We start from the raw sequence: 71710 nt of genomic DNA, 5'->3' as shown, positions 1-71710 counted from the left end.
TTTGAATTCCTCCAGGCGCAGGTCAGGCAACCTCTTTGTTCAGCATACCTTAAAAGATCACCTGTATCTTCCGACGCGCTGCCTTAAACTACTTAGAGCGGAACCACAAGTGACAAAAGGCACAGGTTGGACACTTGCCAGCTTCCCTCAAGTTTTGATGGGAAATGTAGGCACATCCTGGTCTTGCAGCTTGGCTCCCCAACTGCTGTCCAATGGACTTTTCAACTGTCACTTGTCCAACATTCCGCCCAAGCTGCCTACATTTCCCATCAAAACTTGAGGGAAGCTGACAAGTGTCCAACCTGTGCCTTTTGTCACTTGTGGTTCCGCTCTTACTTGCTCCTTCCATTGTACACATTCTATTAAATTATTTAAACTTCCAGTTGCCTATAACATAATGGTTTATCCAAAAACTCTCTTCCAGTGCTTTTCATCTACTCACTGGTATGACTAAAATGCATTTATGTTTGCCGCTTGGGAGTGCTGCTCGACACAACAGTTGCATGAGAAAACCAGACGGAGTGCTTTTGCCCAGCTTTGGCTAGTGTGTTAGTTGTGCCCGTTCCTGGTTCAATCAGATCTAGTTACAGTGATCCATGCCTTAATGACCTCTCGGCTGGACTACTGCAATGCACTCTACTTGGGACTACCCTTGAAGGGTGTTCAGAAACTGCATCTAGTGAAAGATGCTGCAGCTAGAGCGTTGGTCAGGGCTGATATTAGAGTAATTACATGGGCTCCACTCCTGAGCTCAATTCAAGGTGATGGCTTTGGCTTTTATAGCCCTGTGTCGCTTGGGACTGGAGTACCTGAAGGACTGTTTTCTCCCATCTGTTCCTGCTTAGAAGTTAAGATCACAGGGAGAGACCCTCCTAACTGTCTCATCAACCAAAGAAATTGAGTTGGTGGGTGCACAAAAGAGGGCCTTTTTAGTGGCAGCCCCACGATTACAGAACAAACATCCCAAGGAGGTGTGCCTGGCCCCCTCTCTCTGAATCCTTAGGAGGCAACTGAAGACGGTTTTATTCAGAAAAGCATTTGATTAATAGTTTTATACTGTGATTTTAAATTGAGTGTTTTTAAAAATGTATTTTAAGTTTGTTGTGAGCTGCTTTGAGTGCTGTAAGATAGAAAAATGGAGAATGAATGTTTTAATAAATAAAATCTATATTTTCACCATTTCTGTGTGCAGGGCTCATTTGAGGGGGAACGTGCAGGAACGCAGTTCAGGTAGTTCCCCAAAGAGGTCACATGTCAGGCAGCCCCACCCACCTGACTCTCGGCCATTTTGGGCTCGTTTTGGTCTAGATTGGGGCTGAAATGGCCTGGATCAGGCCTCTGATGGGTGGTGGATGGCGGCCCAATCCTGACCATTTGGGGCCCCTTTTTGGCCATTTTGGGCCCAATTTCGGCTCTAAATGGCCAGGATTGGGTCCAAAACAGCCAGGATAGGTGATGTCAAGGGGTGTGGTATATGCAAATCAGTTATGCTAATGACACATTTCCGGTAATGGTAAGAGGCGTGGCATATGCTAATGAGCTATGCTAATGAGTTCCTACAGCTCTTTTCCCAGGAAATGACCCCTGTCTGTGTGCCTCATTCTGTATGGATGGGCCCAGCTGCCAGTACAAAAGAATTAGAGGGAATAAAATGTTTTCTCAAAAAGCAATAGGAGCAGAGACTCGGTATTATAATAAGGGCATAGCCCAGGCAAACCATTTTGGCTGCAGTTCACAAAAACTGCCATGTCTCCAAAAAACAAACCGAACGGACTATGGACTTTGGAATTCTTAGGCATTTGTTAACTCTGTTGATCAAACCTGGGGAACTGATCTCTTTTTCCTGGAGATCACTAGTGATTCCTGGAGATCTCCAGTCACCACCTGGAGGCTGGCAACCATTGGCTGGCAGGCTCTTTGGAAAGCCCAGAAGGGCAGATTGGTGGGATTAAGAATATAGATGCAATTTCACCAATTCTGTGTCTCTGATTGGGGGAACTGTTCGTGTGAAAAGGCCCCGGGGTCATTCTAGAGGAGCGTCGCTGGGGCACGATCCGGGACATAATCCCCCGAAATATCAAAGCCCCCCAGGCTGAGGGGGGCGGGGGGGGGTGTTAGGGAGATCCCCCTCAAAGGGATGGGGGAGGCAGGCTCGGAGACAGGAGACTCCCTTCTCCTCCCGTTAGATCTCCGGAGCTCGCAGGCACGGAGTTCTCGGAAGGATGCCAGGGAGAACGCGCGAAGGGACCCAGGCGTCCTGCCGACCCGCCTGGTCGGTTGAGCAGATCCGCAGGATGGGGGGGAAGGTGGCCCGGCTTTGTTGGGGGTGGCAGGAGGCGCTGGTCGGAGGTGAGAGGGATCGGGACCCCGCAAGGAGCGGTGAGACCCAAGGGGGCGGCCGAAGGCAACCCGGGGAACGCCAGGGTCGCCCGTTGCCAACGGCCGGGAGGAGAACCTCAAGCGGGCAACAGGGATCTCCTGCCCGGCTCCTCGGGAGTTCATCCTCCATATCGGATCCTCCTCAGTCTACATCTCAGCTACACCGTCGAGGGGGGCTTTATAAGGCAGGAAGGGGCTTGGCTCCCAGCAGAGACCCCGTTCTCTCCTGCCCCTTTTACAAATACCCAGCTTTCCTTTTACAGACCAAATCCTCCGGGCTGCTGGGGAGGGGGCTGCTGGGAGAGGGTCGAATCCAAACCCCCTGCCGGTCCGAAGCCCTCCTTGGCCGGCCGGCCCCACGCAACAGCCGCCCGTCGAGGGGCCGGGAGACAGTTGGCCTCCTCGAAGGAAGGCGCCGGGCTCGCTCGCCCTCGCGGCCAGAATCCGCCCCTCCTCGGCTCTGTCGGTCTCTCTTTAACCCACCATCGCACCCCGGGAAGCCGCACCAATTACTCCGCATTAATTACTCCGAAGTAATTACCACCATCCCCCAGCTGTGACGGGGGGGCATAAAGAATCCCCCTGAAACGATTTTAGGCATGCTTCGGACCGGGTTTCTTTCTTCAAATGCCGGGCAGTTTTTCCTTAAAGAAGCCCCTTCCTGAATGTTCTGATTGATTCATCAATCAATGGATTGATCGATTGATCGGCTTCTGAAATCTGTAGTGTTGAATTCTTGTTTGAGGGGGGAAAGACATTTTACGCAGACGCTCAAATGTAGAGACAATTTTAGCCGGGAAGGGGAGTTTTAAAAGCCAGAGGGGTGGAGATCGCTCCTCAGAGGGTTTGCTAATTTCATCTTGGCCTGGAGGTGAAACTGACAGAGCCTTCAGGAGGCAAAGAGGAAATTAATAAACCTTCTGATCATCACATGTTCTGTCTTTTAAAACTATGCTTCCCAGCTTGTGTCTTCCTACACTTGAGCGCCCAGTGTAAGATGTCTTGTGTAGAGAGAGATATCCAGGTACCCACATTTGGGCGTCACGACAAATCAGTTATAAAGACTTTCCCAGCCAGGAAATTTTGATTTGGAGGGGGGTTGTTCTGGACAGGTGACATACCAATTCTCTAAATCTAGGGCTGGCATCCTCCAGGCAAGGCCTGGAGATCTCCTGGAATTCCACCTGATCTCCGGACTAAAGAAATCAGTTCCCCTGGAGGAAATGGCAGCTTTGGAGGGAGGACTGTATCACAATATACCTTACTGAGGTCCCTCCCCTCCTCAAACCCTGCCCTCCCTATGGTCCAACCCCAAATCTCCAGGAATTTCCCAACCCGGAGCTGGCAACCCTATGATGGTTATTCAGTAAATGCAAGCACCCCAAGATGCTGGTCATGAATGGACGTTTGCAATGTCTGTTGTAAGTATAGCTTACACTTTCTTAGGACTGGAAGAAAAGATGAATGGATGATATATTGACCTGATTCCACTGATCTTCTTAAGACCTTCCAAAAAGCATTATCCCAAGCTGTTGCTATTACACAGTGAAGGTCTCTTTCCCCCTCTCTCTGTCTTCTCCCCACCCCATACAGCCTCCATTGTGACTTCTTGCTTCTCGCTGACTCTCCCCAATGACGCTGACCCTGAAATTGCCATCACGTGTGAACCCTTGCAGCCCTTGGAAGGAGGGAATATTACCATGACTCCGGGAGGAAAACCCAACTTTGGATTCTGCCTCTGGAACCGAGGGCAGCTTGTTTCAACAAACTGGATCCTCATGTATTTCCCACCTCCGTACCCTTCTCAGGAAGAAGGCCCAGGCTTTTCCAGACGGGAGACGGGAGGCCCCAACTGCTCCTTGCACATCAAAAACCTGTTGCTGAGTGACTCAGGACTGTATATGGTCCGAAAGTTCGGGACTCACTTTGCTGCTGAACTCGGACAAATACGTATAAAAGTCTTAGGTAAGTTTAGTTTACTGTCTCTTACCTTTGTGGTATTTGGATCCCTTTGACTCGTCCAGAGACTGCCGCCACTCGTCTGCTTCAGGAGCGGGCATTGCTCCAAAGGGTCGTATGAATCCAGCCTTCAGTGCAACCCTTTTGAAAAATGGGGGGGGAACCCCTCTCCTAACTATTTTAATGTCAGTGTTTTAAATATTAGAATTCCTGCAGTTCCCAGAGAACTATATACATTTTAAGATAAGATTTTAAATGCTAAATGTATTTTTTTAATATCCTTTACATTTTTACGCTGGATTTAATTATTTTATTGACTGATAAGGATGTATTGACATTGTTATGGTCTCTGACCGCAAATACATTCATTCATTCATTCATTCATCATCAACCCTCTCCAAGTCTCCGTATCCTTATCTACTGAGAGCTGGGAGGTGTAAAATGTTCCAATGTACTCACAACCCACATTAAGGATGAGTTTCCCCTTCAGCAGGGTTTTTTTTCAGCTGGAACGCAGTGGAAGGGAGTTCCGGAACCTCTTGAAAATGGTCACATGGCCAGTGGCCCCGCCCCCTGATCTCCAGATAGAGGGGAGTTTAGATTGCCCTCTGCGCTGCTGATCTAAACTCCCCTCTGTCTGGAGATCAGGGGGGCGGGGCCACCAGCCATGTGACCATTTTCTCCGAGGGCAACCCACTGAGTTCCACCGCCTGCCCTTCAGACATGTTTCTGCATCATTAGTGGCAGGAAAGGGTGGCAGTGGGACCAGTGTTTCCACCAAAGTGGAGCAGGGAGAAGGGGAGAATTTTGATCCTTATGCCTGTGCAACTAGGTATCCTTCTGTGCCCAGGGGCTCCACCTGAGATGCTGTTGACTAGGGATGCTTGGCAGGGAAGAATTGTGCTCCGCACAGCTTGTCTCTGGGCTCAGTGAACAGGGTTGGGCTTGGGATCATGAAGGCACATGGAGGATGGCGCATGACGGGATAAACACAAGTGGAGTGTATCCTACCAGAAGACCCTGCTAGGTGTATTCACACAACCAGGTTGGTGCCACAAAGATGGTGCATGGTGTGAGCCCATGTGAAAATAGTGGCATGCACTGATGCCCATTGTGCTATTGCCACACGGTGGGCACAGCTTGCTAGCCACTTTGGTGCTAGCCACTTTGGCGAGCCTGTCAAAAGTCAGTCATAGCAGAAGCAGAGCAGCACATGTGGGCTGGTTTGCAGGCTTTGAGTACAATGGAGAACTCACAAAGGTGCTTCCTTGCAATAGGTACTATGCATGGATCCTTTAAAGACACATTTAAACACATTGATAGGGTTATTTGAGTATCTCTGGAATGAGGCATCAGTAATATTCGCCAGCAACTGGACTTCAGCACCCACAGTGAGCAAACAAACAGGTTGGAATGAGGCCCCGTCCCTAGAAATAATAATAATAACAACAACAGCAACAACAATAATTGTGCTTATATACCACTTTTCTAGACAGATTAGTGCCCCACTCAGAGCAATGAACAAAGTGGTATTATTATCCCCACAATGCAGCTGGGGAGCTGGGGCTGAGAGGACTGGCTTACACAAGGCCACCTGCAGAACTCATGGCAGGAGTGGGATTCGAACCTGTTGATATCTAAGCGTCAAAAGCCAGTGTGCAGAGGCTTTAGATCAGAACGATCAGTATGACAGGCAGACCCATCAGGTGACATAGAGTCAGATGGTTAACTTAAGAGTCAGGAGACCATGAAGTGAATGACTCAGCTAAACTCATGCATGTATCTGATTGGGTGTCTACATGTATATATAGCTACCATGTACAGTATGGTTGGGGCTTCTTGCAAGTCCAGGTGTAGGCGAAGCACTTTGTCTCTCTGGACTGTAAACTTGTATATATTGCTCTAAATCCACCTATAAATAAATTGTATTATACACCTTTACTAAACAAACAAGGTGTGGACTCTTTGTGGATCCTCCTTAAGCTGGTGCAGTCACGCTCAATACACACTATTCAACAGAACCAGCAGAGTGCGGATTCACAGCCCAGGCACTTAACCACTATGCTACAGCAGCTGTCATAATCACTGCTTTTATATATCATGCTTCCAAGTGGATTAGTGCCCTACTCAGACTGGTGAATATCGTCAGTGTTTATTATTATCCCCCCAATACAGCTGGGGAGCTGGGGCTGAGAGGACTGTCTTGCCTAAGACCACCTGCAGAGTAGTTTATGGCAGTTGTGGAATTCAAACCAACAGAGTGCTGTTTCACAGCCCAACCACTTAACCATTACACTACACATCTATTTGAGAAGGCCTCGCTGCTCTGCCAGAGAAGCGATGGCAAGGTAGAGGAATTCTATTCCAGCATCCCTGAGTCCTGAAAAGATATTTCCCGTTTCAGATCATCGCGGTTTCGACAACAACACCCTTGCTGAAATCACAGTTGGGTCATTGGCTGGGGCAGTTCTGATCGGATTCCTGCTTTATTATTGTTTCCGTGAGTAAGATGTCAGCACCACGTAGCCTGGCAGGTCTAATCCCACCTACAGGGCAGGAATGACAACTGAGGCAGGAAGGGGACAAGAGGGTGTGGAACTTGCATGAATGGAAGCCATATGGGGTAGGGAGGAGTACAGGTAAAGAGCCAGCTGGGTGACCTTGCCTCAGTCACTTAAGAGCGGCAGGACTCTAATCTGGAGAGCCGGGTTTGATTCCCCACTCCTACACTTGAAGCCAGCTGGGTGACCTTGGGTGAGTCACAGCTCTCTCAGAGCTCTCTCAGCCCCACCCACCTCACAGGATGTTTTGTTGTGGGGATAATAGTAACATACTTTGTAAACTGCTCTGAGTGGGCATTAAGTTGTCCTGAAGGGTGGTATATAAATCAAATGTTATTATTAAAGGTAAAGGTGCAAGCACTAAGTCTTTACTGACCCGTGGGGGGACATTGCATCACAATGTTTTCTTGGCAGACTTTTGTTACGGGGTGGTTTGCCATTGCCTTCCCCAGTCATCTACACTTTACCCCCAGGAAACTGGGTACTCATTTTACCAACCTCGGAAGGCTGAGTCAACCTTGAGCTGGCTACCTGAACCTGGCTTCCGCCAGGATTGAACTCAGGTCGTGAGCAGAGCTTGGGCTGCAGTACTGCCGCTTACCACTCTGCACCACGGGACTCTTACTGTACAGAATGAAGTACAGACAGGAGGGGAATTTGAAGAGGCTGAGTGGAAAAGCTGGTCAGCTCCAACCCTGATTGAGGCAGGGGGTGGCTGTAAGCTGTCCATTAGTGACCTGAGTTTTTTTTCCACGCACTCAATTTTCCCTGATTTTCTTAGCAGTCAATCCTCAAGCACTGGGGTCAGTTTGGGTATGGTTCTTGCACACATCTGCCCCATCTTTGCATTTTTACAGTTGTGGAGTCGGTTTATTTTGTTCTGCACGTGCCTTAAATAATTAGGATTTTCCTGCGAGGGGGCTGCTGTCATTGGTGGCATCATCGGTGACATCAGAGCTCCTCCTCTTTTTATTTTTGGTGCGTGCTTTTATTGATAAATTGATAAGTAGCTATAAAGACTGAAAATGTACATGGGAAAGTCTTTCCTTTTTTGACACTTTTTTGACACTCAAAACCATTAAGGGGCTATAGCTACAGTTGTAGACACATTCACTACCATTTGTGAGTCGGATTGATCCATACAAATCAGAAGCCAAGCCCACAACATCCACTATGAAACTAACTGCAGAGTTATACAGACTATTTAAAGCCCCTCATTGGGATTCATTTAATTCTAAAGACATAGGCATATCTTTAGAATTAAATGGCCCGTGCCATGTATGAAACAGGAGACCTGTGTTTCTTTATGCCATGATAGCCGCAAATTCCTTTTTGTTGTTGTAACCCCAATCCTATGGGGTTTGTCCCCCACTGTGGAAACATTTCATCATCTCCTTACTGGCATGATCACCTCATGCAGCGAAGTAATATTTCTGGAGGCTTAAGTACTAGAGGCTCTGCTGTTGTACAGGACTCTGAATAATCTTACTAGGAAAGGGGAGCAACTCCACCACCCATACCTAAGTTTCCCCTGTTCAAACTGAAGAGCCCTGCCCTGGCTGACCCAGAACAAAGAGGCACCAGAAGGCCATGCTGATCTCTGTTGAGATGGTGCCCAGAGCAGCAGTGGCTATATGTATTGTCGAAGGCTTTCACGGCCAGAGACCGATGGTTGTTGTGGGTTTTCCGGGCTGTATTGCCGTGGTCTTGGCATTGTAGTTCCTGACGTTTCGCCAGCAGCTGTGGCTGGCATCTTCAGAGGTGTAGCACCAAAAGACAGAGATCTCTCAGTGTCACCAAAAGACAGTGATCTCTCGGTGACACTGAGAGATCTCTGTCTTTTGGTGCTACACCTCTGAAGATGCCAGCCACAGCTGCTGGCGAAACGTCAGGAACTACAATGCCAAGACCACGGCAATACAGCCCGGAAAACCCACAACAACCAGTGGCTATATGCTTTTCAAACCACACTGCTTTTTCTGGTGCCAGAAGTAGCCACCACCACCACCCCATTCCTGGGCCAGCAGGGCTTTTGTAATTTTTAAAAAGTCAATTTTATATTGATAAACTGACCTAATGTTATGCTAATAGATGGAGCAGGTTCTCTGAATTCCCAGCTTTCATTTTTTTAAAAGTAAGTCTCTATCCCCTTCCTTTGCCGAGATATAAGGGGAAAGGCATATCTCCACAATGAAGAGGCTAGAAACTAGAGGCTAAAAAATGAAAGCTAGAGAAAGCTAGAGAACCCAGGGCATTTATTGTTACAATGGTAGGTCAATCTATCGATATGAAATTGATGATTTTAAAAGATCAAAACAAAACCGGGGGGGAGGGGGGGAGCGTTTCCATGATAATGAACGTCCAGTTGTCAAAAAGTGGGTTGGAAGTGGGTGGGAATGGATGGGACAAATCGACTCAAAATCGGCTTCCAGGAAAACATTAGGGTAAACGTCTCAAAATAATAGGAGGAAAAAACAGGGGTATGTGTGCAAAAAAACTCAAAAACAAAAACTAAAGGTAAAGAAATGCATGCAGAACTCAGGAGATAAATCAAAGTTGCAGGAGCCGGAAACAATGGGGGGGAACCATGTAGAAAAACCCTTTAAACTGGAGCAGGTAACTAAAACAGCAATGCCTCACCCCCCAGACTGGTTCCCTAGTCTTTGCTTGCTGTGTTTTTCTCTCTCCTTTAGATCGCTATGGTCAGAGAGTGTCCCAGAGGGTTTCTTCCTTGTTCCCATCTGTTTGTGCGAAGAACCGGCCTACAGTGAGCTAGTCCCTTATGCCACAGGTAACGAGCATGGCTTTTGAAGTATCGATGCACAGCTAGCAGCTGCTAGGGAGAGAAAAGGGCCCAGCCCCAAAGAATTTGCACCTTAGATAAGAGAGGAGGAGGGTGCAAGGAAAAATTGAGGCCTCAGAACTAGATAACGGCAAGGGGATTTGGGAGACATCCATCAGTGCCAAAGTTTCTTCTCCTTTGGACTCGGCTTAGGAGACCTGCATGTCTTATTTTCAAAGGCGAACCGCACTTTGTTATTGAAGATAGCAGATTCATATTTGTGGGGCCTGAACTTCTTTTTCTTTTCTGTCAGGTCTAAAATTGTTGAGAAATGCTGGTATGGAATTTATGTATTGGCCATTGTCAGCAACGGAAAAGAAGTTGTTGAGAAAGCAACTGAAAAAAAAGAAGAATGAGAAGAATATTTTTCAAGTCACGGGAGATTGTCCACACTAAAATAGATCTTGGTTGATTTGTTTAAAAAGATCTTTCTACCCTGCCTTTCCTCTCAGCTCAGAAGGATTCCAGATTGTTTGGAAACACGTATTCTGTGCTTTTAGTAACCAGTAATGTATTGGAATAAGGTTACACGTTTTGAAGACTATAAAACTGAAATCAGTGGCTTCATACAAGCTTTTGAAGATTTGTCTCTGAGCTTTCCCTCCCACTTTTGCAACTTTAGTTTTACGAAAGCAATGCATTCCACTGTAAATTACCTTCCTATTGTTTGGAAGTAAATATCATAGGTAAGTTCAAAGTAGTTATTTAAATTTCTAGTTGATATAATTAAACACAAATGTCATTCCTTCATTTCCGTGTCTCCCATTTCATAGGGCAGAACTTTGCTACAAAAACAGTCAAGGGAGGCATTCCGTTTTCTCACTAACACAAAGGGATGGAGGCTTGGAGGGGAGAATGGTTGGCACATTATTTTGGATGAAATCCAGAAGAACTATAAATAGGGCGCTAAGACTGTTGCTACCTATGGTTCCTCTTGTTCTTGAGCACCTGCAAAAATTCGCAAAAAGAATTTGTCAGTTTCCTGAACCATCACATGATATATCTTTAAGTGTATCTCCTGAAGATAACAACAGTCTGGTTTAATTTTGGTTATGTGTACCAAGTTCACAGCTGAATCCACAGAAAAGGGTGAGCTCTATATTTAAACAAGAACTAATACTGGTCAAGTATTCTTAATTACTTAAATGTCATCTGAATTTAGATAATAATGTACAAATTTAGAAGAGCCAGCCAGACCCTGGCGACAAGCTTCCAAAGACTCTCTTTCCATCTTCAGTTATCTGATACATCTATATACAAGAGGATAGTTAGGAGGGGTACCCTGACCTGGGCTGTTTTCACATGTCTTCTGCCGGAACATCGTGGAAGACAGCATCTTCGCCTGCGAAATCACGCCAGGAAGACGCGATTTCATGCAAAAATCCCGGACGACAGTGTCTTCCTGGCGTGATTTCGCGTGAGAAGACACTGTCTTCCACGATGTTCTGGCAGAAGGTAAGACGTGTGGAAACGGTCCTGGATAGCCCAGGTGAGCCTGATCTCATCTCAGACACTAAGCAGGGTTGGTCTTGGTTAGTAATTGGGTGGGAGACCTCCAACGAAGACCAGAGTTGCAGAGGCAGGTAACGGCAAACCCCCTTTGTTAATCTCTTGCCATGAAAACCCCACCAGGGGTCACCATAAGTCAATTTTGACTTGAGGGTGCTTTCCACCACCACCCCCTGGTGGTGTTGGTCTGCCGAAAAATTGAAGAAGGGAACTCTGACTCTCAAAATTTTATAGTCTGGAAATCTTGTTGATCTCTAAGGCGCTACTGGATGAAAATCCTGGTCATCTATACCCAAGGCTCCATTTGTGCCAATGCTCTGCATTAGAACAGGAAAACATGATCTCTGCAGGGTCTACATGATCTCTACCGTGTCCATGGAAAAGCGTGTGCCCAGACCAGAGTCTTAGCACAAAGTCAACTCCGAGGTGCTGTGCAAACGTCTTCTCTGATACAACTGGCAAAAACTCTTCAGAACAGGTACTTGAGAAAGGAAGGCCGCCTGATGGAGTTGCATTTTTCAGAATATACACTAGAGGGAGACATAGTCCCACATACCGACAGGTTAAAATCTTAATATAATAATACTTTTAAAAATCCAAACTAGGTTTAGGGGTTGACTGGGTGATCTAAAAGTGCGTGCAGCAATAAAATGCTGCAGAATAAAGTAGGGGATGAGAAGGCTTCGGACAGGCCCCTCACTCACATTTTGTGGCCCATATAACTCTCACAGAACGGGAACTCAGTAAGGCACAAGATAGCTGTCCATCATGTGCACTTCGGCCCTAGTCAGTGGATACACTTGGGCAACTCCATCTCTTAGCCTGGCCTGCCCCACAGGGTTGTTGAGAGAAGAAAATTAGATTATTTGAAATGCTTTGAGTCCCTTCCAGGAAGAGTGGGACATCGACTGGATTTATCAAACCGCCCCTGTGTTTTGGGGCCACAACTATAGCATAAGGCCCAGCTTGGCTGCTACTCTTTTGCAGGACTTCCTATCTTTGCCCAGACTGTCCCTCTATTGGTTCACAATCACGTGTCAAGTTTTCAGAAAACTATCAGGTGTGCTTTCAGTCAAGTTTACATAACTAGCAAACTGCGTTCAGCAATGAGTGGCATAAAAAACATACTAACTGGGTAGACAGCAGGAGTTTAGGGCAGAAGATGCAATTTCGGACAACGTTTCAATCCCAGTCTATTTTTCTTTAGAAAGAAAGCTCTGCGTCCACCCATAAGCCCCTGGACTTTCCCTTATGGAGACGTCCACCCTCCACCCTGCCCCTTCTCTACTGCCCACCCTAATCCCAAAATACTTAACCTTGGGTAAGCCACTCCTTTCATCCCAGCTCCCTAACATTCACCACTCTGGGTTGGGCACTAATCTGTCTAGAAGAGTGGTATGTAAGCACAATTGTTGTTATTGTTATTATCCTTTGACACATCCTAGGAAACCCTCCGAGGGCAGGCAATGTGAGAAGCTGCTTCAAGCCGCGGGAGAGGGTAGGATGTGATTCATGGCAAAGGGGGTACTATCCATTAGAGAGTTCTGTGCAAGCCCCTCTGCCAAAAAACTAGAGCAGAGCTGGGCAAGTGGCTTGTACAAGAGACCTTCTGCCCCAGTCCACAAGAGGGCACTGTCTCGGTCACCGAAAGATGTGGGACTGCCACTGTGGTCGCCACCCAGTCGTCCACAAGGAGCTCATAGGAAGCTAGGGGACTCCAAGCGCCGTCCAGGGACTCAGGCAGGGAACAGCAGGAACTCCCAGTGGGGTGCGCTCTTAGGTCCCCAAAACGACGGGTTGTTTTTTCTTTCCCTTTTTCCTTCCCCCTCTTTGCCCTTTCCCACCCAGCCGTCCACGAAGGGAATATTGGAAGCGGCGGGAACCCAAGCGCTGCGCTGTCTAGGGGGAGCCGCTGTCCAGGGACTCAGGCAGGGAACTGCGAGGACTCCTACTGGAGCGCGCTCTTAGGACTCCAAAACGACGGGTTGTTTTTTCTTTCCCTTTTCCCTTCCCCGCTGTCGGGCACTCTGGGCTCGAACGCCTGGGTCCTTTCCCACTTTCTGCCCGCCCTCCCCTCCCGGGCCGCCTCCCGCCGTGAAGCGCCTCCTCCTCCTCCCTCTCCAGCCCCAGCAAGGCGTGGCCCGGCGCTCGTCCTCTCGGAGTCCCCGCTGCCCCCTCCGCCTTCACTCCCAGCTCTTGGCGAGGCTAGCCCGGCCCCCGAGGGAGGGGCGGGGAGGGCAGGGCCGGGGCTCGGAGGCAAAGTCCCCACCCCGTCGGAGCGCAGGCTCTCGCAGGCACAGGCGGCCGCCGGAGCGCTGAAGGCTGCCAGGCAGAGCCCAGGGACCCAGGCGTCCGGCTGAGCGGAGCCCCGCTATGGGGAGGTGGGCGGAGGGGCCGTGCCCCGCTTGGGGGTCGCCCGGAAAGAAGAGCTCCTGGCAGGCGGCGCTCCTCGCAGGTAAGGCGGATCGGGACCCGGCGAGGGAGGGGGAAGAGGGGGAAGCCCCCCCGCACAAATTGAGGAGGCACCGGATCTCCCAGCTTCTCCCTGCCCCACCCGCCTGGTTGGGAGTTCGAGTCCCCCTAAGGGCAAGCGTGATCCGCTCTATCTAGCTCATTATAAGGGACTTTCATCCCACGAGTCCCTTGGCTGTTCTCCCTGTATGCTTTTAGCTCCGAGAACCAAGATCAGAGTTTCAGAATCTGTAGATCCAGAGGATCTGACGAAGAGAACTTGATTCTCGAAAGCTTATGCTACAATAAAATTGGTTAGTCTTAAAGGTGCTACTGGACTCTTTTTGATTTTTCAGAATCTGTAGTGACAGATGTCACTACTAAGGTAGGGCAAATCCCTCCTCTACTAGGAATCTCGAACGGTTGGGCTTCCGAGAACACTGTTGCCTAATGGTTACAGAGGGGTGACTGCTTCTAGGAATTTGGGTGTGCCCTAGGGAGTGACTTGTCTCTGGCTGCTACCTTTCATGAGGCTGAAAATATCCTACTACCCCAAAGCCACGCTTTTCTCTGGGAGTTGTTTTGGGCTTCTGATCTTAAAATTTTGATTTTGGGAAAAAAATCTTTGGACCAAACTAGTTGGAAGATCTGTGATTTATGTATTTAATTACTTAGAGCATTTCTAGGTCACCTCTTTACCTGTTTTGGGCAACTCACCCAGTAAGAACAATAACAATATTTTCAGGTGGATAACCTTGTTGGTCTGCAATCAAGATTTGGGTGCAGTAGCCCCTTAAAGACCAACTAGATTTCTAGGGTATGAGCTTTGGAGAGTCAGAGTTCCCTAGCTTTGACTGTCAAGAGCTCATATCCCCTGCAAATCTAGTTGGTCTTTAAGGGGCTACTGGACCCGGATCTTAGTCAACAATAACAATAAAATCATTTTTTAAAAGGCGGTGTACCGATAGTAAAACAAGCCAGGGGCATAAAACGATATCTAGCAGCCTAAAATGACACCTGCAAGCTAGAAGCAGACCATAAAAGCAGCTTTAAAATATGAAAGCACCCCCCCCCCACACACACACACACACCGCTGCGCTTAAAAGCCTGGCTGGAAAAAATGTTTTGGCCTGACAGCTAAAAGAAGAGTCAAGGGGGAGGCCACTGGTAGAAAAGACCAAAGAATAGATCCAGAGGAGTTAGCCGTGTTAGTCTGTAGTAGCAAAATCAAAAAGAGTCCAGTAGCACCTTTGAGACTAACCAATTTTATTGTAGCATAAGCTTTCGAGAATCAAGTTCTCTTCGTCAGATGCATGATCCGAACTGGTCAAATACAGAAGAGGAGGGGAGAGAGGGGAGAAAGAAGGGGACATATATCACAAGGGGACAGAATGCAATTAGCGTGGAGGCAATCAAAACATTCCTTTGCTTGGAAATGTAAACATCTCCTTTTGGTGTGCAGTCAGTTTGCCCTATTAGTTTGTAGCAGTGAAGGTATCCAATTCCTATGTAGTATAAGCCTTCGATGACCACAGCTCTCCCTGCCAGCTGCATCTGACAAAGAGAACTGTGGTCCCCGAAAGCCCACACCAGGCGTCACTGGGCTCCCCCAGACCACGCCTCTGTAAAGGGAATCTGTTACCTGTGATAATGTGATAACCATTCATAGTCTCTATTCAGACCAAAGAATGAATCTCCTGTGTATGTCTTACAACTTCTATCAAAGGTGTGTGTGTGTGTGTTGGAGGGGAGGTTAATCCCATCCCAGGGCCATTTTCCTAACCCCCAATCCTCTCTCCCCCCCCCTGCCCAATCTGGTTGGAAGGCAGAGAACAGACTAATATCCACATGGTTTCCTCCCTGAGGCAAACAGCAGGAAGAAGTATTTGCATGAGGCGAATGTCTGTGGCAGAAACTTTAACCTCTCCCTCCACTCGAGTATCATGGCTCCAGTTCAAATGAGGATCCCCGAAACTGCTTTTAAAACCAACAAAAAGAGCAAGGGAGAGAGAAATCTGTTCTCACAACTCCCATGATCATGTCCCGGTGGGTCCTTCCTTAGCTGATGGAATATAACCAGCTTGCAAGCTTCAGTGTTTTCAATTCCTTCCTTCCATCCATGAACTTAAGCCACCTTCTATCTGTAGATCCCAGACAAGTATACCCCTAGATACTTATCCTCAACAACATTCTTACGCTCCTCCAAATCCCATTGGGCTCTCAGGCCATGTCTTGATTCAGACGGGCATGTGTCGGCCGGTCAGGGGCCACCAGTTGTTACATATAAACAATAGTCTGAAGTTGGTGATAACCATAGTTATGGCATAGTTATGGCAAAACTATGGCAAAACCATAGTTTTGGTGCCATGGCTGAAAAGGCCCTGTCTCGGATTGTTTCCCATTTATCCTCTGTTGGCAGGGGTACCCAAAGCAGGGCCTCAGACAATGAGCCAAGTGATCACAGAGGTTCATAGAGGAGTAGGTAGGAAATGTCACGTTAGTTTAATAAATTGCATTAATTGAGATATGACTAATAAGGCTATTTGTAAACTGGGCTTTAGTTGTTTTGCATTATGTTTCCATTCCTTTTGAGTATGCAATCTCAGGTGCCCCCACCATCATGACATAGATTCATTCCAATGAAAATTACGGAACATACACCTGACATCCTCTCTTCAAAATATGACCTTCTATTCTGCTATTCCTGCTTCATACATGTCCAAGCCACTGTTTGGCCCAGCTGTGGAGGACCCTACTGTAAAGTCCAGACACAGCTATAAATTTGGTCCTGTTTTGAAAGGGAAATCTTTCTTGCCTCTGCTTCTTCCACTTGAGATGCACTTTATCATAGCTACTTACCCAGAGGCACAAACTATGTCAGTCATTTTAAAATCTCTTGGAGTATTCCAGCCATCTGGATTTTGACCTATGAATTCCTTCTTGGAGCAAGACTCTTGCTAAGGTCTGAGTTTGATGTTTGTCAGGACTTCTCTTCATTGCTACTATTGTCATGTCTTCATGATAACCAACACTGGTGTTTAAACTGTTAGTTTGCTCATGAGGAGCACAAAACTGAGTGTTCTATTCATTCATTCATTCATTCATTCATTCATTCATTCATTTATGTAAAACATTTTTATCCCATCTTATCTTCTTGGGACCAAGGTGGCAAACAATGTAGCAACCCAGAAACGTAAATAATAATCCAATGGAAAAAATAAAACAGATTACAACATACAAACCACCCGTTTAAAAGCATTTGGGCTTAACTGAGATTGCAATTGAATACTTTTAAAGGAGAGGGATGTAGCATGAAACTCCCAGGACAAGCCAGGTTCATGGACAACAAGCCCCGGGTTTTTTTCAATGTTTGTCCATGACTCTGTTGCTTACATTTTCTTAGGAGAGGAAGAGGAATGGCTCTTCTTAAGGTCTTCCTGAGAGCATAATCCCAAACTGGGTGACTTTGTTGTTATTGCCAAGTGAAGGAGTCTTTCTTTCTCTTTTTTCTCGCCCTCTCACTCTGCAGCCTTTATCCTGAGTTCCTGTTTCCTGCTAACCCAAGCCAAGACCATTTCTGTTACGTTGAACCCATTGCACCCATTAGAAGGACAGGATGTCACTCTGACTCCAGGAGGAACATCCAACTTTCTTTTATGCAGGTGGTTTCGAGAAGGAGATGCTGAAAAAAACCGGATCTTTACATATTACCCAGTTCCAAATCCTGTGCAGCAGGATGGTCCATCCTCTACTGGGCGGGAGACAGCAGGTTCAAACTGTTCCCTGAGCATCAGGAGTCTGGCATTGAAGGACACTGGAAACTATACAGTGCTAAAGGATTCACCTGATGGTCCTGAAAGTGGGAGTGTGCGTATAGAAGTCTTAGGTATGGTTTGTTCACTTTTTCTTAGCTCTTGAGTATTTAACCAATTAACTTATTTGGAGCAATCTCCTCTACTGAGGAAGGAAGGAAGTCTCAGATGAACATGATAACTAGTGCAACTATTTCTAAGAATAATCCCCAAAGGCCCAATTTCCTTGTCTACTGAGATATGGGAGGTTCCCCATGAATTAATATGTTCCAACATCTTTACAGCCTATAACAGGTGTATTAATGGCAAATGACTCCCTAAACCTCTCTTCCATAACTGATACACAGAATCAATGGCAGAAAGGGTGGGCTGTTTTGTGGCTGAAATGGGAATTCTAATCCACACATAAGACTGCAAGTGGGAAACCAGAAAGCTTTTCCAGATGAATGCTGGAAAAGCGTTCTGAACCCATGATGATGTAGGAAGACTGTGTGATAGGGAAGCCAACATGGGCGCTGCTGTTTTTAAACCAGATTACTACATCAAATGGATAGTTATAGCTATTTGGGCTTATTCTCACAAAGGTAAATTGATGTCCTGACATGTGAAAGAATGTTGATGCAGGATATGTGTATGAGGTGCCAGAAGAATGTGGATCGTTTAGATTTATGCAAAATTTGGCATGTGCAAAACATCCCTATTGCTGTCCAATGGTGCACCCTGGTTTGATCACGGTAAAGCTAGTGGGATGGATCCTACCCCTATCCTACCTCTTCACTGAGCAAAGTTGAAAGCCGTCCTCCCATTTAAGTGGCTCTTTCAGTGCAAGAAGAGTCACAGATTTCTATACCACATGGATAGTTATAGCTAAGGGGCTTATTCTCACAAAGGTAACTTGATATCCTGATGTGTGAAGGAACACTGAAGTAGGGTATGTGTATGAGGTGCCAGATGTGGATAGTTTAGATCAATGTGGAATTTGGCATGTGCAGAAACAACCCTGTTGATGTCAAATGGTGCACCCTGGTTTTATCATGGTAAAGTTAGTGCAGTGGGATGGCTCCTACCTCTCCACTGAGCAGCTGAAAGCCTTCCTCCAACTTAAGTGGCTCTTCTTGTACAGGAAAACCCTGACCTGGATAGCCCAGGTGAGCCTGATTTCACCAGATCTGAGAGCTAAACTACAAGAGACAAATTACACAATGTGCACATGAAGGGAGTCACAAAGTTAGCCAGGAAACTGAGTTTTAAAAGAGATTAGAAAGTGTTGTCAATTTCCCCTCTCTACAGAGCCAGCAGATTGTTAATTTCCTCTTCACTTCCAAAGGCTCTGTCAGTTTCACCTCCCCTTCTAGGAGGCAAAGAGGAAATAAAGAAACCCTCTGAGGAACAATCTTTGCTGGCTCTGTAGAGAGGGGGAAATGACAAAGCCTTCCCCTGGAAATCTATTGCCAATCAGAATACACAATGCTGACCTTGATAGACCAAGGTCAGCCTCAGTATTAAGGCAGCTTAATTCTCAAACTTTGGATCTGGACCCACCTGTATGTTCCAGCTCCCTCACAGGGGAAATTGTGAGGCCAGGTTGGAGGAGGATAAGAAGGGTGGGATGAGAGGGAAGGCCATGGAAGGCTGGATGGCAAATTTGGGTTTGCCTCTGTGTAAGGTGTAAATGAAATATAACCTGTTGCTCAGTAATACTATATATTTATCAAAACTGAAAATGAAAAATAAGTCTCTCTTCATTGCAAAGTGGGATAGTAGTGCACAGTTACTTTGCAAGCATGGCATGAATCTATACAAGTATGTCCCAAAAAGTACAGTAAGTTTTAGAAAAGGATTTGACTTCAAAACATTCAAGAACCCCTGACTTATGGGTAAATCCAGAAACTGGACAATGGTGAAAGGAATCACAGAAATGTTTTATTGAAGGAAAAACTACATATTTGCAACACAAAAATTTGACCATGTAGCTGCTCTCTTTTTGCCTCTGAAGGACACCAGTACATATGCAATTGAATTCCCGTTAAGTCCTCTTCATTGGTAACCACTTCTTTAACTGCTACTTTCCCCCCTCTGAAATGAGGTTCTATCTGGTTGAAAAAACATTCCTGGAACTAGAGAAGGCCAATTCAGACATCCTTTTGATGTTGTGTGGTATGGATTTCTGGGCCCACAGTGAGAGTTGAATCTACAGTAAAATGATTGGGAAGTTAGCTGCATGACCAAATAGCCCAATATCCTGGAAGAAACAGAAAGCCAGTGATTTGGATATGTGGCAATGCATTGTATGGATGTTGGCATCACAACAGATCCCACAAGCTAATCAAACAGTTGGTTAGCATCACTTGGAAAAAAGGTCATGTGAAGACCAGTTCACACAACCAAAGTGATCAAGGTAGTGAGTGTGTATTGTTGTTGTTGTTGTCCCCAATGCTGTTGAGCCAGTGGGCTCTTTGGAATGATGAGGAAAGATTGTGGATGCCCCCACAAAATGGGTGTTATGGCATACATCAGGGCTAATCACAAAATGGCTGCTGTGGATTGGTTCTTTGCTTTGAAGAAGAGATGCTGTTCAATTTCCAGAGAATGGGGAGAATTTGCTCCCTGCATGGCACACCAGGAGATTGTCAAGCACAGCGAATAAGAAAGTCCATGTCCAGAGCCAAGCCATGGGTATGCAGCTGTGATGTGGTAGCCTGAGACAGTAGTTCGCTAGTCGGTCAGATGGCAGACGACAATCCAAAACACCCTGTTTTTTCTGTGCAATTCAAGATCCTTCAGATTTTAGACACAAGTGCAGGAAACACAATGATGGCTGCATGGTATCCATGAGTACCATTTTGAGGATTGCTGTGCCACACTCTTGAAGTGGTTATGCGATTACTCTTTTGTGCACTATAAAGCTCCCTTAAAAGTAGTGTGAAAATGTATGCTAAACCGTGCATTATGGTTATGATATAGCGAAGTTCCTAACTTTGGTGGAGACAGAGGCAACTCTATGGAGACAGAGGCAATTCTGTGGAGACAGAGGCAGCCACTTCAGACAGTAATTCTGGGCACTATTAAGTGTGAATATTGGGAGATAGGTTTGATCTCTGGGGTACAATCCACCAGACAGTATACCCACACTGGACACAATGAAATGAATGGGAGCAGTTTGAGAAAATTATCCCTGTGAAACTCTTGCTCGTTTTAATATTTGCATAAGAGAACTTCCTCATCAGTCACACTTGATGTCAATTGTTTGAAGAATGTGCCAGTTGGATTTTCTCCCTGACTTCTTGAGCTGACCTTGGGGAAACAGAAGTTGTGTGTTTATATCTTAAGGAGATCAAAGTACAGTTCGGTGGCTTGGAGCTGAAGAGGGCAGCGGCTGGATGTGTGCAGAGATTTAGATTGCAAGCCCCAGGGGCCAATATCCTTGCATGTTCCAGCTACTGCAGTCTACCATTTTGCTATCATGTTTTCATTCTTGGTGTTGCAGTTTGTATTGGCGTGAACTGGATCGAGATATGAGATATCTTAATAGGGCAAAATGGGTTTTCAGATGATGTAGGAAAATATACATGCGTGAACTGGCTCTTTGGAATGTTACCATTGGATGCACATCACTTGATTTCTCATTGCTGAACGCTTGGTGATGTGTAGCTAGATGTGTGAACTGACTTGGTCAAGATTTGAGATATATCTGAAGGAATACAAAAGGTCTTTCTGTGGTATCTGTTGGCTCACTCACATATGCAAGTCAACAAGTGAGAAGCACGCATGTCTGAAACAGCCCAAAGCATTCCTGGGATGAGATGTGTTTGTGAATATAGCTTGGTTGCATTGTTTGTTGGCTGCTACACCTGAGAATTGCCTATTTGTTCCAGTTGAAATGGGTGTTTCCGTAATCAATGAACGTTTTCTTAATTTTCCTGGCAACACATGCCCACTGATTCTGGCAGGAGACAGCAGGTGATATTTCTTCCTTTCCATTGTTGCTCGTCTAAAGTCATATCTTTTAGTCAGGATGAGATCCTTCAAAGATCAATTGTTTCTCTATGTCTTGGATTGAATCCTGCCTTCCATGCACAATTGTTGCCAGACAACCCTATGTTGTACATCTCATTTTTGTTCCCATAAGAACACTGTTTTGCCAATGATAACGTGCTTTTTCTTCCACCTGCAGAGCTTCTGTCCAAGCCCAGTGTATCTGCCTTCCCATCTCGTTATCTCACAGAGTTCATTGATTCTGTTAATCTAACCTGTGAGATCACCTCTAAAACTGCCTCTGTCAGCTGGCTTTACAATGGAGAGCCCCTTGAAATTAACCCTCGGATCAATGTATCCATGGATAACCGGACTCTTGCCATCAACGGCGCAGTCCGCAGTGATGCTGGAGGATATCAGTGTAATGTGTCTAACCCAGCCTCCACTAACCAAAGTGACCCCATGTACATTTCTGTGATCTGTGAGTATCTGACTCTCACCATCCTCAGCCTGTCCTGTCACAGTGACTTCCTTCTAGCCTGTCCTGTTGTTATATCCTGTCCCATCTGCACCTCTCGCTAGATGTGTTCATTTCTTTTTTTAAAAAAAAATCATGTTTTCTTTTTGATCTTTCTGATCAAACAACCCTCTCTTTTATGGTGTTTGGTGCGATTGTGAAAATTCATGCTGACGGAGCTGGTGATATCTTAAGTATTCTTTCCATATCTTTGAGAACTTGATCCTCATTATTGAAGCCCTGGATCTGCAGTTGTCTTTGGACCTTGGTGAAATCCCTCGCTCCTTCTCAGGTGCCATTTCCCTGGGCTTAGTTTGAGAAGAAGGATCCTTGTCTAGGGGTGAAGACTTTGTTGAGGAAGTTTTGCCCGGGTCTCCATTCTCTGCGCAGTTCCTGGTGTGGTTCGATATACTACTGCATAAACCTCAGTGTCTTACTCATATAATACCACTGTCTCCTGGTGTATTTGTGCAGTCCTCTGGTGAGGTCTTAAATAGGGTTGCCAACTCTGAGTTGAGGAATTCCTTGAGATTTGAGGGTAGAGCCTGGGGTGGAGTTTAAGGCAGGAAGGGAGCTCAGCCAGGATATGACGCCATCGTTTACACCCTTTGAAGGTGTCATTTTCCCCAGGGGAACTGATTTCTGTAGTCTGGAGAAGTTATAATTCTAGGAGAACGCCAGCCCCCACTTGCAGGTTGAAAACCTTAATTCTAAATCTTGTTTGAGCAGCTGCAGTGCAAATGAGTTGTCAAATAAAAACAAAATGGACTTTCCTAAAGGTTAGTAGAATACAGTCTCAAGAGGAAGACTCCAGGATGCACAGACTAACAAGGCTTGGATGATGGGTGACATTGGCTGATATTAATTTAGAAGCTCCAGATCCTAAACCACTATTTTTCTATATTGCCCACTAGATAATAATAACTATAATAATAATAACTGCACTTATATAACGCTTTTCTAGACAGATTAGTGCCCCACTTAGAGCAGGGAACAAAGTCAGTATTGTTATTATCCTCAAAATACAGTTGGGGACCTGGGGCTGAGAGGAGTGGCTTGCCCAAGATCACCTGCTGAGCTCTTGGCAGGAGTAGGACTCGAACTAGCAGATTTCTGATTAACATCCCAGCCCCTATGCTACAGCAGCTCTATGCTACAATCCTGAGTAAGCTTTCTTGTAAGTCCTACTGAATTTATTACGGTTTTACCTCTGAGTTAGCATGCACTAGTTTTTAAAGAGTTGAGCTCAGGTTTCCCGCAGCCACACAGCAGCTGCAGGGAATAGCTGTTAAAAAATAAAGGAGAGCACAACCAGAGGAGGAAGGGCTTCTTTCTACTTTCTCTTCCAACCCTGAGCCATTTCCCTGGTCCTAACTCTCTAAAAACAAGGATGTTTAGTTTGGCCCTTGGTCGGCACCGTCAAGGGTCATTAGAAGTTAATAATTGTGTGTTTCCAGCTCCTGACTTGAAGATCTCCCTCCCCCAAAAGAAAGTTTAGTGGTGATCTATTGGATGGGAAGGAACTTGGTCAGTTCCCCAGCCAAAACAGTTGATCTTTTGTTTTGAAGGTGTTTTCTGAGAGCAGGAAGTTTTATATCCTGCCCTTCTATTTAAAGAGCACCCAAAGTGATTTATGAAGAACATAAAATTCTAACAATAAATAAATAAAATTGCAATTAATTCACTAAAAGCACAGGGTGTAGCACAATGAATAGGGCAGAGAACCCTAAAACAGCAGCCCTTAAAAAACATGTCACAGGAGGACTTTGTGGCCCAGGGATCTTCCAGGCAAATCATGTTTTTGTTCCGGCTTGGCTGAAATCCGTACTGTGAGAGGGTTTGAAACAGGTTATAATTATCTGACCTCGGCCTGTCCACTGCAAAAAATAACAAGGAAGCTGGCAAAAGAGTTAAATTAAACTGACTCGTTGGGTGGGGGGAAGGTAGACAAAGCAAATTTTTGAAGCCTATTTAGAAAGTCCTCCCCAATTCTGGGCTAACACACAGTTGGGAAACATTGCAGCTTGAGCCGCCTCGGGCTGGCAGAAGCAGGAGTGCCCCAAAGGTGCCCTGACAGAGCATGCCAAGAGAAAGGAAACTTCGGCCTGGTCTCAGGGTGGCACAGAGAGGCCTGAGCTGGATTTCCCCTCATGCAGTTTTGTTTTTCTTTCCTCCTCCGTTTGTCATTAACTTGACAGCCGCTTCTATTTGGGTGACGTCAGGCACAGATTGCTGGCACCAGGGACTGTTGCTCTCTTGGATAAAAGGGCACCTCGCAAGCCAGTGGGATGGCACAGGCGGGAGGGGGGGGGAGTTGCTAACAGCTGGCAAAAGCTGCTCTGGCAGAAGCTGGCTGGGAAGAGGGCCTTTAAGAAGGCAGAGCTGAAAATGGAGCCGAGAGACAGTACAGAAAAAGCTATGGCTTTAGAAAAAGCAGTCACCCTGTATAATGCATGGTTGCCAGTTAGGGTGGCCAGCCTCCAGGTGGTGGCTGGAGATCTCTCAGGATTACAAGTGCTCTCCAGGCCGTAGAGGTTAGTTCCTCGGGAGATGACGGTTGCTTTGGAGGACAAACTCTATGGTATTATAGCCTGATGAGGTCCCTCCCCTCCCCAAACCCCACCCTCTCCAGGTTCCATCTCCCAAATCTCCAGGAATTTCCCAACCTGGAGCTGGCAAGCCTATTGCCAGTCTCCAGATGGAGCTTGGAGATCTCCCAAAACTACAGCTGATCTCCAGAGTACAGAGATCAGTTCCCTGAGAGAAAACTATCATCATCATCATCATCTACTTTGGAGGGTGGACTGTATGGCATTATGAGTTGACCCACTGAGATCCCTCCCCTCCCCAAACCTTGCCTCCACCCACATCTCCAGGAATTTCCCAGCCCAGAGTTGGCAACCCGTTCAGTCTCCCCATTTAACCACAATAATAACCTGTATTCTCCAGTAGCTTAAAACGAAGCTGGCATCAAAGGGGCCCATTGTGGCCAACATATAGTCACGGTTACCTGGCCGTTTAATTATTTTAAACATTAATCATGCAGCTGGAAAAACTGGTCAGATTTGTTTAATGGTCATTATAGTTCCTTATCCAGACAGTGACTTCGATTTTACTGGTTCTGACTACGAAATTAAGGCGGTTGGGCATTTCTTTTTGTAACTTCCCTTTTTTAAAAAAAGAGAAAAAAACCTGCAATGTCTTACCATTATCCGAAACTCTCTTTCTAGGATTGCCAACCTCCAGGTGTGGCCTGGAAATCTCACAGCATTACAGTTGATCTCCAGGCCAAAGAGATCAGTTCCCCTGGAGAAAATGGCTGCTTTGGAAGGCGGACTCTATGGCATTCTACCCTGCTGAGGTCCCACCCCAGGCTCCACCCTCCCTAAATCTCAAGCAATTTCCCAGCCTGGAGTTGGCAACCCTACCTTGTTCCCAAACACACATTTTTGAAATTGTGGCCAGGAGTGATTTATTTGCGGTTTTTCAGTTTCAAAAATATGGGAAAGTTATTTTCACAATAAATATGAACATTCCACTGGAAACAAAATGGGTATCCAGACAGGTCTAACCTTGTAGGCAGTATAGGAAAATCTTGTTGGGAGAAAGCATGCCTGCCCCAAAAGACGAAATGATGTGGGGATCACAAGTCACCCAGCACTTCACTCACTTGTCCATCTTTCATTACCTATGAGTAGAATGAAAGTTGTTCTTTTCCTGACATTCATGCTACTGTACTGGAACAGAAAAAAGAGTCTGTGATTTGGACAGAAGTAAAATCCCCTTCCCCCAAACCTAGCTGGGTAAAACAAGATAAACAGAGACAAAAATAATTGCAAGTAACTAAAGCTGACGCTGATGGTTGGCAGTTCTGTGCCCCTCCCTACTATAGCTCTTGCAACAGATGCAGGCTTATATGTACACACCTGCTTTGCAGAATCTGTTCCATATGCATGTATATTCCTGCCAAATTTGAATATCAGCATCTGGCGTTTAGGAGGAGCTAAGAAATTAAAACATACCCATATCCCAGTTTTTGCTTTCTGGGGCTGAGCCCAAGTGTGGCATAGAAAATCTGAACTGATCCAAGCTGTAGCTTTAATGAAATCTGGTGCCACTTGTCTAGAGATGGCCTCTCTGCTTGATGTCATGATCTCCTGATCCGTCTCTTAGTGGAAGAACAGCCATTTTTCATGTAGAAGATCCTGTATTCAATCTCCGATATCTTCAGTCACAAAGGATCAAGTAGTATGTGATGTGAAAGGCTTAAAACCCTGGAGATCTGCCACCAGTTAGAGTAGACATGACTGACCCTGCTAGACAGCGGGATAAGGCAGATTCATGTGTTCAGACAGGACTGAGGAGGTTGTATAGAGGAAAAGATTATTCAGAAAGGAGGCAAAACAGATGCAGCAACCTGCTGCTATAGTCAGTCCCTGTTCATTTCTGAAAGAAAACAAAGAACGTTATCTTAACGGCTTCCAAGTATGAGACCACGATGCAGAAGTCCCTAGAATGTCTTGTTTAGGAAAGAACAGAAATCATTGCGGATAGGGAAATGTTCTTCTCTCAGGTTTCTGTCTACCTACCTGCTCTGGAATTCGGGGCTGTTAAGCCTTCTGTCTTTCTGACTCCATCTCAGTCTGGTGAAGGGATCTTTTATGGTGGGACGGGGAAGGGGGGGGCGTCCGGATGGTTTCCAGCTCAAATCTCAACATGCTAGCCTTGTGTGTTTGCCCCAGACGGACCCGATACGCCTGAGATCCGCCCGAATGAAACTTTTTACAATGAGCATTCTGAAGTCAGTCTCTCCTGCTATGCTGATGCGTTCCCCGATGCTCATTATATTTGGTCCATCAATGAGAAGGAACGTAGCACAGAATCCAAATTGCATATCCCAGATGTTCTCTCAGAGGATTCTGGGAAATACGTCTGCCAAGCTTGGAATGTTCTCTCTCGCCAGAAGAACAGCACCTCCTTGAATATTGAGGTGGCGGGTGAGTAGCCAGGGAGTGGCCCAGAATCGCTGCCTCTTGCCAGCACGCCAGCCACATGATCTTCCCATGATGCTTCTTCCGCTGGCAACCTGTTTGCTGGTTTGGCTGCACTGTCACTTTGGACTGCCTTTCTTGATGAAGACTTCCATTCCCACGTCAATCTGGATCTTCAAATGTTAGCTTCTCTGTTGTGCTGGGATCACGCCGTGCCTTTCATTTAGTGGCTGATTCAGTTCCCTTGCGATTGGGTTATATTTTCTTGCGCTTTCTCCATCAAGGGTGCGTTCAGGCAAGCATTAATACCATTTGTTTTGCCCTTCCCCAGGGCTTTTTTTCAGGGGGAACACGAAGGAATGGAGTTCCGGAACCTCTTGAAAATGGTCACATGGCTGGTGGCCCCGCCCCCTGATCACCAGACAGAGGGGAGTTTAGATTGCGCTCCGCACTGCTGAGCAGCACGGAGGGCAATCTAAACTCCCCTCTGTCTGGAGATCAGGGGGCAGGGCCACCAGCCATGTGACCATTTTCTCTGAGGACAACCCACTGAGTTCTACCACCTCTTTTCCCAGAAAAAAAGCCTATCCTTTCCCTAATATTCACATATTTTCCATAATCAACCACCTCCCTCACTCAGATCTACAGGTTTGTTGCTTAGTTTTTTCTCTCCCTAGAATAACACTGAATGTAGACAATTGCACCCAAGCCTACCCTAAGAGATATGATGCAAGAGGTCTAAAAAAGTAGGAGAGATGAAGTTTTTTGAGACAGGATAATGAAGTATGAAATTAGCAGAAGAAACGTGTAAAATACGTTTGGTGAACTGAGATTACAAATTCAGCCTAATTTTTTAATTTGATTTAATTTGATCATGTTGGTTTCCATAAAGTTTCAGTGGAATCCTAGAGCATCACCCTGATGTGATGACATCACTTCCAGGTTCACAATGGAAGTGGCAGCATGCCAGAGGAGCGATGGTGATTTCCCCTGCATTTTTCTCCCACTGCTGCTTGGGATCAGCCATAAGAGCATAAGATTTCTGTCCATATTACTCATAGAAAGGTTTTGCTGTTTTAATGAGTGAAAGGGTGCAATATAGTTTGTTCTTCCTCTTTTCGTGAAAATGCTTCGGATAGCTCAAAAAACTTCTCATTTCAGGGCCAGTTTGAGACATGCTGAGGCCTTAAACTATGTCTCGTTTATGAGCCCCCATAGGATTACCTCCAAATGGGAAATTTAATAATTTAATAATTTTATTTAGATACCATTCATAATCTAAGTCCCTAAACTATATCTCACTTAGCATATGTTTAAGTGTAGCTCTGGCTTGTTTGGATGCACCATTGCAGAATGTTTCTGTATTTCCTACTCTCGATCAATAGAGATACTGTAACCGACTCATCACTGATGTATTTTTTTGAGGTGTGGGGAGCACTTCCTCTGCCTGTCTCTGTTCTTTCCTTTGGGGTGTCACGGATCCCAAGTCACAAACTGTCAACCATCCATCAACCTCTGGACCAGCGCTGTGCTTCAGTGTCTTCCTGGGACGTGGCTTGCTTGTTTTTGTGATCCCGATTTTCTCTGGGAGTTCTTTCCTCCTCTCTGATGACCAGGAGAGGATCACACGGGTCACTTCATTATTTCTGTTGTGAGTACTATGCTAGTTTACTGTCTGTACCACTTGCCCCCATCCCCTTTTTGGGGGACTGATGGCTGGAACAGCCGGCCAACAAGTCCCGTTTCTGATCTTTCTGCCGATATTTTGCATCTGTCTGTCTATACCAGTTGCCCAAATCTCTTCATATGGGTTCTGTTGTCCTTGGCGTGGTGTTGTGTTGTCAATAAACAAACAAACATGGAACTCTTTTGCAACTTTTCTGTCCCAACAGGTAGTGTATATAATGTCACCATCAACGGTCCCTCCACAGCTATAGAGTACCACCCAGTCCACTTGAAATGCTCTTCTTTCGGCAGTGACGTTTCTTACCACTGGCTTAAGGGAAACCAGCTGGTGGAAGCAGGGGGTCGTATCATTCTGACGGACAATAACAGGAGCCTCACGTTCACCTCTAGCAACAGGGACGACACAGCCAACTATACCTGCCAAGGGGTCAACAGCTTCTCTTCCAATTCCAGTCAGCCCCACTGGCTAAACATTTTCTGTAAGTCTAGTCTGGCTATCTGGTGATACCCTTAGGACAGACACGTTGCCTCAGCCACATATTTGTTGTCTTACCTGTCTGTTTTGTACATTTTTATCCCACCCTTCATCCCAAAAGATCAGGGGAGCCTACATGGTTCTTCTTTCCCTGTTATATCCTCACAAAAATCTTGTGAGGATTATTAGTCTGTGATCGGGAGTGACTGGCTTTAGGCCACCCACCATTTTCATTCCGGCGGTGGGCTAGCCTCCCGGACAGGACAGGCAGTCTTTAGGCTATTGCTTGGATACATTGAAAGTACCAAATAGGTAAGAAGGAAGGGATTTGACCTCTCCCCTTGTGCTCTAACCCTGGAGTGGCCCACAGTTCGAGGGGAAACCTTCCGTGCAGGAAATTCCTGTACACCACAGGGGCTGCACTGAATATATGGAAGTCCAGTGGCTGACCGGTAATCATATAGAATCATGCCGTTTGTCTTTACGACCAAGCCATTTGGTTCATATCCACAGTGGCCAATCCCAGCGTAAACTGTAGATACCTGAAGATACCTGGGATGAATTTGTTAAAAATACAGTCAATTAATCTTCACTGCATTGTACCCCTACAATGAAAAGTTGACCATAACCACCTTTGTCCCTAGCTAGTTTGCTCTTCTTCAGAGGATGGATACTAATAGACAGGCTAGAGAATGTGGATCAGCTCAGCTCTGTCTAGTCTTGACACCCTCCCGTTTTAAAAGGTAACCAGAGACCTAGCTGTAGGACCGAGCTGTAGGACAGTAGCTGATTTCAACAACATCCCAGAGCGAAAATGTTCCTTGAGCATTTAATTCCTGAGATTTATCTTCATGAGGTTGTATGGCTGCACCTGCCCAGAACTTAGAAAACAGTTGTGATGAAAGGGCAAGGAGGTGCAAACTTTGACAATGACAGTAGTTGATATAGCTCCAGCTACTGCTAACACAGTCTAGCCCGTTTCAACATGTAGCTTTCCTTTGTTTACTCCAGACGGGCCTGATACCCCCATAATTGACCCCCAAGAGTCAGTTTATAATGAGGGCTCCACCCTCAATCTCTCCTGCTTTGCCATCTCCAACCCACCTGCAAACTATTCTTGGTGGTATAACGATCAACTACTGGAAGACCAGCATGAATCTCAGCTCCTGATTCCGGATCTCTCGGGAAGTAATGCCGGGATTTATACTTGTAATGCCACCAATGATAACACTGGCTACTTCAATGCCAGCAGCCTGGAGATCAGTATCCTGAGTGAGTAGTTCAGAGGTTCGGCTCGAGAGCATGGAATGACTTTGCCTTCCTCTGTCTTCAAGGAGAGCATGCTTCATCTCTAAAAATCAACATTCAGTCAGTCTGACTCTGTCGTGTTGCCATTTTGGTTTCCTGTCTCCTTGGGGCCTTCTTTTCCAACCCACACGCGGGTGATTGCGATCTGTACCACCTGAATTTCAGTTCGAGAATTCTTACCAGATGGACTTCTTACCAGATGGACTCTTTTCCCAGAAAAAAAGCCTTTCCCTTCCCTAATATTCACATATTTTCCATAATCAAAAGCTCCCTCTCTCAGATTTACGGGTTTGTTGCTTAGTTTTTTTTCTCCCTAGAATAACACTGAATGTGGACAATTGCACCCAAGCCTACCCTAAGAGATTTGATGCAAGAGGTCTAAAAAAGTAGGAGAGAGGAAGTTTTTTGAGACAGGATAATGAAGTATGAAATTAGCAGAAGAAATGTGTAAAATACGTTTGGTGAACTGAGATTACAAATTCAGCCTAATTTTTTAATTTGATTTAATTTGATCATGTTGGTTTCCATAAAGTTTCAGTGGAATCCTAGAGCATCACCCTGATGTGATGACATCACTTCCAGGTTCACAATGGAAGTGGCAGCATGCCAGAGGAGCGATGGTGATTTCCCCTGCATTTTTCTCCCACTGCTGCTTGGGATCAGCCATAAGAGCATAAGATTTCTGTCCATATTACTCATAGAAAGGTTTTGCTGTTTTAATGAGTGAAAGGGTGCAATATAGTTTGTTCTTCCTCTTTTCGTGAAAATGCTTCGGATAGCTCAAAAAACTTCTCATTTCAGGGCCAGTTTGAGACATGCTGAGGCCTTAAACTATGTCTCGTTTATGAGCCCCCGTAGGATTACCTCCAAATGGGAAATTTAATAATTTAATAATTTTATTTAGATACCATTCATAATCTAAGTCCCTAAACTATATCTCACTTAGCATATGTTTAAGTGTAGCTCTGGCTTGCTGGATGCACCATTGCAGAATATTTCTGTATTTCCTACTCTCGATCAATAGAGATACTGTAACCGACTCATCACTGATGTATTTTTTTGAGGTGTGGGGAGCACTTCCTCTGCCTGTCTTTTTTCTTTCCTTTGGGGTGTCACGGATCCCAAGTCACAAACTGTCAACCATCCATCAACCTCTGGACCAGCGCTGTGTTTCAGTGTCTTCCTGGGATGTGGCTTGCTTGTTTTTGTGATCCCGATTTTCTCTGGGAGTTCTTTCCTCCTCTCTGATGACCAGGAGAGGATCACACGGGTCACTTCATTATTTCTGTTGTGAGTACTATGCTAGTTTACTGTCAGTACCACTTGCCCCCATCCCCTTTTTGGGGAACTGATGGCTGGAATAGCCGGCCAACAAGTCCCGTTTCTGATCTTTCTGCCAATATTTTGCATCTGTCTGTCTATGCCAATTGCCCAAATCTCTTTATATTGGTTCTGTTGTCCTTGGCGTGGTGTTGTGTTGTCAGTAAACAAACAAACATGGAACTCTTTTGCAACTTTTCTGTCCCAACAGGTAGTGTATATAATGTCACCATCAACGGTCCCTCCACAGCTATAGAGTACCACCCAGTCCACTTGAAATGCTCTTCTTTCGGCAGTGACGTTTCTTACCACTGGCTTAAGGGAAACCAGCTGGTGGAAGCAGGGGGTCGTATCATTCTGACGGACAATAACCGGAGCCTCACGTTCACCTCTAGCAACAGGGACGACACTGCCAACTATACCTGCCAAGGGGTCAACAGCTTCTCTTCCAATTCCAGTCAGCCCCACTGGCTAAACATTTTCTGTAAGTCTAGTCTGGCTATCTGGTGATACCCTTAGGACAGACACGTTGCCTCAGCCACATATTTGTTGTCTTACCTGTCTGTTTTGTACATTTTTATCCCAGCCTTCATCCCAAAAGATCAGGGGAGCCTACATGGTTCTTCTTTCCCTGTTATATCCTCACAAAAATCTTGTGAGGATTATTAGTCTGTGATCGGGAGTGACTGGCTTTAGGCCACCCACCATTTTCATTCCGGCGGTGGGCTAGCCTCCCGGACAGGACAGGCAGTCTTTGGGCTATTGCTTGGATACATTGAAAGTACCAAATAGGTAAGAAGGAAGGGATTTGACCTCTCCCCTTGTGCTCTAACCCTGGAGTGGCCCACAGTTCGAGGGGAAACCTTCCGTGCAGGAAATTCCTGTACACCACAGGGGCTGCACTGAATATATGGAAGTCCAGTGGCTGACAGGTAATCATATAGAATCATGCCGTTTGTCTTTACGACCAAGCCATTTGGTTCATATCCACAGTGGCCAATCCCAGCGTAAACTGTAGATACCTGAAGATACCTGGGATGAATTTGTTAAAAATACAGTCAATTAATCTTCACTGCATTGTACCCCTACAATGAAAAGTTGACCATAACCACCTTTGTCCCTAGCTAGTTTGCTCTTCTTCAGAGGATGGATACTAATGGACAGGCTAGAGAATGTGGATCAGCTCAGATCTGTCTGGTCTTGACACCCTCCCATTTTAAAAGATAACCGGAGACCTAGCTGTAGGACCGAGCTGTAGGACAGTAGCTGATTTCAACAACATCCCAGAGCGAAAATGTTCCTTGAGCATTTAATTCCTGAGATTTATCTTCATGAGGTTGTATGGCTGCACCTGCCCAGAACTTAGAAAACAGTTGTAATGAAAGGGCAAGGAGGTGCAAACTTTGACAATGACAGTAGTTGATATAGCTCCAGCTACTGCTAACACAGTCTAGCCCGTTTCAACATGTAGCTTTCCTTTGTTTACTCCAGACGGGCCTGATACCCCCATAATTGACCCCCAAGAGTCAGTTTATAACGAGGGCTCCACCCTCAATCTCTCCTGCTTTGCCATCTCCAACCCACCTGCAAACTATTCTTGGTGGTATAACGATCAACTACTGGAAGACCAGCATGAATCTCAGCTCCTGATTCCGGATCTCTCGGGAAGTAATGCCGGGATTTATACTTGTAATGCCACCAATGATAACACTGGTTACTTCAATGCCAGCAGCCTGGAGATCAGTATCCTGAGTGAGTAGTTCAAAGGTTCGGCTCGAGAGCATGGAATGACTTTGCCTTCCTCTGTCTTCAAGGAGAGCATGCTTCATCTCTAAAAATCAAAATTCAGTCAGTCTGACTCTGTCGTGTTGCCATTTTGGTTTCCTGTCTCCTTGGGGCCTTCTTTTCCAACCCACACGTGGGTGATTGCGATCTGTACCACCTGAATTTCAGTTCGAGAATTCTTACCAGATGGACTTCATGGTTGGACTTTCCTACTCTCGTACCTGACCATCTCTGCACCCAGTGGACTGTCCCTCTTTTTATCTGTTTTGATTATTGTTCCGAATCCATGGTTTTGACTAGGCTGTTGCATTGGTCAGATGCTGAACTGTTACCTTTCCACTCCTTCCACCAACTCACTTCAGTTGGACATTCCTTTTGCCTGTTTGCCCGACTGTCTCTCTCTATTCAACTTTGAATGATAATCACCAGTTCCTGGTGTACTATAAAACTTCTGTTCTTCAGGTCAAATCTAGTTGTTCTGTTGTGCCTCGATCAACCATTGTTATGACATTCAGTTTCTTTTGGACCTGAAGGTACACTATTGTTTCCTGCCAATCAGGAATAATCAGTACACATTGTGTGCAAGTTCTTGGCATCGCTTCTCCTTTGTGTGTCCTCCTTCATCAGACCCTTTCTTTCTACAGCTGTAATGGTCATCGTGTGCTTCAACTTGGATGGCCTCTGCTCTGGGTGAGAAGCTAGGCCCAACCAGCTGATATTCACCTGAGTGAAGCAGCTCCTGTATTCTCTTTCCTTCTGAGTGCTTGTCTGCCTTACCCTGGCTCCATTCTGGTTTTCACCCCGAATTTCTCCAACCTTCATGGATGAACTACTCTGTCCCGAAACTTCTCCACGGCTTTGCACTGAGTCTTCTGATAAAATCTGTTCCGTGAGGAGCAAACTCTGTTATCTCTTTCCCTGTTATCAAGTCTTCAGACGTTATCACAATGGTGACACTACTAGCATGGCTCTGTCTTCCATGGTGCATGAACTACTAGTGGGATCACTATAACCAGCAACTGTATTCCTTGGTTTTTTTCATTATCAACTTACGTGTCCTTTCTTCTTATCCAGTGCCGCTTTAATTTTCATCCTCCACTGATCATGTCTTGCATCAACAAATTTGTGTATCTCAAAGGTGATGATCCATTAAGATGAAGATTTTCTCTCCAGCTCTTCCTGTCCATCAGCTTTCTCCGAATTGCTGAAAGATTTAATGTTAGGAAGGTCCCATAAATGAATGAACGCCATTTCACCTCTCCTCGACAAATGGATCACTCCATTGCTTCTTAAATGGCAGCAGGAGATTGGAACATGGAAGTCAAGAACAAGTTAACTACCCTGCGAAGACCCAATTTATCCTTTTTTTTACTTCCAATAATTCCCATCCTTCCCCACTGCCTTCCCCTCTTTTCTCTCTCTGCAGAACGTGTGTCTAATGTCACCATCGTCAGTCACCCCGAAAAGGCCATTGAAAATCAGCCCACAGTTCTGAACTGCTCTTCTGCAGGCTCCAATGTTTCCTACATCTGGTTAAAAGGGAACCAGAAACTGACATCGGGAGATCGCATCTCTCTGAATAACAGCAGCCTCATATTCAACCCAACCAGCCGGAATGACTCGGGCAACTATAGCTGCTATGGATATAACAGCTTCTCCAACTCCAGAGCCACCTACTGGCTGGATGTCTTCTGTAAGTTTTGCTTTATCATTGAGGGAGGGTTTAGACCATCCTAAAATCACAGCATGTGTGGAATTGGCTCAAGCCCTGAAGAGTGCAGGTTTATAACTTATGTATATCGTTAGCTTTTAAAAGACCAATAATATAGATATACTCAGAGAAGTGGGAGAATAGAAGACGCTCTCCTTTGAGTTCATTCCCAGTTGGGAATCACATATCCTAAATAATCACCAATTCATTTCTTGTTTTTAAACCCCCCAAAATCTATTTTATAATGAAGGATAATGATTCTTATATAAGTTAAAGTGATTGCATATAATATTAACGAACACTAAACTTTTATCTTATCAATGCATTAATTCTTTCAAATATAAATGTTTTAAAACACTCTGATTAGGATATCTGTTCTAACTCCATAAAACCTGATTCCAGTTTTAATACCCAAATCTTACCAATATTTTCCCTGCCCTCTCTAAGTTTAGCTCAGTGTAGAAACAAAACCATGCCTCCGATTCTTTTTAGCCTGTCCTTTAAACAAAGGTCCTCAGAGCCAATTCCATTCTAACGATTGCAATAAAAGATGTTGATAATTTCTTGCTGGTTAAAGGGGCCTACATCATCTGTGTATCCCCCCAATACAAATCTTGGTGGGAATCGGGGCTTTTTTTCAGCGGGAACGCGGGGGAACCGAATTCCGGAACCTCTTGAAAATGGTCACATGGCTGGTGGCCGCGCCCCCTGATCTCCAGAGGGGAGTTTAGATTGCCCTACACGCCGCCAAGCGGCGCGTAGGGCAATCTAAATTCCCCTCTGTCTGGAGATCAGGGGGCGGGGCCACCAGCCATGTGACCATTTTCTCCGCGGGCTACCCACTGAGTTCCACCACCCCTTTTCCCAGAAAAAAAGCCCTGGTGGGAATACTTGTATTATATGTGAAATCACAGTTGTAACAGGCTCTGCCACCTTCCTCCAAAGAGATTGGATTTTTACATGTCTTTGCTGCATATTTCTATTCTTGGCAATACAGATTGAACATCACCAACACATGTCTGATTTCTCTGCATTAAATTTACTGATTTGGACAGGTGTGAGACTGAAAAATTTGCAGGTCTCTAATTGCCTTAACAAAAATTGAAGATATCTAATTACCTTAACGAAGAACATGTTCCAAATTTCTTCTCGTACCTCCCTCTTACAATATCCACTCCATCCAACCCACTGGGATACTGCTTTACCATCTAACTCTTATAACAGGAGTGCAGTGCATACTCTGTGGCTGTTTTTATGAGCTCTCTGAGGATTTAACCCCATATTATCAGAATATTTAAAATTACAAATGTCCTGCCTGAAATTATTGAAATAGGGGTGTCATTTATTATGGCATCGTGTGTATTCTGACCTTGCAGTCTCTCTCCTCATTTCCCCCCCAAACCTAGAACCTTAGAAATAGCTAGCACTTTCCCGAAATTGTGAATTAACCAAGATCTTATCCTAGATTCATTTTAGGAGCCAGTAGGGTATAGTAATTAGAGTGTTGGATTATGACCTGGGAGACCCAGGTTCGAATTGCGGTTCCGCCATGGAAGCTTGCTGGGTGACCTTGGGTCAGTCACTCAGCCTAACCTACCTCAGCTGTCTATAGTGAAGATAAAATTGAGAAGAGGAGAATTGTTGTAAGGTACTTTGCATCCCCATTGTGGAGAAGGGTGGAGTATAAATGAATTAAAATAAAATCATTATGAAGGGTCAGTATAATTGGAGATAACATCAGCTTTGCTTCCCCCCACCCCCCGCAATCTGTAACAGAATACAGATACCATATATCTTTGTTTTCGTTTGGGCCTGTTGTAGGATTTTTCAGTGGCCCCTCTAATCCATATTCTTCTGGCTGGCTCAAAAGAGAGTCACCTTGTTCAAAAATAAAAGTTATCAGCGTCATTATGTATGTTACTAAAAATATTTCGGAGGCCTTCATTCATTCCTTGCTCCCGTTTTTGATGTATTATACATCATCTTTGATACTACCATATATAATTTTCTAATTAAACTTCTCCATTTCACCAGGATAACAGCAATAAAGAGTATTGATACCATTAAAAATATAACAGTTCTGGGAGATCAGTTTTTTACCAAACCAACTTTTGTAGTCCATGATAAGTTTAGTTTGTTGCTCTGTTTCTAATCAAAGGAATATACAGTAATTGAGTTTAAATAACTTTTTTATCATCTAATGATAATCTCAACACTTAAGGGTTGTAGAGGCAGGCAATGGCAAACCTCCTCTGTTAGTCTTTTGCCATGTAAACCCCACCAGGGTTGCCATAAGTCAACTCTGACTTGAGGGCACTCTCCACCACCAAGAATTTTATATCCTTTCTCCATGGACATTAGAAACTGGCTATTATATTGCACATTTGATTTAATGCTATACATTCTGGATGTGTTTTGTTCCATTTATACTCCAGACATTTGACCATAACTTTTAATCATTTTTAAGGCTCCTTTAAGAGAAATAACGGAATCTATTAACGTGGGAGCTATATCATCCATTTCAGGACCTTGACAATATTATATGGTCATAAGAATACTTCAGTGATCAATACAAACAAAACTGGCAAGAGGGCATCCTGGCCTTGTCCGTCATCTCCCACAACGTACTCCAGATCTGGATTTGCAAAAATCTTTCCTTTTAAGAGAGGGTTGTTGTGACCACCTTCTGCTCCTTATATAAAATTCCTGAAAGCTACAATCCCATCCAAGTTTTTAGAACGGACAGAAGATCATTGTAGGTGCAATTATAAGTGATCTTCAGATAACAGAGATCAGTTCCCCCGGAGAAAATGGCTGCTTTGTAGGCTGTACTCCATGACATTATACCCTGCTGAGGTCCCGCCCCACCTTAAACCACACAGTCCATGGGTTTCCAAATCCCCAGAAATTTCCCAAGTCGGAGTTATTTTATTTTTATTTGTTGGATTTATATCCCACTCTCCCCATAAGCAGGCTCAGGGCAGGTCACAACATCATAAAACCACAGTTTAAAATACAATAAATAACAGTTAAAATCATAAAACAATAAAATCAATAGATCTCATTGGATTAGGGTTGCCAGCCTCCAGGTAGTGTCTGGAGATCTCCCGGAATTGCAACTGGTCTCCAGGTCACAGAGGTCAGTTCACCTGGAGAAAATGGCAACTTCTGGGGTGGACTCTATGGAATTATGCCATGCCAACCCATACCCCACTTTCTCCAGGTTTCACCCCCCCCCCTTAATCTCCAGGAATTTCCCAACTTGGAGCTGGCAACCCTACATTGGACAGTGGAGCGGAACAAAACAAAACAGGCAAGGAACCTTATTCTGATCTTGCAATCCTTCACTGGATCCCAAATAACAGTCAGTTCTGAAGTTACTCCTGCTCCGAGGACTGAATTTGAGAGATCTGCATTGCATGGAATCAGACCAGTGACTGGTTGTTTCCTTTTAGCTGTGGCCTAAATTTCTCCCATCTAATTCTATTTAGCTCATATCCTGCCCAATCCCCAATGTGAGTAGCAGACAAAACAGGTTTTCCAAAAAATGTAAATTAAAATGCTAACCCCCCCCCTGCCCAAATCTCCTTAGTTTGCATAACTTCCTTTGAAAATCTCCTCTGCTTCCTGTTTTGCTCTCTGTAACGATAATAAACTTAAACAAGAAGCTTGTAATCATTGTAGCTACGAAGGACTTCCAGCTGGTTTGGAACTAGTCATGGCTTCCTGCACTGAACCTGACTGATGGTAGTTTGATTGCTGGTCCACTTTGTTTACCAAAGCAATGGGTTTCCTAAAATAAAAGAGATTTCGTATTTGGCGTGTAGACACGCCCTAAGTAAACACCACATAGATGTGGAGGGAGTGGCTTAAAATCTCTCCGGGCAGCAGTTCCGGGATGTCTGAACAAGAGACGTCCATCTGCAATCCAGCTTCTTGTCAGAGAAGACCAATCCGGTGCCAAAAACACAGACATGTGCCGGACCAACCTACAATGCAATTGGTGGAAGATGGCTAGAAGTCTCAATTCCCTCTGATGTTTTTTTGCCTTCCCCCAACATATGACTCTCCTGTATTTGCTCTAGATGGGCCTGATGACCCCGTAATCAGCCCCCAGGGGCACGATTATGCGGAGGGCTCCCCCCTCACTCTCCACTGCTATGCCGACTCCAACCCAGCTTCCCAATACACTTGGTACTTTAATGAGAATGAACTGAGGAACGCTGAGTTTCCAATATCTAGTCTGGCTTTCAACCACTCTGGGAATTACACCTGCAATGCTTCCAATACGGAAACCAACCTTTCCAGCTCTGCAAGTTGGGAGATCAAGGTGTTTGGTGAGTATCCGCAGGACGGGTCCCACAAAATCTCTGCCACGGGCCCGCTGAGTGCCAAAGTGTTAAGGGATTTCAGGCCTAATGGCCGTAATAGTCGTATTTAGATGCATGTAGTTGTAGAGGGACGAAATGTTCTTTGAGGCAGTTCCCTGATCAGGACAGGAACGTAGTTATGTTGCATCCCGTGCTGAAAGCGTGGTTTAGGAGAGGTTGGCCCTTTAAACAGGATGACGGAGGTTTTTGAGCCCTTCAACAATAAAGGGAATGGCACCAGTTTGACTTGAAAGCAGAGCCATATGATCCCAGAGTCCTCACTGGGAATGCTGGTGGTTCTATCTGGAGCCCAATGGAAAGGAGACACGAGGCTGCCCAGGAGAATTGTAGTTTGTGGCTTTGGTTTGATTTGACCTGCAGCTTAAATGGCGTGACGATCACATGCAATGTCGTACACGTACATTTTTCTTACCTGCTTGCCATGATATTTAAATTGGTTGCACTCTGTCCTGCAGCTGTGGTGACTATGAGAAGCAAAACATCAGGGCTGGATTCTCTGTTAGCGGAGTATTCCTTAGCAGGGCTTTTTTTCAGCTGGAACGCGGGGGAACGGAGTTCTGGAACCTCTTGAAAATGGTCACATGGCTGGTGGCCCCGCCCCCTGATCTCCAGACAGAGGGGAGTTTAGATTGCCCTACGCGCCGCTTGCAGAATGGCATGAATTTATCATCTCTTATCACCATGATCCAGTATCCATAAGTCAACTATGACTTGAGGGCAAGTTTTCATTTTCATTCCTCTAGGCATTTAAGCCACTCTAGCCAGTAGCCCTGCTGTCTCCATTCTCCTAAAACCTTTTCAAAGTTTTCTAAGCTAGGCCGTTTCCACACTACTCACCTTCATCCGGAACGGGGCGCAACGTCACGAAGAAACCGTGGAAGATTGCGTCTTCTCGTGCGAGTTTTGCACGACGTCGCACAAAACTCGTGCGAGAAGACGCAATCTTCTGCAGTTTTTTCGCAATGTTGTGCCCCATTGCGGATGAAGGTGAGTAGTGTAAAAACGGCCCTTGTTACCATTGGATGAATATCACCTTATATCTGCACTGACTCATTCATTAATGCTTCTCTTCCTTATTCCATGTGCTTGTCTCTGGTTTTAGTGTTTGAATGTATCATTTAGAGACATTTCGTTATATTTAGCAGAAAACTGGGTAGTTTGATGACTTGCCCTAAGGTCACATAACCTAGTTCTAGAACAAGGTTTAGACACTTGTTCTGGTAGTTGTTTGTATTCATTGAGTGGTATAGGCCCAGATTATCCTGTCCTTTGCTGCTATTTTAGCCGTGTTCATCTCTAGAGCTTAAACATGCGTTCATAGGCATGATTTCTGGTGTGTCAAAGCCACAAAAAATATATATAGTCGATGCATACCATTAAGGTGCTAGCACGGTCAGCCAATCGGGGACAAGTGTTTGAGATAAAAATGCCTTGGACTGTACAGTTTTTTCCACAGGAATCCAAGGAAGCAAAGAAAGGGAAGAAATACCGCAAACCAGATTACATAAAAGGTTTTCCTCGGTTTTTCACATCAACTCATTTCTTATTCTTGCTGTCTCCCTATCCAGAATAGATGGCATTCACTTTTGCCTTCTGAGTGGTTTTTCACTCTCCATAAACCAAACCTAGCAATGTACACATTCTGACAGCAAATCAGTGCGCGTGAATATCTTTTTACCTGTCCTGTTTACTGTCTTCCACGGGACCCTTCCGTATATCCTAAGCTTTGATCTGATACCGGCAACCACCATTCAGTTTTCCAGCCCTTGGGTGTTACATCATTTTCTGTCCACCCACCCACCTGTATTCCTTCTTGCACTTCTCTTCCAACATTAATTACTGGATTCCCCACCACCCATCAGACTCTGCATGGCTTGTAAAATGAAGACTCCAAGTCAGAATTGTCAGTGGGATGTATCTTCTTTTGTAGTGCATTGCGTTAGAAAATTCTCTGCATGTCTTCTGTTCATTTTCTTCCCTGGGGCATGTTCTTATACCTTACACTGGACTGGAATCTTGATTGAAATTGTTCAGGCCACCCTTTCCACGGTCTGGTGCTCACAGCCTCTTATCCCACTGTCTTTTTTCAGGATCCTTTATTGCAGGGTTCCCCCCAACATGCTGCCTGTAGGCACTCTGTTACCTGCCAGAACTTCCCTTGATGCCTTCTGAGGGAGGTATTCTCTTTGGCTCCGCCTCCTGGGGACACCATTGTGGGTGTGGATCTACCTCCTGTGGCAGCCATTTTGGGGTGGCGTTTACTACCCCTCTCAAAATTCCAAAGGTGCCTGCAGGCTCTAAAAGGTTGGGGACCTCTACTTTACTCAGATCCTTACAATTTCTTTCCAGGATTCACCCATAATGAAAAATCTGTCTTCTCCATGAAACGTATCCACCTCTCCCCCCACCAGAAACTCCTACACTTGTCACTCCACGCTTCTTCTGTAGTTTTAAGTTCCTTCCTTCTTTTCTTTCGAGGAGAACGAATTATATGTATCATGATCTTTCGGCTTCTGGAAGATTTCTGGGGAACTTGAGTCCCTGAGAGCAGAACCACAAGTGACAAAAGGCACAGATTGGACACTTGTCTGCTTCCCTCAAGTTTTGATGGGAAATGTAGGCATCCTGGTCTCGCAGCTTCGCTCTCTGACTGCTGTCCAATGGACTTTTCAACTGTCACTTGTCCAACATTCCGCCAAGTTGCCTACATTTCCCATCAAAACTTGAGGGAAGCAGACAAGTGTCCAATCTGTGCCTTTTGTCACTTGTGGTTCTGCTCTGAGGCAAGGTGTGTGAAGCCTTCCCACACAGAAAGCCACACACACAAAAAATCCACCATAATTTCTCCCTCCTCCCCAACTCTTCTTTCCCTACAGCAATCGTTTCTAACGTAAGCATTGAAGGTCCTTCTGAAACCATTGAATATGATTCAGTGACCTTGAGTTGCATCTCTAATGGCAGCGAGGTCTCATACACTTGGTTTAAAGAGAACCAACGTTTAGAGGATGGAGACCACATCTCTCTCCTGGGCTCCAATCATGAAAGCCTCGTATTGAGCCCAGTCAATCGGTCCGATGCAGGTTCCTACACCTGCCATGGGATCAACAGTGTCAGCGAAGACACCAGCGATGCCTTTCCACTGGACGTGTTGTGTAAGTGTGGCACCGGTCTTTGTGCCTTACTCTTCTTGGGTGTTTCTTTGGCTCGTCTTTTAGTCTGCCGACATCCCCAGTACTCAGTATCTGTCCTCAAATTACTGTTTCGACAGCAAGTTTTGATGGTTGAACATATCTTTCACCTGCAGCCACTTCTTTGGCTGTGGAGAGATACTGAATGTTGGAGTAAGCGGACACCATCTTTGATATTCCTGGTCTCTCCCAACTTATGACTCTCCTGTATTTGCTCTAGATGGGCCTGATGACCCCATAATCAGCCCCCAGGAGCACTCTTACGTAGAGGGCTCCACCATCAGTCTCGTCTGCGATGCTCCCTCCAACCCAGTTGCTCAGTACACTTGGTTCTTTAATGAAACTGAGGAAATGGAGAACAGTTCCCAGCTCGTGATCTCTGATGCGTCTTTTGACAATTCTGGCAATTATACCTGCAATGCTACTAATGTTAAGACTGACAACAGCAGCGCTGTGACATGGGAGATCCAAGTGCTAGGTGAGTGTTTGTGGGGTTGATGCTGCAATCGAGCATGGAATTATTGCTGAGTATCAAACGCACATCTGCTTTAGTAGAAGTAAAGCAGTGATGAGACTAGATTGTCCAATGCGGGGAGACAAACCAGAGGAGAAGCTAAAACTACGATGTTCCCTTTTGCTTGCCCGTTGTTCACACAGGTTCCAGCTCTTAGGCGAGTTGCCTGTGTGCAAAATAGGGTTGCCAGGTCCCCTTATCCTCTGGTAGGAGGGAGCGACCGGGCACTCACTGTTTAGGATGTCTTTGTGCGTGCGCTAAGTGCATGAGTGCTCCCAGGGCGGGATGATGACATCACTTCCAGGAAGTGAAGAAATGGAGAACATCCAGGAAGTGATGTCATCACAGAGGGGCAGGGAGTGGATCCCAGCCCTACATAAGCAGTTCCTCTTCCTCCCATATCAACCTTTCTGTCACAATAGTTATCTTTCTGCCTTTGCTGGATCCTTCCACGTTTCCCAAATCTAGAACCGATGCCAACTGTGTCACTTTCCACTCAGTTGTGTATGTGCTGTTAGTGATACCACAGTATTCAGGCTAGATAAATCACATCTACCTCAGTGGTGCCTCCCTCTCTGTCCCCACAGCTTTCCTCACAGCGGTCTTCTGTATATCTGTCCCGTTTTCTATGTCTGTTGCACTCCCCTATAACTGTCCTAAATCTCAACTTCATCATCTGCCGTGAAATTTGGCATTAGATCATCTTCTGTTGAACCAGCAAACTTTATTCCGTTGTCTATATGTCTTCCAGGAGTCGTTTTTCAGGCTCCCTGCCATGGGACATGGCACGTCTCAGAGGGACATCCCATATAAAGCAATTGCTTGCCTCTGAAACTTCTGAACTGGGACCCCTCATGAGATATAGCTTCTTTGACTTTTGCAGGCCTTGACCATCTCCTTGTGACGGCTTTTGTTTATGTTCTTCCTGACTTTCTGTCCCTGCTGAGTGCACATGCCCTCAGACTGGATTTCAATCTTGATTTCAGCCACTTAGTGGATCTTCCTCACAAACTCCCAGCTTCTTCCCTCCGGGTTCATATTTCGGATGCTCTGTCAGTAATAAGTAGAAAAATGGATTATGGAAGGAAATGGTCTGTGTTTTTTTCCAAGGGCCAAACTGTGTGTCTGGTCACGCTTCATATCTGCCTTCGGTTTCAAAAATATGTATTTCGGGAAACAGTGACGGGATTTAATGAGGGCGAGTCGTTCTTCAGAGAGACAATGTTGCGGAGATGTTATTTTGTTTATCCCACTCACTCTGTAATTACTCTCTTGGATAATAGGAAGCTATTAATGGCCGTTGGGCATTAGTGCCCTTTTCAACTCTCTCTTTTTAATAACCAAAACCATTAAAATGAATGCAATTGCTGTGATTATACTTGCTTTACTATTAGTTCCTTGATGCCCTAGTCATTTTGTCCTGCTGACGCAGGGAAGGGACAAACTACAAGTTAAAAAGGGGGAATCCTTGTAGTAGTTCCATAACTAAATTGCCGATGTGAACATGCCATTTCCTTCATGGCTTAGTAGCTCAGAGAATTTCTTTCAGTATGCCGTTGTTGTTTAGAATAGATCTCTAGTACAGAAACCTCCTACACAGATTGGACTGGAAAGAGGCCAAGACCAGTTCAGTCATGGAGCTCTTACTTTGCCTGTATATGAATTCAATCTCTGGATACTTTGTCAGGTCCAAAATTCAGTCCCAGATAGGGTACATCTAGACCACAGGTCTAATCTGATTTAGTCGCTATTGCCTGCCCCCCAGATCACCTAGGGACTGTGGTTAGAGCTATAACTCTTTAACAGAATTCTCACCACAATTGGCATATAGTTTTCAGGATTTTCCTTTTGAGACATGGGTGGGAGGGTAGAACCCCTGTCAGTTAAAGTGGTATTAATTAGCATACAGGAAGTTTTTAAATATCCCGGACAGCACAACTGAGAAAGGCCCCCGCTTGAGGGCCTGGAGAACGGCCATATGCAATAGTGAGAGCCAGTGTAATGTAACAGTTGAATGTTGCAATAAGATCTGGAAGGACCCGAGTTTAAATCCACACAACCTCGCTGGTCATCCAGTATGCCCAGTCACTATCTTAGCCTAATCCACTTTACAGAGTTGCTGTGTAGATCACATGGGGAAGGGAGAATGATGCACACCATCCCGAGATCCTTAGAGGAAGAGTAAGGTAAAGGTAAAGGTATTCCCCTGTGCAAGCACCGAGTCATTACTGACCCATGGGGAGACATTGCATCATGACGTTTCTTGGCAGACTTTTTATGGGGTGGTTTGCCACTGCCTTCCCCAGTCATCTACACTTTACCCCCAGGAAACTGGGTACTCATTTTACCGATCTCGGAAGGATGGAAGGCTGAGTCAACCTTGAGCCAGCTACCTAAACCTGGCGTCTGCCAGGATTGAACTCAAGTCGTGAGCAGAGCTTGGGCTGCACTACTGCAGTTTACCACTCTGCGCCACAGGGTGCAGGGTTTTAAAAAATTAATAGATTTTTAGGGTTTTAAAAAGTAAGAGATTAGGTTAGTAACAGGTCTTAGCAAAGCAGGCAGCTCTTTATTATCCAGAATTGAGACCCTGTCCTTCAGGAACGCCAAGTGTAAAAGATGGAACAACCCCTGTAACTACTCCATGCCAAAGAAGCCTCCCTGAGGGCCAAACTACAAGTGACGAATGACACAGGTTGGACACTTGTCAGCTTCCCTCAAGTTTTGATGGGAAATGTAGGCAACTTGGCGGAATGTTGGACAAGTGACAGTTGAAAAGTCCATTGGACAGCAGTCAGAGAGCCAAGCTGCAAGACCAGGATGCCTACATTTCCCATCAAAACTTGAGGGAAGCTGGCAAGTGTCCAACCTGTGTCATTCATCACTTGTAGCTTGGCCCTGAACCTGCTCACAGGAAGGGCAGGGTATAAATCAAATAAATAAACAAATAAATAAAAATACAAGTCCCATCTGAGAGGTGACCAAACCAAGAATTCCTGCAGTTCACTGGCAACAGGTCCTGCCCATAACTCCATCCAGGATGACTTGAATAACCAGTCCCTTAGGGCTCCGCGGTGCAGATTCCAGGTCCCATGGCTCACAAAAGCTCATAGCCTACCACAAATTTTGTTAGTCTTATAGGACATAAATGACATAAATAAAATGTTCATGGGGATGGGCAGGACTCAAACGCTCTGTTCCTGTCATGGCGACACTCAGGGCTTTTTTTCAGCAGGAACATGGTGGAACGGAGTTCCGGCACCTCTTGAAAATGGTCACATGGCTGGTGGCCCCGCCCCCTGATCTCCAGACAGAGGGGAGTTTAGATTGCCCTCCGCACCACTGGAGCAGCATGGAGGGCAATCTAAACTCCCCTCTGTCTGGAGAACAGGGGGCGGGGCCACCAGCCATGTGACCATTTTCGCCAAGGGCGATTTAAACTTTTAAAAACTTTCCCCTTGTTCCAGCTGACCCAAAGTGTCATCATTGTGCAGTCCTAGGAGCATGCATGCACTTTGTGCACATACATGTGGCACCAGGGGCACCACCTGCCGCCAAGATTTGCCCCATGTGCTGGCAACCCACTGAGTTCCACCACCTCTTTCCCCAGGAAAAAAACCCACTTGTTTTTGTAAGGGGTGGAGCTGCCACCAGCTTCATTCCTGCCACTGCAGCTTTAGGAGGCTAATAAATCCTTCTATGGAAGGAGTTGGGGGAAACAGTTTAAGGCATAGTCAAGTGTTAATATGCGAAAGGTTGAATTTTCGGGTGTGTCATAACAGGAAATGTAGAGATCTGAAAAAGAGTCCTGGATGAAAGACTGGCTGAGTAACTTTCCCTTTGGAGAAGGGCTTTGGCTCAATGGTTGTGCATCTGCTTGGCATGCAAAAGGTCCCAGGTTCAATCTCCAGCATCTCCTGCTGAAAGGGCCATGAGAAAGCCTCTACCGGAGACCCTAGAGAGCCACTGATAGTCTTAGACTATACTGATCTTGATGGCCCAATGGTTTGATTTGGTATGAGGCAGCTTCATGTGTTCATAGGTTCCCGTGTGCCCCTTGGTTGATCCCAGGGATTTGCCCCCTTGTCCACCGATTGCCCAGTGATTGGCGGGAAGTGGCCAACTCCAGGAGGTTGTCTACCACCAGCAGACAGCTCAGGAATGCAAAGCATGTGTGGTCCCAGCACGCATGGTGTCATGCCTCAGGTGGGGTGAGGCACCTTACACTGCCACCACTCTGGGATTTAGGGTCCCTTGGGAAGGCCCAGAGTACCCTCCCAACCCTTCTGACCTCCGTAACTTGGCCAATAAACAGCCGTGAAGACTCAGCCGAGTAACAACAAACAAAAGGATTTATTTACAAGGAGGTCAGTTAATCAATCAAACAAGCAAGGTGCATTAGCAACAATAGATGGGTAAAAGCAAAATAAACAAAAGGCCCTAGTGCAAACTGAACTCACTGTCCATCTGTCTGCCAGGCCTGTCTTCTCACCCTACCTGGATGAGGGCCTCTCCCCCTAGCAGAAATCTCCTCCGGCCTGCTCCCTGGGAGAAAGAAGAACACAGGCTTTTTCCCTCCCAGACTTATATAGCACCAGCCCCCTGTGTTCTGATTGGCCAAAAAGGGCGCCAAAATGGCCCAGGGACTCCTGGGAATTGTAGGCAGGCCTACTCCCACTGCTAACAGGTGTCTGAGGCCTTGCTAGGCCTTCCTGGCACAGCCAGATCATGACACATGGCTACATCACTTCTAGATGTGATGTCGTCGTGCCAGCCGTGGGAGCATTCCTGTGCTTCATTTGGGGCCGACTTGGGTCCCAAATGGGCCGAATTGGCCCCATGCAGAGTGCGGGAGTGCTCCCTCGTGGCAAAGGTGATAACATCACTTCCGGAAGTGACATCATAATGTCAGCCTGAGGGCTGAAGAGGATCCTCGTGGACAGCACGAGGTAAGGGCCAGCTGTCCCTACCCTCCCGGCAGGAGTTGAGAGGGTACTTGCAAGTCTATGTGTTCAGCCTGAGATTCTGAGCAGAGTTCAGTCATTGCCAACAGAACCCCCATGCAACTGATGCATTTGCCGTTGGGCCTGAGCCACCCCAGTGGCGCCATGTGGGTGGTTTTAAACTCTTAGGCATCCTTTTCCCAACTGTGCCTTCACGGCTCAGGAAAGATGGGTTTGTATGCATTTGAATGAATTGTCATATGCAAACGAGCACTCACTGTGGCTGGTTTTCAGCTGTGTGTGTGGTGGCAGCTACAGTCATCCATCCTCACCCTGTGCAGGGAGGTATTAGTCAGAAGAGCTTCCAAGAAGGGCCTGAAGCATTTTCCCAGGGCAGGGCATGCTTGTCTCCTTTGGGCATGCATTTTTATTTTATACCCATACTCACTGCCACCAGGGCATGTGTAGGATCGCCAGCTCTGGGTTGGGAAATCCCTGGAGATTAAGGATGGAACCTAGGGAGGGGGGTTAGGGAAGGGAGGGACCTAGCTGGGGTCTACTGGCATAGAGTGCACTCACCAAAGCAGCCATTTTCTCCAGGGGAAATGATCTCTGTCATCTGAAGTTCAGCTGTGACACCAGGAGATCTCCAGAGCATACCTGGAGGTTGGCAGCCTTGCACATGGCACTTCACTGCATGAGCAAGAAGAGAGTTCCCCACCTGCAAGGAATTCACAATCCATAATCCTGGTCAGCAACTAGTTGCCCTGTTACCAAAGACCCTGTGATTAAGTGGTTGGGTTGCAAGTCAGCACTCTGCTGGTTCGACTCCCACTCCTGCTGTGAGCTCAGCAGGTGGACTTGGGTGAGCCTCTCCTCTCAGCTCACCTCTTTAACTGGAGTGTGAGGATAATAATAACACTGACTTTGTTCACCACTTTGAGTGGGGCACTGATCTGTCTAGAATAGTGGTATATAAGTGCTAATGTTGTAGTTGGAGAGCCAGTTTATAGCTGGAGAGCCAGTTTGGTGTAGTGGTTAAGAGCATGGGACTCTAATCTGGAGAGCTGGGTTTGATTCCCCACTCCTCCGCTTGAAGCCAGCTGGGTGACGTTGGGTCAATCTCAGCTCTTTCAGAGCTCTCTCAGCCCCACCCACCTCACAGGGGGATTATTGTTGTGGGGATAATAATGACATACTTTGTAAACCATTCTGAGTGGGCATTAAATTGTCCTGAAGGGCAGTATATACATCGAATGTTATTATTATTGTTGTTGTTGTTTCCATTTTGGTTGTGTGAGTGGGAACTCTAGGGGTGCTCCTAGTGATTCAGGGGTCCTGAGGTCTAGGATGGGGCCCCAGATCCAGGGGCGGCGCAAGGGTCTGCCATGCTCGCGGCCGGCCGGGTGCCCCCGCGCACACATGAGCGTGCGCGCACCGGCCTGCGTGATGACGTCATGTGTGACGTCATCACGGGAGCGCGCGCACCGCCGCCCGCCCAATTGCTGCAGCGGGCGGCCTCCGAGCTCTCCCGCTTGGTTGCCTGCGCCGCCGCAGATGCCTGCCTGCGGTGGCTGCGCCTGGCCGGGGGCTTGTGCTGGTGGCGGCAGCGGCGTGGGGTGGGAAAGATAGGAGGCTGGTCCTTTGTGGTGCGCGCTCCCGCCTGCCGCACCTCCTCCGGCGCTCCCTCCGGCACCCCGCGCCTGCGGCCACCGCCTACCTGGCCTTAATAGGCGCGCCGGCCCTGCCCAGATCACTGCCACACACACCCCACACCAGCCCTCACTACCAGGGCCAAGCAAGGTCAGCCCTCACCCCATGTGAGGGCGGGTGTGGTGTGCTGTCGGAGCCTCTGACAGAGTGGGCATGAGTGGCAGCAATGAGAAGCTGCTGTTTTTCTTCTCCCCACCCCAATCAGGCAGATGGGGCTGGGGGCAGTCAGGGTCCCCCACCGCATGGGGCTCAGGGGAGCTGCCCCTGTTGTCCATTGGCTAAGACTGCCCCTGAGGATGTGCAAGCTGCCGTTTGCAAGCTTGTAATCGAAAGCATGTCAACAACGACAGAGCAGAGCGTACCCTTGGTGTAGTGGTTAAAGTTTTAGATTAAGATCTGGGAGACCCAGGTTTGAATCCTTCCCCTCTCTGCCATGGAAGCTCAATAGGTGACCTTGACCCAATCTCACACTCTCACCTAACCGACCACCCAGGCTTGCTGAGCATAACACGGAGAGAAGAGAAACCAGTGTCCACCACCCATGGAGGGAGGGCGGGATGAAAATGTACCAGATAAATAAACAAAGGAGGCAAGAATGAGGAGGGAAGGTTGTGGGCAACTACAGAACACCATGGGGCCACCATGAGTTGGTTATGACTTGACAGCACCCTTTGCCTTGTCTGTATAGCCACGTGCTCTGTGTGGACTAGAAATGGCTGGGTCAGTCAATTGCTTTTGATGCAGGTACATTACGGAATTTCTTATTCCCACAACAGGCTGCCTGTTGGCTCTCTGCATGAGTCCCTGATCTGGGCATGCCTCCTTCCAATCAATATTTCATGCAGAAATATGGATGGGGGGGGCTTGTCTTGAGGGTGCATAATTCTTGCTCTTACATACTGTAAAAGTAAACCTTTTCTGGTGTTCGAATAAAGCAAGCCCCGCCTCTTAGCAGTTTAGAAACAGGGTTTGAAGAGTGCTTATGCTCTTTAGATACCTCTGTGTCCATCTGGCAAAATTTGTAAAAGTTAACTGGTCTATGAGGTATGGGATGGATGTCGCAGAAGGGCACGGGAGGAAACAAGCACTTCTGCATACGAGGGCTGAAAGTTCCCCTTTCAATAAAATGCAGCAGAAGGCTATGCAGAGAAGTTAGAAGAGGAAACAGGTGTGAATAATGATCCAGGCGCTGTCACCAGGCTGTCAGCTTGTTGTGACTCAACTCAAATCATCTCATCGTGCAAGCAAATCAGATTGGACTGTATGGGTGCATCTTGTACATCAATGAGAACTGGATTGAAACATGGCTGCCGAAAATCCAGAAGCCAGAGAAATGGTTGAATAAGATTTCCAGGGAGCAGGGCTTGCTTTTCTCCCCGGCTGGCCAAATACCTCGTGCAAAGCAACAAAACCTGCAGAATAAATCCAGCCAATATGATCATCTGGAACGGATAATTCGCACACAGAACCCAGATTTTTCTTGATGCAAAACTGGAATTGCCTGACTTAGAGAATTTTAATTTAATTTAGTGTGGGTTCATCGTTGCTGAAAGTCAGATAGTTTTCCGCTAAGCAATCATTTGCGGTCTTTTAAGGGGCTGGGCTGTGGGGTGTTGGACAATAGCAGTTCTGGGAAACCCTGGGCCCAGGGGTGTCCACCTGAATTGTAGAGGGCCACTTCAGTTGGCAGCGGTATCATGTGCAGTTCTAGGACTTTGTGGCATCATGTGGCTTGCTGACAGGATGAACTAAATGGCTGGCTAGACTGAGAGATTGTGGGGTTTATTGCCCAAAGCTGCTTACTCCGGCCTGCTGTTTGTTCTGTCGTTTCTCTCCTGGGATTTACAGATCCTTTCGGTTTGCCTTTGTCTGCCACTCCACTTCTTTACCTATTTATTATTCACTGAGCCATCTGTGAACTTAAAGCTGGCTGATGGGATGGATCTGTCCACAAGCTCCTTTACTTGGAATATATCCCCCAGTGCTATAATATTTTGAATTGGAAAAGTCACAATTGTGTTTGCACGGTGCCAGCAGAAGAAATCTTGGACTCTTCCAGCCAAATATGCAGAACTGGATGACTTGCTCCGTTAGGAACTAATTTAATATGTAACAGAACAACCAGCCCTAGCGTTCAGCAGAGAGAAGCGCCGGTTTCATGCAGGAGAGTTTGGTTGCCATGAAAGGGCAGCTAGTCAGCAATTAACTGTTAGCGTGAGAATTTGCAGCGCACACACCGTTTGGGTTTCCCACATCAGGCATAGGGTTACAAACCGTAAGGTGGGACTTGGCGTTCACTCAACAACTGTTCTTCAGATTTCAGAGGTCAGTTCTCCTGGAGAATGTGCTGACTTCGAAGGGCAGGCTGTATGGTATACCAGACTCTATACCATAGAGTCTAGGAGAAACAGAAGTCCTAGAGTGATATCACAACTCCATAGAGTGAAGGAGTCTATGGTATACCATAGAATCTAGGAGAAACGGAAGCCCTAGAGTGATATCACAACTCCACTGAGGCCTGTCCCAGATTCACCCTAGGCACTGTCTCCAAATCTCCAGGAATTTCCCAAGCTGGAGTTGGTAATCCTATTCAGGAACCAGAATGTTGTCCCAGGGTAGGCTTGGGAGGTAATCTTGCTGAAACTGAGTAGAGCTGCATTCAGTCAATGCCTGGATGGGAGAGCTTTCCTCCCTGAGTTCTGAGTGGGATGTAAATGTAATAAGTCTGTTGTGCCAAGATTGTACTAGCAGAAGCTGGCACATGTAGGAAGAGGTCCTGTTTTTAGAATGTGTTTGTTTATTCCGAGCATCTCTGTCCTACAAGCTCTCAGCCAATTTTGAGTCTCAAAGCAACTTCTGCCTGCGAATAAAACCTAAACCATAAAAATTAAAACAGTCAGTAAAAGCTCTGTGACCTTTCAATAGAGTAATTTTAGACTGGTTTTAACTGTGCCTCTTGGGCAGGGATCATATTTGTAAGCCGAACGGTATTCAGGACTCGATACTAAAGGAGAAATGTTTTAAATAAATAAGCATACTTAAAAACTCTGTCAAGCCACAGGAGCAGAAGACAGGTTTGGACTCTAAGTGGGGAAATAGTATTTTTTAATATTCCTCACCGAAAAAGAATTATTTTGCATAGAAAACTAGCATGACAGACAGAAGGAGGTTTGTCTGATGGCCTCTCCCTTTTCACTATGCTGGGAGATGTTCATGGGAACATTCAAGCATGCAGCCTCCCACACATACACGAAGCCTGTGTCCCAAAGCGAAACGTCGTGAACTCGACATTGCTGAATGCATAAGCCAGCCCTGTCTGGTTGAACAGCTCCCCCTCCAGCTGCATTCTTGGTTTTTTGTGCAGCCTGAATTTTTGTTTCCAGTTGTCCAGAAAAACAGTCAACCAGGGCTGGCCCAACCACTAGGCAAACCTAGCCGATTGCCCAAGACATCAAAGTTAGAGGGGTGCCTGTCCATAAAGGCCCATGCTGAATGGAGGGAGCATGGCCTTATACGGAATGAGACTATTGGCCTATCTAGGGATGCCGGCAACCTGGAGAAAAAAGCCTCCTGTCCCTTTAATAGTAGGACAACTCACTTTTCTCTCCATTGAATTGGCGAGCATCAAAGTCATAATTTGCCTAGGGCATGTCAGTCCAGGAGGGATCTCCAAGGTGGCTTACACAGAAGGATAAAAGACAATGAACTTGCTTTCATCTCTTTGATGCCCTGGAGGGGGGGGGGGGAATCCCACCCAAACATCAGCTCTGACTTGTTCCAGCCTCACTGGGTAATTCACAATAGTTTCAATACTGCAACATCCTGTCCGCTTTGTTACATTTCCTTATTGTGTCAACAAAATCGAATCCCATGAAATGAAAAAAGAGCCGGGTGGTTTCTGAATCACCCTGGGAGATATCTTGGCCAACAGCTGTATGTGTGAGGCATTGTGCGTGGAACCTGTTCCGTTGTATTAGCTTCAGTCGTATGCTAGTTCTTCCAGAGCAGGTCCGTCTGCTTTGCAAAACTGTGCACATGCCTTGGTGGCTACTGTGGAGAGGAACAACCCTGGGAATTTTCCCCAGTGCCTTCACAACCAACCAAATTCCGTGGCTTGCTTGCTTTTTCTTTTTCTTCAAAGCGGTTCGCAAACCACAGCAACCTTATTAAGAGCAGTTCTGCTGTAAATTTCCATTCTTTAGTTTATTACTATGTGTTTACTACCTCGTTAGTCACCAAAATGTCTTTTTGTTGCCTTTGGATCCTACCATGAGGTGCAACAGTGGCCTTTTTTTTTGGTGTTCATAAGCGTGGCAAACGTGGGCTACAATCCCTTAAGAAGTTGTCTTCTACAAGGCCATATAAAAAAACAGTGAACAGTCCAGTAGCACCTTTAAGACTAACCAACTTTACTGTAGCATAAACTTTCGAGAACCACAGCTCCCTTCGTCAGATGCATCTGAGAAAGAGAGCAGAGGTTCTCGAAACTTTTTGCTACAATAAAGTTGGTTAGTCTTAAAGAGGGCTTTTTTTCAGCTGGAGCATGGTGGAACGGAGTTCCGGAACCTCTTGAAAATGGTCACATGGCTGGTGGCCCCGCCCCCTGATCTCCAAACAGAGGGGGGTTTAGATTGCGGGCACCAGCCATGTGACCATTTTCTCCGAGGGCAACCCACTGAGTTCCACTACCTCTTTTCCCAGAAAAAAAGCCCTGGTCTTAAAGGTGCTACTGGACCCTTTACTATTTTGTAACTACTGACTAACACAGTTAACTTTTCTGGAGCTATAAACAACAGCCACCTTGACCGTTACTGCTGGCGGTATAAACTGGGCCATGCATACACCAGAGTAAGCAGCGTGTTCCCCATATTGGATTGCCCTTGCATAATACGTCTCAGTAAATATGTTCTTCCCCTCAGGGGTTGGCACCTGACTTCGAAGAATAATAAGTGGCACTCACAAACCAGGGACTGAGCAGTAAGAGATTCCAAAGTGGGTAATACTTTGTTCAGTAAGCAGTCACTAAAGCCTCATTTTCCCACAGGGCCTCCAGAATATTTGCAGTTGATAGCACTTAATTTCTTTTGTTGCAAAATGTGCTCTCTCTTTCTCTCCCTTCCCCTCTCTCTCGTTCTCAATTGCTCATTCAAAAAAGCTGTGATGTCTCCAGGTCAATTCCTTATCAACTTCTCCTAAAACATTTTCAGAAGGAATCCTTAGAAGGTGGTGTAGTTCCCCCCTTCCACATCAATGTAAGCATCTTCCTCGCCACCACTGTATACCTTAACTAGACAATAAAATAAGTAGTATAATGTGCCCCTGCGCACACACAACCCTTTTGTAATGTTTTGTGTACCACAAACGGAACAGGGTGGTCAGAATGTCCGTGGCCTTGGGAACTGTGGAATTCCCAGAACAGTTTCAAAATGTGCTTCCACAATTGTATGACTGCATTTTCAAAAGCAAGATCGCTCTAAGGAGTCTCCAGGGCTGTGAACTGACAAGACCCTTCCTTATCCTAAGGGGTGGCCTACCGGTAGAGTTCCTGAATGGGCACCCATACCCAGCTTCAGAGGCCTTGATGTGCCCTACCAAGTATGACCCTCTTTCTGTTTTGTGTCCAGAAAAGCTCTCCCAGCCAATTCTGTGGCCTGCAGCGTCCACCGTGAAAGAGCATGAGAACGTCACCTTAAACTGTACCACCTCTGAAAGCTCCAGTGTCAGCGTCTCCTGGCTTAAGGATGGAAATCCCATCCCAGTCAAATCAATACTTTCCGCACGGAACCGAACCCTCACTGTTCCTGACATCAGCAAAGACGATGAGGGGATGTATACATGTGAGGCCAGGAACCTTGCTAACAGCGCCACGAGCAACCCTAGTAAAATAACCTTGGAAAGTGAGTAAACCCACCAGTCGAACTCTGCTAATGACCTCTTACCTCTTGCCGTCCATCCATGCCAGGGAGTGGCAGAAATGATTTTTAATTTTGATTTTCTCCAGCTTCCGTAAGGAGGGATACTGGGGCTGAAACTCGCCTGGAGGCTAGAAGCCCAAACCCTTGTTTTGATTTAATTTTATTTATTTAAAATATTTATACCCTGTCTTCTCTTTGCAAACTCAAGGTGGCTAACAATCCAGAAAAGTTGCAGGTCACAGATTTCGTTAGGGATCAACAAGTTAAAAGCTCAGTTCACAGAGTCTCTCTACACATGACATCTTACACAGGGTCACTCAGGTGCAGGGAGATGCAATGTTAGCCAGGAAGCGTAGTTTTAAAAGATGGATCCAGTGGAAATCGCTCCTCAGAGCGTTTGTTAATTTCATCCTTGCCTCCCCAAAGGTCTGTAAATTTCACCTCTCCCAACCAGAGGGCAGCGAGGAATGAAAATAGGCTGGAGCTGGCTTCCAGAGCCAGGCTTGGACCTGGAGAGGTGATGATGGGCTGAAGTTTCCCTACTGGCATGTCACAGCCCCTTCACACAGCTCCAGTGTACAGCAAAGCCTTTGCCCTGCAGTTGGCTCTGTCTTGACAGAGCCTTTGGGGAGGAAAAGAAGAAATCAACAAACCCTCTGAGGAGCGATCTCTGCTGGCTCTGTCTTTTTAAACTACGCTTCCCAGTCCCCATGTAAGATGCATTATGTAGAAAGACTCACAGTTTAAAAGCTGATGCAGTTGAAACAGGCCACGGTTTTGTTCAGCTGATGTACAAGTGTACCTTGTGCTGGCACCCTTGCGGTGTGGGAAAGGCATGCTGCTGGATCCTCAGGTGTTCTCTCTCCGGTCAAAACTGTTGGAAACAGCTTCACACTGGTTCACACTGAGCCCTCTTCCTGACCCCTAAGATCACTAGCTTCTTTGAATGGCCCCTATACTGTGCCTGCAGGACGTTGAGCAACAGCCCTGCCTGTATGGATGGGCTCTCCACCACTCTCTCCCTCCCAGTGCCTTGATTCTATCTACCTCCTTTCCTTTCTAGATGGGCCCAAATCTGTTGAGTTGAACCCCAAAGGAGTCATTGTACAGAAATTAGGTTCCGAATGAACTGCTGCATGTAGTGTGAATTCTGTCCCTACAGCTCAGTTTGTGGGGTTTTGATAACAACTAGCAGGGAGCAGTTTAAGAGCTCACTTTGAGGTCTGGGGAGATGAAGGGAATTATACCTGCAAGGTTTTATGGTCCTATGACCCGCCGCAGTGATTCACTCAACGTCTGGGCTCAGTGGGAGAGAATCTGCTTGGCACACAGTGAGTCCCAGTTTCAACCCCCAGCTAGAGTTGGGCCTAAACCGGGAAAATGGCGGTTCATTGCAGTTCGTGGTTCGTAGCATTTCACGAGCTACGAACCACAAACTGGCATGAAATTGTCTGGTTCGCAAACTGGTTCATTTGTTTCATGAATATGTAATTTCCGGGGCAGCAGAAGGTCTGCAGAAAGCGCCCCCCCCCCCGCACCGGTTGCCTAGAAAACTGATTGATTGGCTCCAGGCTGTCCGCAGTGACGAACTGAAAAACGAACCAAATGAACTGCCATAAAAATCGTCGCAGTTCGTCAGAAATGCCCTCCAGCGAACCGCCAGTTCACAAACCAAAAAACGGCCCAGTTCATGATGAACTTTGGTTCGTCTTTCGGTTCGTGCCGACCTCTACCCCCAGCATCTCCAGTTAAAAGGATCCATAGGAGGTGGTGTGAAAGACCTCTACCTGAGTAGACAGTGCTGACCTTGAGGGGCCAGTGATCTAATTCACTCTGAGGCAGCTTCGGGTGTTCATGTGACATTGACAGAGCACATTGAGCTCCAGGAGTGGACTGGGGTGTTATAACTGCCCAGGTGAGCATCCCCTGCAATGATACAAGGCAGCTCTTGCAGGGGCCGTTCAGGTCAGGCCCAGCCAAGTGGTGCGAACAACATGTGTCAGCTAATGCGCAACCTCCCCCCTGCACCACCGCCAATGAGTGGCAGAGCAAAAGGAGGCAACTAGTGACTTGATGCTGACCGGTGTTGCCACTGAAAGGTCTGGGCTATGCGGCCCCAGCAACGCTAGAAGAGCTACTGGGGCTCAGGTCCCCAGGCCACTCCCAGTCCACCCCTGGTGAGTCTCCAAGATTTGCAACTTCTCCTGTGTCACCTTTTGTGTTGGGAATGCCCCGTTTCCAGCTGGGTGTTGTGATAGAAACAAGATTTACGGGGAAGGCTATAATGGACTTCAATGGCTGAGAATTGCAGTCTTCTTTAGGGTTGGTATAGGAGTGCCTCGTGCCTTCAGTTTTAATTCAGGATAAAGGTGAGTCTTGGCTATAGAGAGTTTGGGAAATGCTGGGTTACAGATATGGGGGGCTCTCCGAGTTGCAACCCGGCAGCCATATTTATTTCAGTGAATTTCTATAGTGCCCCCTACTGTGTGTGGTATTCATTCTCTCACCCCAAATGACTGCCATCCCATGGTTACATTACCACAATCAGGAAAATGGAGTCTCAACTGAATCCCCTCTTCTCCTTCAAATATGTGCTGTAAGTAGGGTTGCCAACCTCCAGCTGGGGCCTGAAGATCTCCCAGAATGACGACTGATCTCCAGGCTACAGAGGAAATTTCTCCCTGGAGGAAATGGCAGCTTTGGAGTGTGGAATCTATGGCACCGTATTTCTGTTGAGCTCCCTCCTCTCCCTAAGCTGTACCCTCCTTGGACTCTACTCCCAAATCTTCAGGAATTTCCCAAGCTAGAGTTGGTAATGCTGGATGGAAGGCTCCCAGTTTTGGTGAGGAGGACCCAGGCTTCTCCCGTGACTTATCTAACTTCTGTAAATGGTCAGCCGCCCAATTTAAATGTCATTCTGACTGAGTGCAAAGCCTTTCTCCCCTAGTGATTCTTTTGGGCAGTGCCAGAGTACATTTAGATCAAGCTTGAATCGCAGCTACAGGGAAGTTTGGGGTGGGATTCTCTCTCGCTCTTGCTCTCTTTCTCACACACACAAATAATCTTGCCCCTTTGGTGCAAATCTCTCAGGTGAAGCTTTTACCATCACTCATCCTCATGCTAGGAAAACCTTCCCCTGCTGAATTTCTGTTAAACCCCACACAGCAGGACCATATTAAAGGAAATGGACCAACCTTAGTGTAGTTTCCAGAAGAGGGAACCTTGCAGGGGTGTTATCTTGCGTCCACGTGATGAAGTGGATTTGGGAGGCTGCAGTCATTGATCATCTCTTCCTTCTTTTCCAGATGCAGGTTCTCAAGATAATGGCCTCTCTGCCGGGCAAATTGTTGGGATCGTCATTGGATGCTTGCTAGGAGCTGTAATCATTGTAGCTGTGGTATATTTTGTACTAAAGAAAACGTCCTTCGGGTAAGTAGCCCGTATTGGTCACCTTGGATTGGGGCCCCTGGACTTTGCAATCGCCCGCCTTCGCCAAGACCTTTCTGCTCTGATCACTGGGTTCGGTTTGCCCTTTTGCTCACTCTCAGGGTTTAATGCTGTGGCACTGGTGTGGGTGTCTTTCCTGTCTCTGCCCTGGGTTCGAATCCTGCCCCACGTCTCTTGGAAACAGTCAGCATCCTTCAGTTTATCCCTCTTCCTGGCAGCTCGGAGACACAAACTTGTGTTGCTGTATTCGATATTTGGAAGAAGGAACATCTCCCATAGTCATAATGTTTTGACAGAAGTTGTTTTTGTTTAAATTTTCCAGGCGGGGCATGGCAGAGAATCTGCTTTTTTATACACAAAATCCCAAATTCAGTCTCTAGCTTCTCCAGTTTATAATGGATCACATTGTAGGTGTTGCAAAAATGCTTGACATGAGACTCCGGAGAACCGGTACCAGTACAGTAGATGATACTATCCTTGGAAGTCCAAGGGTCTGATTCTGCATAAGGCAGCTTCATGTATTCAGGCACACAGTATAGGTTCCTACACAGAACCTGGAAAATCTGATCATTCTCTAAACCCTGTTGTTTATTAAACTTTATTAAACAACAGCCGAATCAACCCTGGCGATCATTGGAGTGACAGGTGTCGCAGCCAGATCGCCCTCACATCCAATTTTATTAAACAGAATTGTATGGAATAAGTGAATAGTTCAAAAATCTATTGGACAAAAGTATTTTTTAAAAAAAAAACAAGTCCTAAGTATTATTTTAAAATAATTTTAATACTATAATAATGCAGATCAATTCAACGTTTTGTAAAATGCATACTGAATTAAAATCTTGTTAAAATATTGATAACCATTAAGGCAATATTATTAATATTAAACAAAAGTGTTTAATATTGTTACCTTAAAATTACAATATTCATGCCTCTCCAAATTCTAAATTTCATACTCCAGTTTTTATAGAACCTTTAAATACAAGATGGGTAACCATGTTAGTCTGTCTGTAGCAGTAGAAAAAGAGCAAGAGTCCAGTAGCACCTATAAGACTTTAACAAAATTTGTGGTAGGATATGAGCTTTTGTGAGTCACAGCTCTCTTCTTCAGATACAGCTAGAATGCGAGTCCATCTTTCCTTATATCTTGGTAAGTGGATCAAATTGATTCATATTCTAGGCGTATCTGAAATGAGCTGTGACTCACGAAAGCTCATAAATTTTGTTAGTTTTATAGGTGCTACTGGACTCTTGCCCTTAAATACAAGAATATTTGTTTGGGGGAGCAGTGTAAGAAGGGGGCAACCTAATAAAGTGAATATGGATTCACATGCTGAGAAAGAACCGGAAGCAGACGGGAGTTCTGTTGTATCTGACAACGGGCCGGAAGCGTAGGGGTAGGGAAGAATTTCTGGCTCTGTTGCGAGAGGGACCCCTGCTTGCCAGAGGGTCACTCGGTGTCTGCTATTTACCTAGGATGACGGCGCAGCACTCATCCAATGGAAACATACCCTCCGCACCCGGCCGCAGTAAGTATCAGCCCTACGGGCTGGGCCGGGGCCTGTGTGAAGTGTGTGGTTTGTTCTGTCCTCCTCACCCCTCCCACAAAGGTGCCCTGTCATTTGGAAGGGAGAACCTCTCCCTCATGCCCCTAGACAGGGGCTCTCAGCACCCTAGTAGGAGACGATTCCATCCTCGACCCAAGTGCATCATGGGAAACTCCCGTTCAGTTTTGACCAAAGGACTTCACCGGTGCTCATCTGCCATTTCCAAGAGCCTGGCTGGGGATCCCCGCCCCCCCTTGATGCTGCTACTGGGATTTCAGAAGTTCTCTGTGGAGTGGCTTGGTGCCTGCCCCTCCCCTTTCGCCACTACCCCTCTTCCCAAAAAAAGCCTTTGACCTGTTACATCTCTGAAACATCCTAGCAGCAGGGAAAGCAGGGCCTCCCAACAGGGAATTTGCAAAAAGCCAAGCCAGGGCTCTCTGGGGCACTTTCCAAGGACAGTGGAAAGCTAAAGACGGAGGAGGCGTTTCATCCCACCGTCCTACACTGGCCTTGGGGTGCTCTGAGCCTAGGCAGGATGAGTGGGGCTAAAATAGAGGACGGGACTGTGAGGATGAGACCCTGAAGGGCCCTTCCTCTCCAAGCTCACTCCTACCCCACTGGTTAAGTTGGCAAGTCCTTCCACGGTTCACTATACCAGTGTCAGATCCAGACATAACCCCGTAGGCCCTTAGGAGTGGCATAAAAGAGCTTTGCCAACCGGGACTTTTTCACATGCTTTCGAGCTGGGGAAAGCAGCGCACACCTGGGGGGAGGAGTTTTTCCCCAGAGGCCTTTCCCAGATCTGGCGACCCCTGAAGTCTAGATCCTAAGAAAGAGATGTTTTCCACATTGCATTGGCTTACTTGTCTTGTTTGCCTGCTAACCTAATGAGAGTTTTCCCTTTCGGTTGGGAGTGATTCCCTCACGGGGAGCGGTTGGGTTTTTCCATGCTTCCTGCCTGTCTCTGGGGGCTTGGGTTCAAGCTCTGTTTTACATTCACGTTTCCTGACTGTCTCTCTCTGTCCTGTCTGTCATTTCAGACCAGGGCGTCACTGACACCAAACCCACGGCGGTAAGAATGGAATATTTGTGATCCCTAAAGAGTCCAGCATCCATAACTCTGCTCCCAGTTCTAGATGGGGAGTGGTGTTGGGTGGTTAGAGCACATGAGACTGGAGGTTTGGGGGATTCTGAAGTCCTTTTCCAGTCCCAAGAAGTAAGTAGGATCTAGGTAGGGTTACCGGTTATTTTACTGGCCCAGCCCCTTTGCCTTTAATAGCCACGGGATCCACAAAACATTAGCAGGCGACGCTGGTTACTTTCGCACCATGAAAGAAATTCACTTGCGGATTTCTGTAGAGCTGCCTTTAAAGGCATATGAGCAGGCCACTTGCAAGAGTTTTTCTAGGAATCTGAAGTTCTGATCGCAGACGAGAGTAAGATATGTTGCCCGTTCTGACAACCAAAGTACACTTGGTGTTAGCTCTCTGACTCCAAGGTAAGTTGTCCGTCTCTGTCAGAAGCAGAGATGTCAGGTTTTATGGTCATTGCCTGGAATTTAAATCACTGGTTCTCACGGTGGGAGGGGGGGGGCTCCCTTGGGGGTTGGATGGAGACCCGCAAGTTTCTTCCGGACCCTTGCCCTTACCCAGTTTTGGAAGTCTCAAATGCAACCAGGGTTGCCTCTTTTTTAAATAATAGTAATAATAATAATAATAATAATAATATATATGTTCCTGTTCTGATTTTTGCTTCTGGTCTTTTACAGGGTGAAGAGGACATACAGTATACCACACTAGCCTTCAACTCCAATAACCCTTCTCCGCCGGGCCCGGGGCCCACCAGTCCTTCGGAAAGTGGCACCATCTACTCAGTAATCAAAAAGAAATGATCAGGGAATCGATTTCCCCACCCGTGGTCTCCCTATGCACAGACACTCACCCACCCCCTTTATTCCTCACTGCTGCTTCCTCTGCCTGGATTCTTGGAGAGGAAAAGTTCTGCTTCTTGGGGGGGTGGGGGAGACCACATACGCATCCACCCACCCCCTTTTGATCCTCCTTTCAGCCTGCACCCAGCCCCCATTGCTGAGAACAGAAAGGAAGCTTCTCTCCATGCCTGGCTGCCTGTTGTAATGAAGGGGCTGGCATCGGAGCCCAGCTATAAGAGGCAGGCCTTGGGTCCCCCCCTGCCAGGAGTTGTGCACATGTCAAGGAAGATTGTTTCAGGTGGAGGAGAGCATGCTACCATCTCTGTGCCACCCCTGTGCTTTCGTTCCTGGCACTGCCCCAGCCTCTCACTCTTCCTGTGTCTCTGGGGTTGGGCGTTGCCAGGCAGCTGTGGATTCTCCTCCCTTGAGCTTGCTTCTGTTGCTCGAAGCACCGCTTACGAATTCCCAGCACCGGCACGATTGCAAAGAAAGCACTTAAGACTGGGCGACTCCTACAGGGTGGTGGCAAGCCTTCCATTCCAGCAGCGCTCCGACAGATCGGCACCAACCGAGTGGAGAAGCGGCTTGTTTCCGGCTCAAGCTGTTGCTCGCATGTCCCCAGTCGAGCCCTTCCCTTCCTGCCCCGCTTTGCGTCGCTAAATCTGATGCTGTTCCAGGGTGTATGTGGACTTGCAGGGTGTGTTGGCTCCCTCTCAGGTTTTGGACAGTCAGCAAATACATGGGGAAAGAAACGGTCGAATCCAGAAAGGTCCACCGTGCTCATTTTCACTCTGCCGGGCAAGGCCACCGGTCTGCTCCTTTGTTCTGATTAACCCACCCCCAGTCTGGATCACGGCCAAACGGCGGAAGCAATGTGATGCTGTTGCAGATTAAAGCCCAGCCTGTTCTGCAGAGGAGATCAAGCAGAAGAAGATGCAGAAGATGGTGGGGCAAAGAGGTTTCCCCCTTTCCAGTTTTTCTAACAAAGTAGTGTTCCAATGGATGGAGCAGAAAGGCTAAGAATTTCAAAGTGCATGCATTGGTTCCCTTCTGGGTTAAGGGCAAGAGGGTGTATTAAATTTGGATTTTTTTAAAAAAACTGGGTTGAGTGGTTGGGGGGGAAGTCTAGTGGTTAAAGCACAATGCCTAGAGTTCAGGATACCTCTGGGAGAGCATGACGTCTCAAGTATCCTTTTTTCTCACTGGTGGCCACAAAGCACACGGACTGCAGGTCGGGTTTGGCTGCAAGACGTTAATAAGTCCGGTTCGCCCATGATCCTTTGCTTTGAGGCATCCTTCATCCTATCCAACCTCGCAGGGTCGATGTGAAGTTAGTTACAATAAGGTGGGGGTGGGGCAAGGGGTGGGGCAGGGGAAATTAAATTGATTGGCAGTGAAAAATCAGGGCACGTGGGAGTCAGTTCTGCTTTCATTCTCTCCGTCATGTAAAAGGAATGCCTGAAGGAGCGGAGAAGGGCAAATTGCTTTGCTGAATAGTGAAGGGCGTCAAAAGCAGGGAAGTTTGCTTTGCTTTGAAAATCTGCAATTACTTTGCAGCAGGCCAGCCGGCGTCGACCGAATGGGGCAAACTTACAGGCTGAACTTGCTCAATGTCACGGGCCCAAATCCGAAGCCAGAGCCAGGCTACTTGAGATCACTGGAAAGAGCAGAGCAAAAAACTCTCTGTGCCCACCGCTCCATTGTTACGGCGGCATTCTCTGGCCTTTCCATGTAGCTAATCTTTGACCAGGAATCAGGGTGCCTTGGGGCGCGATAGCATCACGTACAGTCCGGGCCCTGCTAATTGCTGGGTGTGGCTGGCAAAGACAGCCTGTGTCCCTGCTGGGCTTTGAGACTGAAGGACAATTGTCAATGGGGCAGTGTTCCCAGCATGTGTGCCACGCAAGGCCCCAGTGCTTACATTAACCCATCCGTTGCCCCGTGGTGAGGAGGCTGCCAGCCAACTGAAGGAAAGGGGCTTGCCAAAAGGACTTCTTTTATCGCATCTGGTTGGTGCTGGCCTGCAGATGATGTGGGGTTTTTCATAACTGGGGAGGGAGAGTGCAATGGGCACGCTGTTTTGTGCAGCTTACAGGGAGAGAGTGTAATTGTGAAAAATTGAGCTGTTTCTCTGGCATTTGTACAACAAATTATGTTTTTAATAAAAATGGACTGACGATGGGAAAAAAGCTTGTGTGTCTTGCAGGGGGACCGGGTGAGGATTTGGAGGGTTGCCAACAGGCCGGGGAGAAAACAGGTCTGCCGTGCTCTTATGCTTTTAACATAGCCCATTCTGCAGAATTCGGTGGCAGATTTTGATGGCACAGAGATAAGAATGATTGCCTACCTGCCAATTCAAACAGTGCCAACCGAGCGATTAGCAGGTTGCTATGCTAACATCCCAATTGACCAACGTATTTGTCTGTGCAGCAGCTCAGTGGAAGATCAGCCTAGGGCTTTTTTTTCAGCCGGAACACGGTAGAACGGAGTTCCGGCACCTCTTGAAAATGGTCACATGGCTGGTGGCCCCGCCCCTGATCTCCAGACAGAGGGAAGTTTAGATTGCCCTCCGCGCTGCAGCTGGTTAGTCTTAAACAGGGCTTTTTTCAGTGGGAATGCAATGGAACGGAGTTCCGGCACCTCTTGAAAATGGTCACATGTCCAGTGGCCCTGCCCCCTGATCTCCAGGCAGAGATCACGGCAGGGCGGAGGGCAATCTAAGCTCCCCTCTGTCAGGAGATCTGGATCTGATGATGCATCTGATGAAGAGAGTTGTGGCTCTCAAAAGCTGATGATGCATCTGATGAAGACAGCTGTGGTTCTCGAAAGCTTATGCTACAGTAAAGTTGGTCAGTCTTAAAGGTGCTTCTAGACTCTTTGTCTTTTTGCTCTGGCCATCAGGAAGATCAGAGCGAATAGTCCCGGTAAGTATGTTCCTAACTGAAGTGGAATGTGATCTGAGGTTCTAGAATTTAATCTCGGATGTCTGTAAATATGTTTTAGTTTAATGGCCCAAGCATGTTTTAATTGTAAAGGCCAACGGCTGTGTACGATAAACTTGACTACTGGGCCTACCTGCCAATGTCTGCAGCTTCTGATCAAAAATAAATAAAGGGAGTGGTCAAAAAGTTGGCATGCCCAGCAAAGATTGTACCCTTGCACAAAAGCTGTGCCTGGAGGAAGACAATGGAACAAGGCGAGTCTACTGTGATTTTCACCCAGCATGACAAACACAGCCCACCTGGGATGCCAAGGTTTGAACTGGTTCCTGTTTCTTCCATTGGCAGCCCTCCTATCTGCAGCAGCAATCATGTCTTGGCTTCATGCTATGAAGAACAACATCTGGTTTGTTTTTTTTCATGTGAAACTTCTGCTCATGGAACGGAAGCCGGGCTGGCCATTTGTTTTTCTTGCCAGGTGGCGATACAACAACCTAGTAGACCACAAACTACCTTTACTGTCTGCTTGGGACAAAGAAACTGGACAACAGCATGGGTGGGGAGTGGGGAATGACACACATGGTCAAGCACCTTCACGTGGCTGCACTGGCAGGGATTTTTCCCCAACTCATAATCCAAACAGAGTCCCATAGACTCAAGTGTTACCTGCAATTTGCCACCGAAAATTCCTAGTCCTTAACGTGGGTGACTGGACAATTGCACTGACTTCCTTTTTCTCATGGCTGTTTCAGACATTGCCATCTGAAGTTGAAGAGACTACCATTCCCCATTTCTGTATCTCCATGTCTGATTTCCACCAGTCATTCTTCTGTTGAAGATGCAGGGCAAAACTAGCAAAACACCCAACTTCTCAAACTGGGGTTGTGCAGTGGAAAAGAGCAAGAGTCCAGTAACACCTATAAGACTAATAATATTTGTGGTAGGGGATGAGCTTTCATGAGTCACAGCTCAGCTTATAAGTGCTAGTGGACTCTTGCTCTTTCCTGCTGCTACAGACAGACTAACATGGCCACCCATCTTGATCTATCTCCATGGGGTTGTGCAATTTACCTGGCGATGGGGTCCCCAGGTTACCCCATGTCAGGTCTTGCCAGGTAAATCGCCAAGCACTTCACTGCATCACTCAGGTGTATGAGTTAAAGTTACTTTATTGAGGAGAAATACCAGTATCAAGATGGTCAGACAGGATCGTTGGCTGAAATGGCTCAGGATGGCAAAGCAAGAAGGGCCGGTGCCACCATTGTGGTGGTGAGGTGGGCGCTGCAGGTGCTGGGGCACCGGAGGGGGCAGCAGAGGGGGTGCCAGAGGCAAAGGCGTGCACCATGGAGCTGGTGTACCTGACCCGCAGCTGCTGCATCCGGCCAGCCCCGCTGGCGCCGCCACCACACACCCCCGGCCGGGTGTAGCAGCCGTGGGCAGTGTGCGGAGCGCAGGCAGCTTCCACGCGCCATCTCAGCCACCTGACGGCCAATGGGGCTGGCTTGCTGCGTGATGACATCATCACACAGTCCAGGGGGGTGCGTGCGTACTACATGTGCACGTACGTAGGGGCAGCCGCGGGTGCCAGAAACCCTGGCACTGCCCCTGAAAGCAAGGTTACTTATAGGTCAAAGTCGTCGTCCCCCAGTGAGGGAAAAGTCCATTCAGATTTTGGCCGGCAGAGTCTGGGAAGAAGGGAGGAGGGAAAGTATGAGCATTACTCAGTCTCTCAGTGTCTTAGAAGTTTGGTGCAGTCTCTGCTGTACTTCAAGGTCACTCTCTCAGGCCTACCAGGGAACCGTTACCAAAACACCTGCAAGATAAGCAACTAGCAGTCCTTCAGCAAAACAGGTTTGACTCTGCATGTTCTCAGAGGCATATTGATTCAGCTAACACAATACTCACATGATAGAAACAGTAGAAAACATAACTCATGGCAGATATGCTGGGGTTTATCTGACACCTCAATACACAGAGGCTCCTCTCCCGACTCGCTGTTGTGCAACTATCCCTGCTTTTCCTAGCCACCTTCAAGCATATGGTTGTCCCTTTTTTTTTTAATGGGCCCAGCTCCTGCGCCTTTAAGGGCAGCCTGAGATGCAGACATCCAAACAAACGGTGCTTCCCAGCGTATTTTTTATCTTCACACCAGGAAAAGAGCCACCTTTCTCATTTTGTTTTTTCCGAAGCAGCAACAGTAGCTGTGAAATTGAACCACGTTAAAACCCTTTGAGCTTTGACAGCCTCGGCAGGCCTTTGGTTTACATTCTCCTCTGCCCAGCAAGAATTCTTTGTACCTCAAAAGCTGCCCAGCATGGCCACAGCCAGTCTGCTAGGAACAGGAAAAAAACCCCACACATTTCCCGTTTTTTACTTCTGGTCTTGCCCTTTCCTGCAGCAGGGCCCTACTGAATGGCTCTTCAAATCCTCAGACTTCCTCTCCCTAATGGCGGTTCCTGAGCTGCAGAAGCCCTTGGGAACACTCAGAGCCAAGCTACAAGTGACGCCTGACACAGGTTGGACACTTGTCAGCTTTCCTCAAGTTTTGATGGGAAATGTAGGCATCCTGGTCTTGCAGCTGTAATGGAGAGCCAAGCTGTAAAACCAAGATGCCTACATTTCCCATCAAAACTTGAGGGAAGCTAACAAGTGTCCAACCTGTGTAAGGCGTCACTTGTAGCTTGGCTCCCAGTTAAAACAATCCTCTGGCTTAGGCCTGGTTAAAGCTGACCTTTACCTCTCTCCCTCCCAACCCTTTTTTTTTTTTTGCTTGGATCACAACATGTTACATGGAAATTCCTACATCCTTGTACTCCCTCAAGGATTTTTTTACACCTGTGATTTTAAAGGAGGGGGTTGTCAATTTTCCCAACCCATGGTGGGTAGGGTGATATTCTTTGGCAAGGAGAAAGAGGTAAAGAGAAAGCTGCCCTTGAAGCGGCAGTCTCTGCAGCTGCATTCAGTAAAAAAAAAAAAATCTACATGCACACGCTACAGCTGCCAGCCTCCAGATAGTGGCTGGAGATCTCCCGGAATTACAACTGGTCTCCAGGCCACAGAGATCAGTTCACCTGGAGAAAATGGCTACTTTGGAGGGTGGACTCTATGGAATTACGCCATGCCAAGGTCCTTTCCCTCCCCAACCCCCACTTTCTCCAGGTTTCAACCCCCAGATCTCCAGGAATTTCCCAACTTGGAGCTGGCAACCCTAGCACACATACAGCAAGAATCAGAGATCTACATATATTGTATACTTCCACCCTGTATCTTGTTAATGCAGATCTTCAGAAATGGTATTGGACTACTGACATAGAGTAGCTATGTAACCAGGGCCCATTGAGGCTGGTGAGGCTGCCTTCTTAGGGAGCTAAGGCACCGGAGGGGCGCCAGCCCAGGGGCAGGGTTGCACATCACGGAGCTGCCACCACTGCCAGCCAGGAGTGCGTGCTGGTGGCAGCAGCATGGGGCAGCTGAGAGGGCAGCCTCCCGTTCAGTTGCTTTGCGGGCCAGGCGCAGCCAGCAGCCAGGGCAGCAAGCTGTGCCTGGCCCGCAGAGCAACTGAACGGGCAAGCTGGAAGCCCTCCCTCCACGTGCGCACGCCAGCCCCTGCATGATGACATCACACGCAGTGACGTCATCACACAGTCCGGTGCGCACACGCGCACATGCACAGAGGCAACATTAAGCTGCCTCAGGTGCCAGCAATGCTGGAGCCGGCCCTGTATGTAACAAGTATTGCCCATAAACGTGCCACATTTGAAAAGAGTTCTCGGGGAGACAGGGGCTCCAGCGGTTGCAAAAAATTGGCAGATTCCACAGTGTGCCCCCATCACTGCAAGGCGGGCGATGCACCGGTTTAATTTTTGTTCTTTTCATGCCGCGGGAGAGAGGGCAGGTGGAGTGGGCCAAGAATTACTAATAGCCTGGCCTATTTGTGGCTTTCAGCAATAGACACTGAATGCAGATAAGCATTATCAGTTGTAATGCCTGCGGCTGATGTGGCTATTAAGCACGCAGGAAAAGGGGCGAATGAAAACAGCTGGCAACCCTATCTGGCTGCCAGGATTCTACTGCTGCTGATCGTAGGGTAACCAGATGGTATCAACAAAAATATCGGACACACTTGATAAAAATTTATTGCCCCCTCCACACACACATGCGATACGGGAAGTTTATTGACAGCATTCTACATTGCATCATATTTTTTTCTTTATTATAAGAATGTGCTTAGAGTAAGAGATATTATGATTCAAAGTTGGTAGGAAAATATAAGTGAAATAGATTTAAGTAATAAGAAGGGTTAAGGGTTGGAAAGCTGTTGGAAGTCAATAGGGAGGGGGGAGGAAAAGGGTGGGGGACAGAGTAAGGGGAAAAAATGGGATTTTATGTGTTAAATTTGGAAAATTTTCTTTTGTTTTTCCACTCACCAATAAAATTTTATTAAAATATATATATATATTTTTCTTTATTCATCAAAAGCAGACCGCAACCAACCACTTCGACATAGATCTAGAAAATACTGCCAATGCATCGTTAAATTATTCAAATGTGCAATAGACAAATACAAATAGAACTGGTTGCAATTTTTATCATGGTGTTAGAAAGTGCTGTCAAATCATTGCTGGCTTATGGCAATCCCTTGCTGGGCTTTTCGAGGTAGGAAACTAACGGAGGTGGTTGGCCATTGCCTACCTCTGCAGCCCTGGTCTTCGTTGGAGGGCTCCCGTCCAATTAACCAAGGCCAGCCCTGCTTAGATTCTGAGATCAATGGGATCAGGCTTGCCTGGGCTATCCTGGTCAGGGTGAAATTTTTACCATACCTGGACATTTTACTAGGCTTTTTAACCAAAGTAAACTTTTTAAACGCAATGCACCCCGAAGTATCCTGCAGTGTTTTGGGCACAACAGCAACACACTGTTTACGATACACAGAAGTAGGCACGGGAAATTTTGAACAGAAAAGCACAGCCATTTTCTTCTGCTTTGCCATTGTTAGAATGATCACAACTCTTTTTATGCATTTTACTATTGGTAGGTAGGTAAAGGTAGTCCCTTGTGCAAGCACCTAGTCATTACTGATCTGTAAGGGGACGTCGCATCATGACGTTTTCTTGGCAGACTTTGTTATGGAATGGTTTGCCATTGCCTTCCCGAGTCATCTACACTTTACCCCCAGGAAACTGGGTACTCATTTTACCGACCTCGGAAGGATGGAAGGCTGAGTCAACCTTGAGCCAGCTACCTGAACCCGCCTTCCGCCAGGATTGAACTCAGATTGTGAGCAGAGCTTGGGCTGCAGTACTGCCGCTTACCACTCTGCGCCACAGGGCTTCTGTCATTTACGATTGACAATGGGTTAATACACTGGGACTATCGAAATGTTGGACACTTCACTGATTAGAGAGAGGACAATATCTCCATTTTTGGTTGAATTGAAAGTTTATAGACTTTTTTACATGAAATATACAATAATAATTTGATGATATGTGGATTTATCTATTAAGAAATATGGACTATAGGAAAAAAGAGGGGTTTTATTCTTCACATAGAATAAGTGAGAATTTGGCAGTGATATATATTTGTCATGGAGAAAATCGGAACCCAGTTTGTAGTTTAGTCTTTCTTTTATTTTTCTTTCTTATATTTTCTTATTATTAGTTGTCTTTTATGGGTTTTTTTCTTTTATGTTTATATGTATTGTTAGTTTGGTGTCGTTTTTAGATGATTGTGTTTTTTCTTGTCTTTTATGTTTACTGTTTATTGTTTAAATAAATTTAATTTTAATGTTGAACATCCTGTTCCCGCTATCCTTTTCAGAACTACAACAAGTAGGTGTTTATTTATTAATGCTACTACCGCAGCATCACTTCCCAGATTTAACTTCGCTGGAGGCATAAGGAAG

General features: G+C 46.5%; 1 protein-coding gene across 1 annotated transcript; it reads left to right on the top strand.

Annotated features, from left to right (window-relative positions):
* Positions 1-13519: 13519 nt before the first annotated feature.
* LOC129342986 (carcinoembryonic antigen-related cell adhesion molecule 5-like) lies at positions 13520-65058 on the top strand. Its single transcript, XM_054998945.1, has 17 exons — positions 13520-13705; positions 17231-17587; positions 21688-21969; positions 26748-27002; positions 28889-29161; positions 30169-30429; positions 31997-32269; positions 33277-33537; positions 34997-35263; positions 39367-39618; positions 42549-42824; positions 43081-43338; positions 55655-55927; positions 59251-59374; positions 60869-60921; positions 61980-62011; positions 62708-65058. The coding sequence occupies exons 1-17, from the start codon at positions 13624-13626 to the stop codon at positions 62828-62830; spliced, it is 3702 nt and encodes a 1233-aa protein (XP_054854920.1). The 5' UTR covers positions 13520-13623; the 3' UTR covers positions 62831-65058.
* Positions 65059-71710: the final 6652 nt, after the last annotated feature.

The sequence above is a fragment of the Eublepharis macularius genome, chromosome 15, assembly GCF_028583425.1.
Source record: "Eublepharis macularius isolate TG4126 chromosome 15, MPM_Emac_v1.0, whole genome shotgun sequence".
Classification (NCBI taxonomy): domain Eukaryota; kingdom Metazoa; phylum Chordata; class Lepidosauria; order Squamata; family Eublepharidae; genus Eublepharis; species Eublepharis macularius.
This window is presented reverse-complemented; position numbering and strand designations above follow the sequence as displayed.

What these genes read in the sequence shown, in the direction of transcription:
- LOC129342986 (XM_054998945.1), top strand. Translation starts at nt 13,624, where the DNA reads ATGGGGAGGTGGGCGGAGGGGCCGTGCCCCGCTTGGGGGTCGCCCGGA. An exon ending in CTTGAATATTGAGGTGGCGG is followed by an intron (nt 27,003 to 28,888) that starts GTGAGTAGCCAG and finishes CTGTCCCAACAG; the next exon opens with GTAGTGTATATAATGTCACC. An exon ending in CTAAAGAAAACGTCCTTCGG is followed by an intron (nt 59,375 to 60,868) that starts GTAAGTAGCCCG and finishes CTATTTACCTAG; the next exon opens with GATGACGGCGCAGCACTCAT.